The sequence below is a fragment of the Mus musculus genome, chromosome 16 (assembly GCF_000001635.26).
Source record: "Mus musculus strain C57BL/6J chromosome 16, GRCm38.p6 C57BL/6J".
NCBI lineage: Eukaryota > Metazoa > Chordata > Mammalia > Rodentia > Muridae > Mus > Mus musculus.
In genome coordinates, this window is record NC_000082.6 from 22,208,782 (window position 1) to 22,270,057 (window position 61,276).

Sequence of the window (61,276 nt, forward strand, 5' to 3'; positions counted from 1 at the left end):
ACCCTATAGAGGTAGTAGAAGTGAAAAGGATATGGGGGAGGTGGACCTGTTTAACAATAGTTCTTTGGGGGCAAGCTCAACCTTCTTTGTCAGCAGTTCAGTCCAGTAGCAAACACAAAATACAAATCAGCAGCTGCAGTCCTGTCCTCTTGGCAGACACCACACACAAACCAGCAGCTATAGTTCAATCCTGAAGAAACCGGCCCAAGGCTGCTGAAGCAGCAAGAATCCTGGGAAACCTCATGAGCAGTTCTTTGGTGAGTTTCTCTCAATGGCAGCATTACCACAAGTGGAGCTCAACAACACTATGTAAGGCAAACCTACCTGCATGTAGTTAAAGAATAATAGTGAATCGAGGCAAATCGATGACCCAGCTCCCACTGTCGGTGGGGTCACATTTATACTCCTTCCTCATGAGTTCTTTCACCTGTCTGCTATAGCAAAACATCCTTTCACCTTTGTCTGCTTCAGGAAAATATTATTTCACTGGTTTGCTTTAGCATGATGTCCTTTCACCTGTGTTCCCCAGCAAGACATCATTTGACATAACTGACTTTCCAAAGAAACCAGAAGTTTTCACTTCAAGAGGCTATCCCAAAAACTGTTGCCTGTACATTGGATCTGTTCTACTAGCTTGGCTACCTTGTCTGGCCTCAGTGGGAGAGAAAGCACCTAGACCCAGCAGAGACTTGAAGTGCTAAGATGAAGGGCAGGGAATACCCAGGGAGGAGTCCCACTTGCTCAGAGGAGAAGGGGAAGGGAAATAGGAGGATTGTGGGAGGGGGTGACCAGGAGGGGGACAGTGAGTGGAATGTAAAGTGAATAAGTAAAAATATAAAATTAAATTAAAAAAAAAAGAAAAAGAAATCTCAAGCATAAGGCTGATGACAAACCTAAGAAATGACAAAGACGGCCCCAAAATTGAAAATGGAATTCAATAAAGAAATAAAAACATTGAAGAAAACTAAGCTTAAATTGGAATTGAAAAACTCATAGAAGCATGCATAGAAGCATACAGTAACCCTAAGACCACATAAAAAGACCAAACCTTCCAATTGTAGGCATAGATGAGGGGGAAGTATCAACAGCTGTACTGGCTGGTTTTGTGTCAGCTTGACACAGGCTGGAGTTATCACAGAGAAAGGAGCCTCCCTTGAGGAAATGCCTCCATGAGATCCAGCTGTAAGGCATTTTCTCAATTAGAGATCGAGGGTGGGAGGGTCCATTTTGCGCTGGTAATCTTGGGTTCTATAAGAAAGCAAGCTGAGCAAGCCAGGGGAAGCAAGCCAGTAAGTAACATCCCTCCACGGCCTCTGCATCAGCTCCTGCTTCCCGTTCCAGTTCTGACATCCTTTGGTGATGGACAGCAATGTGAAATAAACCCTTTTCTCCCTAACATGCTGCTGCTGCTGCTTCTTCCTTCTTCCTTCTTCTTCCTTCTCCTTCTTCCTTCTTCCTTCCTTCTTCCTTCTTCTTCTTCCTTCTTCCTTCTTCCTTCTTCCTCCTCCTCCTCCTTCTTCTTCCTTCTTCTTCTTCCTTCTTCCTCCTCCTCCTCCTCCTCCTCCTTCTTCTTCTTCTTCAGATATATTTATTTATTTCATGTATGTGAGTACACTATCGCTGTCTTCAGACGCACCAGAAGAGGGCATCAGTTCTCTTTACAGATGGTTGTGAGCCACCATGTGGTTGCTGGGAATTGAACTCAGGACCTCTGCAAGAGCAGTCAGTGCTCTTAACCACTGAGCTATCACTCTAGCCTCCCAACTTGCATCTTGGTCATGATGTCTTGTGCAGGAATAGAAACCCTGACTAAGACAATGGCATAGACCTGCTCTTCCACAGAATCATAGAAGAAAACTTTCTCAAGAAGGACAGAGAACAACATATAGACAAGACCAGAAGAGATAATCCTCATGGCACATCACAGCTAAAACACTAAGTATACAGAGAAACAAAAATGCATTGACAGCTGCAAGAGAAAAACCATAAATTGGGGGCTGGTGAGATGGCTCAGTGGGTAAGAGCACCCGACTACTCTTCCAAAGGTCCAGAGTTCAAATCCCAGCAACCACATGGTGGCTCACAACCATCCGTAATGAGATCTGACGCCCTCTTCTGGTGTGTCTGAAAACAGCTACAGTGTACTTACATATAATAAATAAATAAAATCTTTTAAAAGAAAAACCACAAATTGCATAAGAGGAAAACTCATCAGAATAAAGAGTTTGGTCCAAGAGACACCAAAAACATTACAGGCTATTGCTATTGCCCACATCAACGGCCAATAAAGAAATGACTCACAGAGCCAGGCAGTAGTGGTGCACACCTTTAATCCCAACACTAGGGAGACAAAGGAAAACAGATCTCTGAATTCAAGGCCAGCCTGGTATACAGAATGAGTTCCAAGACAGCCAGGACTACACAGAGAAACCTTGTCTCAAAAACAAACAAACAAAAACCCATAAATAAATAAACAAATAGACAAATAATAAACAGAAAAAGCTGTATCAAAACCCAAATATTATTATTAATGATATTAATATTAATAATAAATAGAAAGAAAAGAAAAATGTCTTACAGATTTGCCTACACATTCAGAGAGAGAGGGAGAGAGAGAGAGAGAGAGAGAGAGATATGTTATGCCTGTTCTCCAGTACTTGGAAGATGAAATCAAGTAGCTCAAGGTTACCATTAGCTACATAGTGAGTTCAAGGCCATCCTATGCTACCTGAGACACTGTCTCAAAAAAAAAAAAAAAAAAAAAAAAAGGATTCTATGAATTGTGAGGGCCATGGAGTAAAGCTGAGGCTTGTTACATCTGACAGGATTAGAGCTTTACAGACAACTACAAAAGACCATTGGTGATGGGATTAGTGAAATCCCTGGAATTTTAAGGGGTCATAGAGAGAAGCTGAAGCTTGGCATCATGAGAGATAGGGTCGAAGTCCCTGAAGAGATCCCAGAAGCAGCTATTGGAGAAGGAGCAGCCTCAGAAGAATGGAGCAGGATAACTGAGATTTCAGGACTGAGGAATGGCCATCAAGAACAGCAGCAGGGGCTGGGCGTAGTGATGCACACCTTTAATCCCAGCACTTGGGAGGCAGAGGCAGGCAGATTTCTGAGTTCAAGGCCAACCTGATCTACAAAGTGAGTTCCAGGACAGCCAGGGCTATACAGAGAAACCCTGTCTCAAAAAAAAAAAAAAAAAAGAACAACAGCAGGTATGGCATGAAACAGCAGCAAGTAGGAGCCTATAAGTTGTATATGCTGTCAATGGCAAAATCATACAAGAGGGGCTGCCAAAGCCCAGAACACCATGAGTGAGTCAGATGTTGGACACTGAGTGTTTTATGTTTTACACTGTGTACTTTCTAAAAATCTGATCATAGCCTCGAAGATATGGGCAGAGGGGAAAAGTTCCTGAATAGAACAGCAATGGCTTGTGTTGTAAGATCGAGAATCGACAAATGGGACCTCATATAATTGCAAAGCTTCTGTAAGGCAAAAGACACTGTCAATAAGACAAAAAGGCCACCAACAGATTGGGAAAGGATCTTTACCAATCCTAAATCAGATAGGGGACTAATATCCAATATATATAAAGAACTCAAGAAGGTGGACTCCAGAAAATCAAATAACCTCATTAAAAAATGGGGCTCAGAGCTAAACAAATAATTCTCACCTGAGGAATACTGAATGGCTGAGAAGCACCTGAAAAAATGTTCAGCATCCTTAATCATCAGGGAAATGAATGAACTTATAAAATTCCTAGGCAAATGGATGGACCTGGAAGGTATCATCCTGAGTGAGGTAACCCAATCACAAAAGAACTCACATGATATGTACTCACTGATAAGTGGATATTAGCCCAGAAACTTAGAATACCCAAGATACAAGATACAATTTGCAAAACGCATGAAACTCAAGAAGAATGAAGGCCAAAAAAGTGTGGACACTTTGCCCCTTCTTAGAATTGGGAACAAAACACCCATGGAAGGAGTTACAGAGACAAAGTTAGGAGCTGAGACAAAAGGATGGACCATCTAGAGACTGCCACACCCGGGGATCCATCCCATAATCAGACTCCAAATGCTGACACCATTGCATATGCCAGCAAGATTTTGCTGAAAGGACCCTGATTTAGCTGTCTCTTGTGAGACTATGCCAGTGCCTGGCAAACACAGAAGTGGATGCTCACAGTTAGCTATTGGATGGAACACAGGTCCCTCAATGGAGGAGCAAGAGAAAGTACCCAAGGAGCTAAAGGGGTCTGCAACCCTATAGGTGGAACAACATTATGAACTAACCAGTACCCCCGGAGCTCGTGTCTCTAGCTGCATATGTAGCAGAAGATGGCCTAGTGGGCCATCATTGGGAAGAGAGGCCCCTTGGTCTTGCAAACTTTATATGCCTCAGTACAGGCAAACACCAGGGCCAAGAAGTGGGAGTGGGTGGGTGGGGGAGGGTATGGGGGACTTTTGGAATAGCATTTGAAATGTAAATGAAGAAAATACCTAAAAAAAATACAGAAAAGATCTGATCATAATTTTATCCTGATTTTCCCTCTTACAACTGAAAGTATGTAACTTATTTTTTATTTCCTAGGAGCCCACAGATGAGAGGCTTCAGACTTTTAAGGTGTTGAATATTTTAAACAGACTGAAATTTTTAAATGTTTGATTTTTTTTTTTCAAGACAGGGCTTCCCTGTATAGCCCTGGCTGTCCTGGAACTCACTTTGTAGACCAGGCTGGCCTCAAACTCAGAAATTCAGCTGCCTCTGCCTCCCAAGTGCTGGGATTAAAGGCATGTACCACCATGCCCGGCAAATGTTTGAATTTTTAAAGACTGGGACTTTTAAAGTTTCACTGTGTTTTATATTGTGATTTTATCATGAGATATTGGGGACAAACAAGAAAAGAAAGGCTGTGGTTTAACAGTGGTGTGTGTGTGTGTGTGTGTGTGTGTGTGTTAAGCTCACGAAACTTTCTGTCAACTTTACACAATCTATGGGAAGAGAAAAGTTCGATTGAGAAAATGCCTCCATCAGATTGGCTGAGAGGCTAGTCTATTTAACAAGCATTTTATTGATAAATAATTGATTCTAGAGAGTTCAGGTCACCAAGGGTGTTTTCTAGAGAGTTCAGGTCACCAAGGGTGTTGTCATTTTGGGGCAGGTCTATAAGAAATTACATGGCTGAGGAAGCCATGAAGAGCAAGCCTGAAAGCATTGTTTTCCCCATGGGCTCTGCTTCAGGTCCTGCCTCCAGGTTCCTGCCTGGAGTTCCTGCCCTGGACCCTTTATGATGGACTATAGAGGTAAGGTGATAGAAACCCTTTTCTATACCTTGTGTTTGGTTACGGTGTTTATCACAGCCATAAAAAACAAACGAGAGGCTGGTGCATGATGGTACATGCCTTTAATCCCGGGACTCTAAAGTAGAGGCAGGCTGATCTCTATGAGTTCAAGGGTAGCCTGGTCTACACAGCCAGTCACAGGCTAGCCTGTCTTTAGAAAAAAAAGAAAAGAAAACTAAACTAGAACCAGTACTAAACTAAACTAAACTAAACCAGTACTAAACTAAACTAAACAAGTACTAAATTAAACTAGTACCATTACCAGAACACGTTAGCTGCACACTGAGTGCGGCTCTCCATTCTCCCCCGGATCATTGGCCATCTGCCCAGGAGGATAAAGGGAGCAGAGGCCATGCACAGGGTTTCAGTGGCCCATGAGTATGAATGATAATAATGACACACGGAGACCAGCTTCAGGGTGACAGATTAACTTTACTTGAGGTGAATCAAAGGCTATATAATTTTGGGGACAGGGTGGGTGGTGGAGGCCAGGAATATTCAGGGTGGGGGAAAGGCTGGTGGCTGAAAGTTCAAGCACTGAGATGTCTTATGGCGCGGCAAGGCATCCCAAGACTCTCTGGTGCCCGCTGGCATCAGGAGGAAGGAAGCTGAACCTGTAACTTTAACAAAGGCTATCTGACATTCCACAGGTATGGTGTCTGGGATCCCCCAGGTTGAGAAAAATAGCCTCCCTGACAAAGGGAGTCCACCATTTTGCACCAAAGTCAGGGCCTTCTGGTAAGGTCAAACTTTGACCTTAGCATCAGAACAACAATTGTCTTTAAACTTCCACGTGTACATTGTGGCATGGGTGTTCCTGAGTGTGTACACACACACACACACACACACACACACACACACACACATACACACACACACACACACACACACAAAGATTTAAATAGGTAAGTTAACTTAACAAGATATTATGGGCGGTAGATTAAAGTTGATATCAATACTGGCTCTGACCCTAGAGCCAGTTATAGAAATGAGAACTGTAGTATTTAGGAATGTTTTGTCCATTTTTTAAATAAAAATTATTTTTTTAAGGTTTATTTATTCATTTAATGTATCTGAGTACATTCTTTTTTTTTTTTTTTTTTTTTTTTTTTTTTTTTTTTTTTTTTTTGGTTTTTCGAGACAGGGTTTCTCTGTGTAGCCCTGGCTGTCCTGGAGCTCACTTTGTAGACCAGGCTGGCCTCGAACTCAGAAATCTGCCTGCCTCTGCCTCCCGAGTGCTAGGATTAAAGGCGTGCGCCACCACGCCCGGCCTGAGTACACTCTTGTTGTCTTCAGACACACCAGAAGATGGTTGTGAGCCACCATGTGGTTGCTGGGATTTGAACTCAGGACCTCTTGAAGAGCAGTCAGTGCTCATAAGGCTGAGCCATCTCTCCAGCACCCCCCCCTTAAAAAATTATTTTTGCTTAAGTTAGCCAATGTTTTCTTCCACATGTAACATAAGATTTGTTAATAGTAGCTGATTTCACATTTTAATATTTTTAAGAGATGTCAAGAAATGTGTAACTTGCCTTGAAAAGGAGTGACTGCACCCACAGGTAAAGGACGAGACGTGGCTCACTCTTTGGGAGTGAGGTTACTATGGTTTTATTTGAATTAATAAAATATGCATCATGTTTCAGAGGTAAGAATTTGTTTTTTTCTTTATTCAGAAGTCAATTAAGTAGGATTTTAAAAGGTATGGGTGAGGGCCAGGTTAGCTCCATTGTACATACTGGGTACATACTGTAGAAACCCTTTTTTTCCTGTGCAGTATGCTTCTTCCTTCCCCAATAGGCAGTCACATGTAGCCCAGGTTGGCCTAAAACTCACTGTATCCTGGGATAATAGTGATGGGGTGAGCTTTTAACTCTCAATCCCCCTCATCTTAGCCTCCCTTGGGGCACTGCTTTTCACACCCAGAAGGCTCCCTGTGTAGTTCTAGACCTGGAAAGGGAAGCGAGATGGATGCTACCATGTTTCTGCCTGAAGCCCAGTGTGTGTTTCCTGCTGCTGCATCTTTATATGTTTCCTGGGGTTCATAGGTGGCCTTGCCGATGTGAGACAGTCAGTCCTCCTTCAGCATCACCAAATCCTGGACCAGATGGTGTAGGGCTCTGCCAGGGATTGTCTTAGAACAGCAACAGAGTGCAGGTCATCCATTGTGGAAGTAGGTGAGAGACCAGCAGAAAGTAATGTTCCAGGAGGCAGACAGGTGTCCCACCAGGAGGTAGACAGGTAGGTGTCCCACCAGGAGGCAGACAGGTGTCCCACCAGGAGGGAGACAGGTGTCCCACCAGGAGGTAGACAGGTGTCCCACCAGGAGGCAGACAGATGTCCCACCAGGAGGCAGACAGGTGTCCCACCAGGAGGCAGACAGGAGTCCCACTTGCTACATGAGCATCAGTGGGTCCAGGCCAGGGAGTTCAGGGGTACAGGACCTATAGAAATTGACCGACCGGGCTGGTGAGATGGCTCAGTGGGTAAGAGCACCTGACTGCTCTTCCGAAGGTCCGAAGTTCAAATCCCAGCAACCACATGGTGGCTCACAACCACCCGTAATGAGATCTGATGCCCTCTTCTGGTGTATCTGAAGACAACTACAGTGTACTTACATATAATAAATAAATAAATCTTTAAAAAAAAAAAAAAAGAAATTGACCGACCAATGTCCGGGTTCTGTCAGGTCAAACCTCAGACTCCCACAGCTCTAACTGCACCCAGTGTGACTTCCCTTGTTCCTTTCTTGTCTCTCCTTTTCCCCAGCAATTTGCTCGTTCTACACTTTCTCACAATCTGGGTTTTTGCTGGTTATGGCCTTGTGGTATTATTTAATGTGTCTCTCTAGTCCTGTGAATTCTGAGCTGAGTGTAAATTTCAGCAGATTAAGATTGTTGCTTTGGGGGCTGGTGAGATGGCTCAGCGGTTAAGAGCACCGACTGCTCTTCCAAAGGTCCTGAGTTCAAATCCCAGCAACCACATGGTGGCTAACAGCCATCCGTAATGAAATCTGATGCCATCTTCTGGAGTGTCTGAAGACAGCTACAGTGTACTTACATATACTAAATAAATAAATAAATAAATAAATATTAAAAAAAAAGATTGTTGCTTTGTTTTTTGAGCAAGAGAGAGTTTGTGTTCCTTTTTTTTTTTGTACTCTTTTAGATTTATTTTTATTTTAGGTGTATGGGTGTTTTGCCTGCATATGTGTTCTGTACCATAGCCAGAAGATGAAGTTGACTTACCTGGAACAGAGTTACAAGACAGTTGTGAGCTGCCATATTGCCATATGGGTCCTGAGAATTGAACCTGGGTCATTTGGCAGAGCAGCCAGTGTTCATAACCACTGAGCTATGTACCTATTCCCACCCCAACCCCTTTTTTCCCAGCAGAATCTTACTATGTTGTTCATGTTCAAACTCCCACACTCTACACTGGAGAGATGGATCAGCAGTTAGGAGCACTTCCAGAGGTCCTGAGTTCAAATCCCAGCAACCACATGGTGGCTCACAACATCTGTAATGGAATCTGATTCCCTCTTCTGGTGTGCATGAAAACAGAGCACTCATATACATAAGATAAATAAATCTCTGTTTTTTTTAAGTGTTCCGGTGGGCATGGTGGCACAGGCCTTTAATCCCAGCACTTGGGAGGCTGAGTCAGGAGGATTTCTGAGTTTGAGGCCAGCCTGGTCCACAAAGTGAGTTCCAGGACAGCCAGGGCTATACAGAGAAACCCTGTCTCGAAAAGAAAAAGAAAAAAAAGTGTTCCGAACTCCCATACTCAAAGATACTCCCGCCTCAGCCTTATAAGCAATTGTGAGTGTTGGCAGACATCAACACATCCAGCTGGGATACATTTTTTTTTCTCTTTTTAGATTTTCAAGGCAGGGTTTCTCTGTGTAGCCCTGGCTGTCCTGGAACTCACTTTGTAGACCAGGCTGGCCTCAAACTCAGAATCCACTTGCCTCTGCCTCCCAAGTGCTGGGATTAAAGGTGTGTGCCACCACTGCCCGGCTTACACATTTCTATCATGAGAGATACAATGTCTGGTGCTTCCTGCAGTTGACACCATCAGCACTATTCCATTATTAGTGCAAAGTGGCAACATCATTCTTCCTCTATTAGCTTTTCTCTTTTTAAAAAAACCGTAGTGATTAGCGTTTCACTAAGAGGGAACCTTGGCAAATCCAAAACTGAAGGAGATTTTATAAAGTAACTGGCCATGATTCTTCAAAGCTGTCAAGATCCTGGGACAAAAGAAACACTGAGGGAAGGGATAACCCCACTGACAGGTATGTAATTGCTGTTCCTCCATCAGGGCAGGATCTTCGGGCCTGCTCCCCTCTGTTACCCCACAGCCTGCCTGTCTCCCAGGAAGTTTACAGTACTCAGGAACACACACAGAGGTCTGCTGCAACTAAGGACACAGTCCTTTTGGCCTGTACCTCCACCTGCAACTGGGGCAGATCCTGCCTCTGGAACCCAAAGCCTGCCTGACTCCCAGGAGATCTGCCCTAACCAGGGACATAGGAAGATCGCTGTACTCAGGGACAAAAAAGGCCTGCTCTAATCAGGAACACAGGAGCTTCCCCACCCCAACCAGAGACAGTACTGTCTGCTTCCAAGGAGGCTGGCTCCAGTCAGAGATGTAATATCCAAAATGAATTCAAGACCACCCAGTACCTTCCCCCTTCGAAAAAGACTTTCCAAACTGCACAAGCAGGCCAAGTGCAGAGCCAGATAAGGAAGCTGGCTGACTAAACAAATGTAAAAACATAGTTTTGGTGGTCAAAATGATTCAGCTTGCAACTACCAAAACAATATTAGCTATTCTCAGAGAAATAACCATAACAAGATTAACAATTCTCCTGCCCCCTGCCCCACATTGAATTCTGACAAAGACCACAAACCACCCTGGCCTTGTTGTGAGAATTCCCCTGACGTTAATAGCTGTGATGTTAATATACTATTACTTTGCTGACCAAATCATAATAACCCACCATGGGGTCAAGCAAAGTGAGTCACTAGGCCAAAGAGTTACTTAGTCACTATACAAACCAACCAATGCCTGAAAGGGTTACTTGCTACACCGAGAACCCTGTTGCTCAAATCTGCCCCTTACAAAGGTATAAAAAGTGTGTTCTTTCTTTGTTCTGCGTCTCTCCTCTGGCCTGCGTGCTGGGAGGAGAGTCCCCAACATGTTGGATCAATAAAAATCCTCACGCATTTTGCAGTGATGGCAGCAGTCTCTGTGGTCTTTCTGAGTAAGAGTCTTTTGATGAACTCTAACAGAGACAGAAAGGCCAGTTAACACCAGAGATAACCAGATGCTGTGAGAGGCAAGCACAAGAACATAGGCACCATGAGAACCCAGCTCTCTTTCCACAGCAAGCCCTGAATACCCTAATTCACCTGCAAAGCAAGATTCTGACCAAACATCCCATTTCATGAAGATGATAGAGGCCTTTAAGGAGGGTATAAATAACTCCCTTAAAGAAATAAAGAAAAACACAGGCAAACAGGTAGAAGCTCTTAAAAAGGCAACAATTAAATCACTTAAAGAAATACAGGAAAACACAATCAAGCAGGTGAAGGAATTGAACAAAACAATCCAAGACCTAAAAATGGAAATAGAAACAATAAAGAAAACACAAAGGGAGGCAACCCTGGATATGGACAACTTAGGAAAGTGATCAGGAGCTACAGATGCAAGCATCACCAACAGAATACAAGAGATAGAAGAGAGACTATCAAACGTAGAAGATACTATAGACAATATTGACACATCAGTCAAAGAAAATACAAAGTATAAAAAGCTCCTAACCCAAAGCATCTAAGAAATTCAGGATACAATGAAAAGATCAAATCTAAGAATAATAGGAAGAGAAGAATGGTAAGATTCCCAGCTGTCTTAGTCAGGGTTTCTATTCCTGCACAAACATCATGACCAAGAAGCAAGCTGGGGAGGAAAGAGTTTATTCAGCTTACACTTCCATGTTGCTGTTCATCACCAAAGGAAGTCAGGACTGGAATTCAAGCAGGTCAGGAAGCAAGAGCTGATACAGAGGCCATGGAGGGATGTTGCTTATTGGCTTGCTTCCCCTGGCTTGCTTAGCTTACTTTCTTATAGAACCCAAGACTACCAGCCCAGAGACCGTACCACCCACAAGTCCCCCCACACACTGATCACTAATTGAGAAAATGCCTTACAGTTGGAGCTCACAGAGGCATTTCCTCACCTAAAGTTCCTTTCTCTATGATAACTCCAGCTTGTGTCAAGTTGACACAAAACCAGCCAGTACAATTGACCCCTTGTCAACTTGACACACAAACACATTACTATTAAGGCTCAACCCTTATTTTCTTATTCATCCCCAAGATCTAAATAACTTTAAAAGTCCCACAGTTTTTACAAATTCTTAAAATTTCAATCCCTTTAAAATATCCAATCTCTTTTAAAATTCAAAGTCTTTTTACAGTTAAAAGTCTCTTAACTGTGGGCTTCACTAAAATACTTTCTTTTTTCAAGAGGGAAAAATATCAGGGCACAGTCACAATCAAAAGCAAAATCAAACCCCAACTGTCCAGTGTCTGGGATCTACTCACAATCTTCTGGACTCCTTCAAGTACTTGGGTCACTTCTCCAACTCTGCCCTTTGTAGCACACACCTTGTCTTCTAGGCTCCAGATGGTTGTGTTCCACTGCTGCTACTGTTTTTGGTGGTCATCTCATGATACTAGCATCTCCAAAACACTGCTGTCTTCCACTGCAACTAGGCTTCACCAATAGCCTCTCATAGGCTCTCTTCATGGTGCCAAGCCTTAACTCCTTTGCATGACCCCTTCAAGTTCTGAGCCATCAATTGCAACTGAGGCTGTACCCTCACCAATGGCCTGCCATGGTCTCTCACAGTGCCCAGCCTCAGCTGCTCTCCATGGCCACTTTATGACTTCAAAACCAGTACCACCTGGGTGACTCTTACACATTACACAAGTCCTGCTGCAGCATGAGATACAACCTTGGCTATCTCTGGAACACAGTCTCTGTGCTCTCAGAAAACACTTCTCAGTTTTCACAATGATGCTGGTCTCTTCTTAATCATTAACAATTTCTTAGCTCCAGGTAACCAGCATCAATAGTCCCAGTAATGCAAAGGTTTCATTTTAGTAGTTCTGGTATCTTGTTAATCACAGCTGATTCTTCAATCCTAGCTAACCAAAACCACAGAATCTTCATAATCAAAACAGCAAAGGCCCTGATAAGAGTCTTTAATCTTCCCTCTGAAATTTCACAAGCCAGGCCTCCATCTTCTGCACTGTTCTCAACATTATCTTCCAAGTTCCTATACAACATCCCACAGAGCTCTTAATATGAATGGATCTTCTAGCCCAAAGTTCCAAAGTCCTTCCACCGTCCTCCCCAAAACATGGTCATGTTGTCACAGGAATACCCCACTCCTGGTACTAATTTGTCTTAGGGTTTCTATTTCTTTTCTTTTCTTTTTTTTTTAAGATTTATTTATTATATATAAGTACACTGTAGCTGTCTTCAGACACTCCAGAAGAGGGCATCAGATCTTGTTACAGATGGTTGTGAGCCACCATGTGGTTGCTGGGATTTGAACTTCAGACCTTCGGAAGAGCAATCGGGTGCTCTTACCCACTGAGCCATCTCACCAGCCCCGGGGTTTCTATTTCTGCATAAACATCATGACCAATAAGCAAGATGGGGAGGAAAGGGTTTATTCGGCTTACACTTCCACTTCGCTATTCATCACCAAAGGAAGTCAGGACTGAAACTCAAGCAGGTCAGGAAGCAGGAGCTGATGCAGAAACCATGGAGGGATGTTGCTTATTGGCTTGATTCCTCTTGGTTACTCAGCCTGCTCTCTTATAGAACCCAAGACTACCAGCCCAGGGATGGCACTACCCACAAGGGGCCCTCCCCCCTTGATCACTAATTGAAAAAAATGTCTTACAGTTGGGTATCATGGAGGCATTTCCTCACCTAAAGCTCCTTTCTCTGTGATAACTCCAGCTTGTGTCAAGTTGACACAAAACCAGCCAGTATAACAGCTCAAAAGGCCAGAAAACATCTTCAACAAAATCATAGAAAACTTCCCTAATCTAAAGAAAGAGAAGGTCATAAATGTACAAGAAGCCCATAGAACACCAAATTGATTGGGCCAGAAAAGAAAAATTTCCTGTGACATAATAAAACACTAAATGCACAGAACAAAGAAAGAATATTAAAACCTGTAAGGGAAAAGGGCCAAGCAACATATAAAGGAGACCTACCAGAACTACTCTGGGCTTCTCACCAGAGACTCTAAAAGCCAGAAGATCATAGAAAGAAGTCACCCAGACCCTAAGAGAACATAAATGCCAGCCCAGGCTACTATACTTAGAAAAACTCTCAATCACTGTAGGGCTGAATTAGTAGAAAGATATTGTTTAAATTTGGTTTTGTCATGGAATCTCTTGGTTTTTCAATGTATAGAGTATACTGGAAGGAAAAGTCCAGCACAAAGAGGGTAACTACACTCCCCAAAACACAAGAAATTAAACATGTCATAACAAACCCAAATTAAGAGAAACACACACAAACACACACACATACACACAATATCACCTCTAACAAAAAAATAGTATCAACCAACATTCATCAGTATTTAATATCTCTCAACATCAATGTATTGAATTTCCCAATAAATAGGCACAGGCTAACAGACTGGACACCTAAACAGGATCCAGCATTTTGCTGCATACAAGAAACACACTTCACTGAAAAAGACAGACACTAACTCAGAGTGAAGGGCTGGAAAAAAAAGTTTTCCAAGCAAATGGTCCCAAGAACAAGCTGGATTTAGCCATCAGAAATCCAATGAAATAGACTTTCAACCAAAAGTTATCAAAAGAGATGGGGAAGGACACTACATACTCATCAAAGGAAAAATCCACCAAGAAATCTCAATTCTGAACATTTTTGCCCCAAATACAAGGGCATAAAAGAAACTTTAATAAAGCTCAAAATATACATTGAACCTCACACACTAATAGCTAGAGTCTTCAGCACCCCACTCTCACCAATGAACAGGTCATTGAGACAGAAATTCAATAGAGCTGGGCGGTGGTGGCACACTCCTTTAATCCCAGCACTTGGGAGGCAGAGGCAAGTGGATTTCTGAGTTTGAGGTCAGCCTGGTCTACAAAGTGAGTTTCAGGACAGCCAGGGCTATACAGAGAAACCCTGTCTGAAAAAAAAAAAATTCAACAGAGACACAGTGAAACTAATTAGAACCAAAAGAATTTAACAGATATCTACAGAATATTTCACCCCCAAACAAAAGAATATACCTTCTTCTTACCACCTCACAGAACCTTCTCCAAAACAAACCATATATCAGACACAAACCAAGCCTCAACAGATACAAGAAGATTGAAATAACCCCATGCATTGTACCAGATCACCATGGGCTCAGGCTGGACTTCAATAACAACAAAAACAACAGAAAGCCCACATATTCATGGAAACTGAACAACTCTCTACTCAATTATAACTTGGTCAGGGAAGAAATAAAGAAAGAAATTAAAGACTTTATAAAATTCAAGGAAAATGAAGATACAATATACCCAACCTTAAGAGACACAATGAAAGCAGTGTTAAGAGGAAAATTCATATCAGTGAAATAAAGAAATTGGAGAGATAGAATACTAGCAACTTAACACCACACCTAAAAGCTCCAGAACAGAAAGAAGCAAACACACCCAAGAGGAGTAGACAGCAGGAAATAGTCAAACACAGGGCTGAAAGCAACCAATTAGAAACAAAGATAAACTTACAAAGAATCAACAAAGCCAAATTTGGTTTTGAGAGAATCAAGATTTATGAACTCTTAGCCAAACTAAAGGGCACAGAGACCATATCCAAATTAACAAAATCAGAAATGAAAAGGGAGGCATAACAGAAGCTGAGGCCATTCAAAAAATCATCACATCTTACTACAAAAGCCTATACTCAACAAAACTGGAAAATCTAGATGAAATGGATGATTTTCTAGACAGAGACCATGTACCAAAGTTAAATCAAGATCAGGTAAACTGTGCTCACTTTGGCAGCACATATACTAAAATTGTGAACGATACAGAGAAGATTAGCATGGCCCCTGCGCAAGGATGACACACAAATTCATGAAGCATTCCATATTTAAAAAAAAAATCAGGTAAACTATCTAAACAGTCCCATAACCGCTAAGGAAATAGAAGTAGTCATTAGAAACCTCCCAACCAACCAACCAACCAACAAACCAAAAAAAAAAAAAAAAAGAAAGAAAGAAAGAAAGAAAGAGAGAAAGGAAGGAAGGAAGGAAGAAAGAAAGAAAGAAAGAAAGAAAGAAAGAAAGAAAGAAAGAAGAAAAAAACCAAGGCCAGATGATTTTAGTGCAGAATTCTACCAGACCTTAAAAGAAGAGCTAATACCAATACTCCTCAAACTATTCCACAAAATAGAAGCAGAAGAAACACTATCTAATTTATCCTATAACACCATAGTCACTCTGATACTTTAGCCATAAAAGACTCAACAACAACAACAAAAAGAGAACTTTAGGCCAATTTCAGTTATGAATATTAATGCAAAAATACTCAATAAAATTCTCACAATCTGAATCCAAGAACTCATCAAAACCATCATTCACCATGATCAAGTAGGCTTCATCCCAGGGATTCAAGGCTGGTTCAATATATGAAAATCCATCAATGTAATACACAAACAGCTTTTTTGGAACGGGACAGCAGAGGGGTAAGATGTAGCTGCGAGGGGCAAGATGTAGCTGCTAGAGCTTCCCGGTATCATGGTGGATTCACAAGGATTCGCCACCAAAGGAATCAGATTTTTTTGTTTATTTGGTTTTTTTGGTTTTGTTTTTGTTTTTTGAGACAGCGTTTCTCTGTATAGCTCTGGCTATCCTGGAACTCACTCTGTAGACCAAGCTGCCCTCGAACTCAGAAATCCGCCTGCCTCTGCCTCCTGAGTGCTGGGATTAAAGGCGTGCGGCACCACGCCCAGCAGAATCAGATTTTAATAAGGCTTACAGGATTAGGTTTTAGTTGTTGCACCCAGAGATTGAGTTACCATTGTTTCTGAAAACAAACAAACAAAGAAACTCAAGGAAAAAGTCACATGATACCCCTTCATGTTAAAAGTTTTGGAGAGATCAGGAATTCACGGCATATAGCTTAACATAACAAAAGCAATATTATAGCAAACCAACAGCCAACATCAAATTCAATGGAGAGAAACTAGAAGCAATCCCACCAAAATTAGGAACAAGACAAGGCTGCCTATTCTCTCCTTATTTATTCAATATAGTACTTGAAGTTCTAGCTAGAGCAATTAGACAACAAAAGGAGATCAAAGGGAATACAAGTTGTAAAGAAAGAAGTCACAGTATCACTATTTGTGGATGATATGATAGTATACATAAACAACCCCCAAAATTCCACCAAAGAACTACTACAGCTGATAAACAACTTCAGCAATGTGGCAGGATAAAACTAACTCAAGCAAATCAGTAGCCCTCCTTATACAAATGATCAACAGGCTGAGAGAGAAATTAGGGAAAAAAGACTTCACAATAGTCACAAATAATATAAAATATTTTGGTGTAACTCTTACCAAGCAAAAGCTCTGTATGAAAAGAACTTCAGCTGGGTGATGGTGGCACACGCCTTTAATCCCAGCACTCGGGAGGCAGAGGCAAGCAGATTTCTGAATTCAAGGCCAGCCTGGTCTACAAAGTGAATTCCAGGACAGCCAGGGTTACACAGAGAAACCCTGTCTCGAAAAACCAAAAAAGAAAGAAAGAAAGAAAGAAAGAAAGAAAGAAAGAAAGAAAGAAAGAAAGAAAGAAAGAAAGAAAGAAAGAAAGAGAGGAAGGAAGGAAGGAAGGAAGGAAGAAGGAAAGAAAGAAAGAAAGAAAGAAAGAAAGAAAGGAAAAGAAAAAGGAAAAGGAAAAGGAAAAGAAGAAAAAGAAGAAAAAGAGAAAGAAAAGAACTTCAAATCCCTGAAGAACGAAATTAAAGAAGACATCAGAAGATGGGAGGATCTCCCATGCTCATGGATTGGTAGGATTAACATAATGAAAATGGCCATCTTGCCAAAAGCAATCTACAGATTCAATGCTATTCCCATCAAAATTCCAACACAATCCTTCACAGACATAGAAAAAAAAAAAAAAAACCAGAATAGCCAACACAATTCTCAACAGTAAAAGAACTTCTTGGGGAATCACCATCCCTGACCTCAGGCTGTACTACATACAAAGCAATAGTGTTAAAGACCACATGGTATCAGTACAGAGACAAACAGGTTGATGAATGGAATAGAATTGAAGACCCAGAAGTAAACCCATACACCTATGGGCACTTGATATTTGACAAAGAAGCCAAAAACATACAGTGGGAAAAAAAAAAAAGAAAGCATCTTCAGTTAATAGTACTGGTCTGTCAATCTGCACATAGTAGAATGCAAATTGATCTATTCTTATAATTTTGCACAAAGCTCAAGTCCAAGTGGATCAAGGACCTCAACATAAAATCAGATAAACTGAATCTAATAGAAGAAAAAGTGGGAAAAAGCCTTAAACTCACTGGCATAGGGGGAAATTGCCTGAACAGAACACCAGTGGCTCAGGCTCTATGATCAACAATTGATAAATGGAACCTCATGAAACTGAAAAGCTTCTGTAAGGCAAAGGAAAATGTCAACAGGACAAGTTGGCATCCTACAGATTGCGAAAATATCTTAACCCTACATCCAATAGAGGATTAATATCCAAAATATATAAAGAACTCAAGAAGTTAACCTCCAAAAAGACCAAATAATCCAATTAAAAAATGGTATATAGACTAAACAGAGAATTCCCAGCAGAGAAATCTCAAATGGACAAGAACCTTAAAGAAATGTTTAACATCCTTAGTCATCAGGAAAATGCAAATCAAAACAACCCTGAGATTCCACCTTACACCAATCAGAATGGCTAAGATCAAAAACTCAGATGACAGAACATGTGGAGAAAGAGGAGGATTCCTCTATTCCTGTTGGTATTGCAAACTGGTACAACCACGCTGGAAATCAATCTGGTGGTTCTACAGAAAACTGGAAATTGTTCTACCTGAACACTCAACTATAACACTCCTGGGCTGACCAAGCCAGCTCAGTCAGTTAACCAAGTCTCAAGGAAGGGAGCGAGGACTGAAAAGAAAGACAATTAGACAACATTATAACATGACTCCAGCCAGTGCTGAGGTTGAAACAGGCTTATTTTTTTCTGCTTTTATACCTTTCTAAGTACATGCAAAGAATATGCTCAGTCCTAAGGCATAAACAGAGTAGTTAAGGAACAAGCAAAGCATAAAAAAAAAAATTCCATGATTATAGTATTCAGGGTCTTAACAGGACCCATTAAGATACAAAGAACACATTCCTCAGATGTATTCATCTTGAGCCTACTTCCTGAGTCCTAGCCCAAAGTCAAATTCCTGCCAAATTTCTTGAAGACTGCCCCCAAAGCTCTCCACATTTCCCCCCTTTTTTATTTCATAAACAAGACTGCATCCACCTTGGGTTGTTCTGAGAAGAATGCCTTAGTTACCCATCATGGAATATGCTTTATCAAAAGCAATGCATTTCTGTCTTAGGTTGGTAAGGCTCTGTACAGAAACTTACCTGTCATTGACTGCCAGCCTGTTAAATTAATAACTCTGTCTGGGGGGTTCATTTTTAGTTTCAAGCCATGTATTTTGGCTGCCAACACGTTGATGTTGCTAAAGGCAATTTTTATCACAATGGGCAGCAATAAAAGTATTCTCAGGACAAGAAGGGCTAACATGATCAAGCTATATATATGCCATTATTGATGCTTGACCAAGATAGAAATACTAACCTTAAGCCACAAATAATTTTTATCAGCAGTATCTGCAGCATTTAAACTCAGTGGAGCAGCATTCTTTTAATTCATAATCTTGGTATGCAAAGTTAAAACATCCAAAGAGGAGTTAGAATTATACTAAATATTCTGCAAATGTCTTTGAACTTTCTCCCAACTTTAGTGACTGTCATTGTAAATTTTAGGAGTAACACAAATCCATTGGTATTCAGCATGACACTGGAGATGGCTTCTTATTCTTAAACTCTGAATCTCCTCTTCAATAATTTGGATAGTATCATAAAGATCACCGATTTGTTGTTCCAAATCTCTATCTAAATCCTCTTGAATACTCAGAGCATTAGTAACATTTTTGTTTGCTTGTTTGTTTGTTTGTTTGTTTGTTTTTCGAGACAGGGTTTCTATGTGTAGTCCCAGCTGTCCTGGAACTCACTTTGTAGACCAGGCTGGCCTCGAACTCAGAAATCCACCTGACTCTGCCTCCCAAGTGCTGGGATTAAAGGTGTGCACCACCACTGCCTGGCACATTTTTTTTTTCTAAATGATTAACAAAAGTAGTTGTTTAAACTTCTTCTGCCAAAGCAATTGCAGAAGCAGTGGTGCCAGCTATTAATGTAATCAAAGCTGCTCTACCAGCAATGATCAAGCCTGCTACCTACGTGTTTCTGCTTAAAGCCTGACTCATTTATTCTAGTATTTGTAAGCTTTTTTCAGAATACAGTTCCTGTAATACTCCCAAGCAATAAAACAAAAGTTGGTTGATAAACTACTATAACAGACATGCCAGATTTCAATACACTAACACAACTAGAAACTGTGCAATCAATACAACTTACTTTATCTACCATAGAAGAAACAAAAGTAATTTTAACATGGCCAATGAATAAAAGATTAGGAGCCTTAACACACACACTAACACTTGTTCGTAATCCAGAACCTGTCATTGTTCTAAATCTAGATCCTATCCTAATTTTATCCACTGCAAATGGAGCTTCATACAAGGCAGTTGTCAGTTTTCAAATATGTCTCTGAAAATGCCCAGAGCCAGCCTGTCAAATGAAGACTTAGATTTTCCTTTTTTTCCAATATTGGGTTGATTTCTAGACCTGTCTATGATTGAATCAGAATTAAAGGAAACAGAAGTGTCATTATAACTTCTCTTTTTGATTCTCTGTCCCACAAGGTCTATACGCTTGAGGCAAGACAGCTTGTCCAATCTGGGATATAGGCAAGCAAAGGTGGGTCAGGAACATATGTCCAATACAGCTTCCTTGACACCATTGTCAGGGCACTCAGCAAGCTCACAATCAGCACCATTCTTTGTTCCAGCATCAGTATGTCTCACCAATCACTCTGGTAACTACCACACTCCTTCAGCATCCTGCAGAAAAAACACAAATATGCCGTCTTCCCCATATTAACACCTGATTGGGACCATGCCATATGCCAGTAAGTGGATTCTTCCATTTCACCTAGGCATAAATATGCCTAGTTATAGGGTGACATAGACACTCAGCAGAGAGTTCCTTGGCATCCAAATTTAAATTTTTTTAAATTTTAAAATAAAATGAACATGATTTAAATAAATTTGTAGTGTATGGGGACATAATTCCCTCTTTTTTATTTTATGAAGATATGGTTTTTAAGTTCCACAATACCTTGTCCTTGAGGATTATAAGAAATTCCAGTAATATAGGTAACATTAAATTGTCAACAAAACATCTCAGATGCTTGACTGCAATAGCCACTCCCATTATCTGTCTTAATCTGATCTGGAACACTGAACATAGAAAAATTATGTAAGCAATGAGTAATTACATTTTCAGTTGCTTCTCCTGTTAAAGCAGTTGCAACAAGAAAGCAAGCCTGAGAAGGCATCATCAGTCACATGTACATATTTTAAGTTTCCAAAATCAGAAATATGAGTAGCATCCATTTGTCATGACTAACTAGGTTTCGAGTCCTCGAGGGTTAACACCATTGTGTGGTACAGGAAGAAGCTGAGGACACTGAGGACAAGTCTTTACAATTTGACTTGCACATTCTCTAGAAATACCAAATTGTTGTCTCAAGCTATTACTATTTTGATGATGTGAAGAATAAGATTCTTTTGACCAATTGTTCCTGTATAAGGCCTATAATCTGCCTGGTACAGTGTACTCATATAAATAAATAAATAAATTTTAAAAATCTTTTAAAATTTTGTTTTTATGATGGTGAGATGGCTCAGCAAGTTAAGAGCACTTTCTGGAGGCTTCTATCGCCGGCTTGCCAGTCGTAGCCCAACGGACGGGAGGGAACATGGGGGCCCTGGCAGCTAGGCGCTGTGTTGAGTGGCTCTTGGGCCTCTACTTCGTCTCGCACATCCCCATCACGCTGTTCATCGACCTGCAGGCGGTGCTGCCGCCCGAACTCTACCCGCAGGAGTTCAGCAACCTGTTGTGGTGGTACTCAAAGGAGTTCAAAGACCCTCTGATGCAGGAGCCCCCAGTGTGGTTCAAGTCCTTCCTGCTCTGTGAGCTTGTGTTCCAGCTGCCTTTCTTTCCCATTGCGGCATATGCCTTCTTCAAAGGAAGCTGCCGGTGGATCCGAATCCCTGCAATCATCTATGCAGCTCACACCATAACGACTTTAATTCCAATCCTCTACACACTCCTGTTTGAGGATTTCTCTAAAGCCGTTGCTTTCAAGGGACAAAGACCCGAGAGTTTCCGTGAATGACTGACCCTCGTAGGTGTCTACGCCCCCTATTTAATAATCCCCCTCATACTCCTCCTGTTCATGTTTCAGAACCCGTACTACAAGTATGAGGAGAAAAGAAAGAAAAAATAAGGGACGGCCACTAGCCTGGTGGGGAAGACCCCACAGCACAGTTGCCTTTTGGACAACACAGGAAAACTGCCCCAAACATGTTTCAGCAGCATTTGAAACACCAACAGCAGTGCATACAAACAAGACAGTGGTGGGAGACGTGCCAGGCCTTCACCTTTCAGCAGGGGTGTGACCAAGTTACAGCAAAATGGTGCCAAAGCGCTGCCACAGCACTGCTAAAAAGGCCAGGTGGGAAGCCGGTTAGCTCCTGACCTGGAATGCACACACCTGACCAAGTCCTCACCTCGACCTTGATAGTCAACAGATGAGCAGTATTTTGTCTCTTTAGCACTTTTTAACATGGTTTCCTGCCCACACCTCCACCTCTGGGAGAAAAATATATTACAGCCTCACATGAGTCCAAGCCAGAAATGGGTTACAGGGAAGGAAGGTGCCTCCATTTCTATCTTGAAACCCAGCCTGCTCTGGGTTATTCTGGTGCTGGTTCTATGAACGGCTCTCATGTCCCTACTCTGGCACCTCACACCACTGGGCTTCCTAGTACGCAGGCTTGTGAGGGTGACTGGACTGTCCAGTGTATGTCTGCTGCTTGTTCCACTGACTCTACAGAAACAAAACCCGGTGGGTGCTAGACAGTGCTGGCTCTGCTTGCAAGCCATGTTGCTGTGGTTGTTACTTATGTGTCTGATCCAAATAAAGGCAGCTGCTGATTTGTTGTTAAAAAAAAAAAAAGCACTTTCTGCTCCCCTAGACAACCCAGGGAAGCACGAGGTACAGACACACGCAGGTAAAACACCCATACACATAACTGGTTTTAAGTTATTTATTTTCTGATTATAATATAATTTCATCATTTCCATCTTCCCTTTCCTCATGCCAAGTCTCCCATATATCTCACGTGTTAGTTACTTTTCTAATGTTGTAGAGAGACATCAGAGTTAAGAGTCTATGATGGTGGATCTAACTCTGGCGGCAGGAAGAGCTGAGAGCTCACATCTTAATCCTCTGAGGAGGCCATACCTCTTAATCTCAAATAATTCAGCAACAGGGAATCAAATATTCAAACGTATGAGCCTATGGGAACCATACTTTTTCAAATCACCATCCTCTCTGTGCTTTCTTTCAAATTTATGACCTTTTAAAAATTAATTGTTGTTACATATATAAATGTGTGGTCATACACATACACACACACAACTTGAATTTATGTTTTCAGGGCTGACCATTTGGTATTTGACAACCAATTGGTCTGCCCTTCCCTGGGGAAGATTATCCTTCCCGCTCTCAGCATTCCTTAGCGGACTGTAGTTAGTTGTGTGTGGAGTTGAGGGCTTGTGGGCTTTCCCTCATCCACCTCAGCAAGTCTATTGCTGTTCCTGTTCGTCTCCTGTTTAGGCACGCATGTTAGTAAGACTTTATGCGTGCAGGTTCTCACAGTCCTAGAAGACACAGACTCACAACAAATTCCGCGTTGCTCTGGCTCTTAGACTCTTTCCAGCCGTCTTCCACAATGACTCCTGAGCGTCAGATGCTGAATTGTTTTGTAGATGTTCCATACGAACTGGGCTCTCTGAGCCAGGCGTGGTGGCACACACCTTTAATCCCAGCACTTGGGAGGCAGAGGCAGGTGGATTTCTGAGTTCGAGGCCAGCCTGGTCTACAGAGTGAGTTCCAGGACAGCCAGGGCTACACAGAGAAACCTTGTCTCGAAAAGACAAAACAAAAACAAAAAACTGGGCTCCACAACTCTGCATTTTGATTGGTTGTAGTTCTCTGTAATGGTCGTCATCTATTGAAAAGTGACGTTTCCTTGATAACGGATGAGGACTGCACTTACCTGTAGGTATAAGGACAAATATTTAAGTGTGGTTAGGGATTGTGCTGGTTTAGTCAAGATCCATGACTACATCAGCCTTATGCAGTTGGCTAGGTTTCCAGTAACAGGCAAGATTTTCTTCTTGTTGAACAGATCTTAAGTACAACCAAAGAGCTGTTGCTGTTGGTTACTGCCCGGGTATGTGTGCCACTACTGTACCCTTTTTGGTTATTGTGACATGTTGTTCTTGTTCACAGACCATATATGGCAGGACTGTTGGCTGTTTCCCTCCATTAGGAGTTTGAATGGTGAATTATAGTACTGAAAGGTAGTTCTCAGATGTGGGACTCCCTGCTCTCATGGACTGTCACCCAATATGTGGGCAAAGGGAACAGAAGCAGCAAGCAGGGTGTTTGGAAGCCCTGTGAGTCTCTAGGGTAAATAACCACACCAGGACCAGCTATCAGGAGGCAGATCAACTTTACTTAGGGTGATTCAAGGTCTATAAAGTTTAGGAGGACTAAGGGTAAAAACATCCAGGATGGGCAAAGGTCATTGGTTAAGAGCTTAGGGAACCAAAATGTCTCATTAGCATAGGGAAGTATTTCAGGAATCTCAGGTGCTAGCTAAATAGGTTTTATCAGGAGAAAGGAAATTGATCCTGTAATCTAATTGAGGCTCCAGGGCATTTCTCAGGTAGAGACTTATGTGTGGGGGTCTTGAATTCCCCAGAAAAGATCAGAGGAAGAGAAGCCCCACTAATGAGGGGAGACCTCCATTACACCCCGAGCCACAGAAGGCTATCTGATCAATGGTAGACTTCAACATTAATTAGCAGAGTTTTCCCCCACTCAGAGAGGAAGGAAGTGTTCATGTCAGTTCCAGCTCAGGGCGCGCTGTGTCTGAAACACTTGGTGTTGTCAGCAATAGGGACTTACCTTCTACCTCTCAGAGGCAACCAGGACAATAGCAATAGCCACAATGTTTTGAGAGTCTCTTGAACAACCCTGTTACGGTTTTAGGGAGGGGGTAGCTTTTGGTTCTTGAAGGAAGCATCGTCTTCCCAGATGGGAAATTTTCATTTAAACTACACATTTAAACTACACGGACTTAAGTATATTACAGGAATTTTCAGTCGGTAATGACGATGATGCCTTATGACTTTTTCAGATGTCTTTATCCTCTTTCTCTATTTATGCCCCTCTCCTCCTAATTAGAAGCTCCTCAATTCCCTATCAGATCGCTGTGCCCTGGTATTTTCCTCTCCATTGCTCTCCCATCCTTTCAACCTTGGCATTTGTCCCTTGTTACTTTCCCGGTTTCAGCAGTTACTCTGGGGCATGCACTCACAGCAGGAGATTTGGAGATTAGGAGTTTCTTAAGAGAGCGTACGTAGGCATGCAATCAATTTCTCTTCTCTATGGGCTGATTAAGCATGTTGCTTAATTTCCACGTATTGAGGGGTTTCTTCAATGTCTTTCAGTTACTGAATTCAGTTTTAGTTAAAATGTACTTCAAGACCATGATTAATGTTCTACCTAAATACGATAAGGTGTATTCTTCGTTTTTCCCATGTTGAGAGTCGGTATAAGTGAGAAGGCCGACTTGCTGATAGTTTCAGTCAAGCCTTTTGTAATATTACTGATTTGTTAAAAATTATTTGCTTGCATGTGTGTATGATATGTGGGAGCCGGCACGCACATGCCAGAACGTGTGGAGGTCAGAGGACAATGTCTGGGAGTCAGTTTTCACCCACCACCTTGTTGTGAGTCAGGGTGTCTCCTTGTTCCAGTTGCACTGTGGATGTTGCACCCACCCTGGACGTGACGTCCATTATCGTGCAGATAATGGCCTGTGTGCTTCTGGACAATTCTATCTCTACCTCCCATCCCTGGAAGAAGGGTGGGATTACACATGCCTGCGGTCATACCCAGCTTTCTTCTTTTTTAAATGTGGGTGCCAGAGGTCAAACCAGGCCATCAGGTTTCCATGGCAACACGCATTCCCAGGGAGCAGCTCAGCAGCTCCTGGTTTTGTTTCTCAACATCTACAACTGTAAAGTTTTGTTTTTCCTTTTGTCAGTTTTGTTTTGTGTTTGTAAATCTGTCATACTTCATCCGTACAGTAACTGCATTCTCCTTACAAACTGACCATTTATTCTAATAAAATGCCTGTGTCTACAATAATCTATCTTGAAGTCTGTTGTTCATATCAGATTTATTGTTTTTGATATGTTAATGTTAAGATTATTATGTTGTTTGATGTTTAGATAATGAAATATTCTAGCCTTGAAAAGAATTGTTGCTTATAGAAGTTTTTGTAAGATTAGTGTTTCTGTAGTAGAGTTTTCCACCTATATGCCTAAAGATTGTCGTTTGTTAAGTATATCTTGAATTTTTCAGTAAGCATACAAAATATTTTATTGTTCTACTTTAATACACATAGATCATTGTACTTTATTGGCATATCTTAAACAACATGCAATTGTTTTTTAATCAAGTTTGATAAATTATTGTCTTTTGATTAGCATAACTAAGGAGCTTACAGTTTCCCTATCCTTCCTGCACTGGGGACCATATCAGGGCTTTGCACAGCCAAAGCAAGTGGTCTACCACTGAGCTACGTTACTTTCACAACTCTTAACTTATATTTAAAATAATTTCATGCCAGATGGTGGTGGTGCACAGGCCTTTAATTCCAGCACTAGGGAGGCAGAGGTAGGGGGATCTCTGAGTTTGAGGCCAGCCTGATCTACAGTTCCAGGACAGCCAGAGCTACACAGAGAAACTCTGGCTCGAAAACAAACAAACAAATTAATTTCATTTGGGCACATTTAGCCTCCTATCTTGCTGTCTGTTGGATTTGTGTGTGTGTGTGCATGTGTGTGTGCGTGCATGTGTGTGTGTGCATGTGTGTGTGCATGCATGTGTATGAATGTAGGTGCCACTGGAGACCAGATGAAGTTACTAGATCTCTAGGAGCTGGCGTCAGATACATGAGGCCCCTGACACAGGCGCTGGAACCTGAATGCAGGTCTTCTGAATGCATTAAGTACGCTTAACTGCCAAGCTATCTATGAGGCTCCACTATTTGGCTTTTATTTTTTTCATCGTTTGTTCTTGCCTTTTCCCTCTCCCATCTTTTAATTATTTGGGCATATTAAATATTCAAGTTCCTTATCATCCATATAGTCTTTTATTTTGTAAGATTAACGGTTTTTCTAGGATTTGCAATGTTCATCATCATGTTGTGTGTGTGTGTTTGTGGGGTGGGGGGAGGTTTAGACAGTGTTTCTGTGTCTTGGAACTCACTCTGTAGACCAGGCTGGCTTTGAACACAGAGATCCACATGCCTCTGCCTCCTGAGTACTGGGATTAAAGGCATTTGTCACCTTTGTCCAGCCAAAATTCTTCTTTAATTTGGGCTACTCTGTGTTTAAATAATTTCTTAAACACATGTTTAATTAATTTTTTAAAATCTTGTGAAAATGTATTTTAGATGTATTTATTTTAGGTATATGAGTATTCTGTCTTCCTGAACACCAGTAGAGGGCATTGGATCCCATCACTGATGGTTGTGAGCCACCATGAGGTTGCTGGGAATTGAACTCAGGAGCTCTGGAAGAGCAGCCAGTGCTTTTAACTACTGAGCCATCTCTCCAGCCCTCATGTTTAATTTATGACAGTAGATGCTCTGGTTTATATGTTTCACTCCACATTCAGTATAACCCTGTAGAGTGTTGTCATTTTCTAAAATGTGTTCTGTTCTCAGTGATGTGTGTGTGTGTGTGTGTGTGTGTGTGTGTGTGTGTGTGTGTCTTTGCGTGTCTGTGCACGTCTGTGTGTGGGCATATGCGCATGTGCACAGGTACTCAGTGCCCAGAAGAGAATCTCAGACGCCAGAAGGTAGTTTCAGTTGCTTGGGGGTCAACTGAGGTGGGTTCTGGACAGCAAACTCAGGTTCTCTGGAAGGTCAGTGCATACAACTAAGCACTGAGCCATCACTCCTGGCCCATGGGTAGTTTTGTTTTTGTTTTTAAATCTAACAGAATATTTTCTGAGAAGTTTAAAACTGAGGAAAGGGTGTTCGCAGCTTCCACAGCTCTCTAACACCAGCACTGCCTCTCACTTGCCGAGCTCCAGGCGAAAGAGAAGCGGGGTAAGTAAGGAGGTGTCCATACCATGGCTCGTACAAAGCCGACTGCCCACAAATCCACCGGTGGTAAAGCACCCAGGAAACAACTGGCTACAAAAGCCGCTCCCAAGAGTGCGCCCTCTACTGGAGGGGTGAAGAAACCTCATCGTTACAGGCCTGGTACTGTGGCACTCCGTGAAATCAGACGCTATGCGAAGTCCACTGAACTTCTGATCCGTCCCCTTTCAGCGTCTGGTGCCAGAAACTCAGGACTTCAAAACAGATCTGCGCTTCCAAAGTGCAGCTATTGGTGCTTTGAAGGAGGCAAGTGAGGCCCATCTGGTTGGCCTTTTTGAAGATACCAACCTGTATGCTATCCATGCCAAACGTGAAACAATTATGCCAGAAGATATCCAGTTAGCACGCCGCATACACTGAAAACGTGATTAAGAGTCCACTAGGAGCCGGGCATGGTGGCGCACGCCTTTAATCCCAGTACTCGGGAGGCAGAGGCAGGCAGATTTCTGAGTTCGAGGCCAGCCTGGTCTACAAAGTGAGTTCCAGGACAGCCAGGGCTATAGAGAGAAACCCCTGACTCAAGAAACAAAAACCAAACAAACAAAAAAACCAAACCAAAAAAAAAAAAAACCAAAACCAAACAAACAAAACCCTGTCTCGAAAAAAACAAAAACAAAAACAAAAAAACAGTCCACTCTAGGAGGGGAAACATTTCATTCTCAAAAAAAAATTTTTTTTTCCTCTTCTTCCTGTTACCAGTAGTTCTGAAGGTTAGATATTTTCCCCCAATGGGGTCAAAAGTACCTAAGTATATGATTGCGAGTGGAAACATAGGGGACAGAATCAGGTATTGGCAGTTTCTCCACGTTCATTTTTGTGTGAATTTCTAATATAAATGAAAGATGTAAAGCATTAATGCAAGCAAAATGTTTCCGTGAACTCATTTCAACAGTTCAACTTTATAACAATTATAAATAAACCTGCTAAAATTTTCTGGACAATGCCAGCATTTGGATTTAAAAAAAAAAAAAATAAGTAAATTTCTTATTGACGGCAACTAAATGGTGTTTGTAGCATTTATCACACAGTAGATTCCATCCATTCACTATACTTTTCTGAGTTGTCCTACATACAAGTACTTGTTTTTAATGTTGTCTGTCCCACAACATTAAACATCCCCACTTTCTCTCATGGGTACGCACTCTCTCTCTCTGCTTCCTGCCATAGGATCAGGATGTAAAGCCCTCAGCAACTGCTCCAGCACCATGCCTGTCTGCCTCCCACCATGATGATATGAATTAACCTTCTGAAACTGAAGGCAAGCCCCCCAACTAAATGCTGTCTTTTATAAGGAACTGTGGCTAAGTGTGGCAGTAAGTTGGGGGTGGCGGGGAGAACAGACACTAGGCCTTGGCACAGGTTTTTTGAAACCTCAAAACTTAACCCCAGTTACACACTTCTCCCAACAAGGCTACACTCATAATCCTTCCTAAACAGTCTACCAACTAGGGGTCAAACAGTCAAATATAGGACTCTATGGGGCCACTTTAATTCCGGCCCTTAGGAGGTAGGAGCAGCCTGGTCTACAAAGCAAGTTCCAGAACAGCCAGAGCTAGAGAGAGAAATCCTGTCCAAAAAAAAAAAAAAAAAAAAAAAAAAAGAGTTGTCTCGTCTCCTCATAGCAACAGAACAGACTACTATGTTAGCAGTTCAGGCTTCTTGCCATTTTGGATCTAAGGCCCTATGTTCAGTTTGATGATTTTCTTTCTTTTTTTTTTTTTTTTTTTTTTTTTTTTTTTTTTTGGTTTTCGGAGACAGGGTTTCTCTGTGTAGCCCTGGCTGTCCTGCAACTCACTCTGTAGATCAGGCTGGCCTCGAACACAGAAATCTGCCTGCCTCTGCCTCCCAAGTGCTGGGATTAAAGGCATGTACCACCACGACCAGTTGATGATTTTCTTGTGGTTTGTATTTTATCAAACCTATCTGGTGAAATCTTTAATTCATAATTTTGTTTTTGCTTGCTAGAATCTAGAATTTCTTTTTCAGTCAGTGCTCTTAACCACTGAGCCATCTCTCTAGCCCAATTTATTATATTTTTGATCTTTCTATTCTTTCCCACTTTTCCTTTCACAATATTTGTCTTTTCCTTACAACAGCTAAATGTGACTAGAACACTCGGTTTTACGGCTGGCCTTTGATCTTACTAACCTTGAACTTTGACTCTAACCTTGAACTTCTGAACCCTTCCTCCTCCACCTTCAGAGCAGCTGGCTAGTGTGGTGCTGGGAACAAAATGGAGGACTCTGTAAACTCGGAGCACTCTACCAGCTGAGCCACATCCCAGCCCCACCATCATTTTGACGTTTCTATTGAGTGATTTTCTTCCTGGCTATAGATCACACTTCCTTCTCCTATCTGTAATTTTGAAATTACATACAGATAGTATAGGCACTACAGTGTTTGTGGTATGTGGAGGATTTTCTTTTATTGCTGTTTGTTTGCTTTTTGGTTTTCTGAGATGGGGTTTTGCTGTGTGGCCCTGGCTGTCCTGGAACTAATTTTGTAGACCAGGCTAGCTTCAAACAGAGATCTGTCTGCCTCTGCCTCCCAAGTGCTGGGACTAAAGGCTTGAGCAGCCACCACCTACCTTAGCTCTTTCTTATTTTTAAAATTTTGTGTGTATGAGTTTTGCCTGCATGCAGGTAAATGCATGACATACATACTGGTATCTAAGGAGGTAGGAACTTGGCATCTTATCTTATAGAACTAGGGTTACAGACTGAGACACGATGTGGATGCTGGGAATCAAACGAGTCCTCTACAGGCAGTGCTCTTAAGTGCCACTGGGACAATTTTCCTGCACCTTGCTTGTTTTATTCCTTAAGATTTATTTTTTATATGTATGTGCATAATATATGTGCATAGTATACGTGTGTGTACAGGTGAGTGCAGGTACTGAGGTAGGGCAAAATATCTAAAGTTACAGGTACTTCTGAGGTGCCCAAGGTGGGTGCTGGGAAACAAATGTGAGACCCCTGTAAAAGCAGCAAGCACTCTTCTACTGAGCCCTCCAGCCCTTTTTGTTTGAAATCCAATTATAATAAAATAAAACATAAATTAAAAAAAAAAATCAGCCTATTTAAGAGTCTTTGGTACAGAGACATATGAGCCAGGCTAGTGCTTAACTCCTGGGCTCAATTGATCTTTATGCCCTGGTCTCAGGTGTAGCTGGTGGTAATTTGGGGTAGACGGCACCCTGCCAGCCATCTGGTGGGCTAGATTTTGTTCTGCTAAGAAGTAAGTTTGCAGCTGGAGAGATGGCTCAGCAGTTAAAAGCAGTGACAGCTCTTCCAGAGGTCCTGAGTTTGATTCCCAGCAACCACATCACAACCATCTGTAATGGGATCTGATGCCCTCTTCTGGTGTGTCTGAAGACAGCGACAGTTACTCATACACATTATTTTAAAAAGATGTTTACATAGGAAATAGAATTGTTGAGACCTTTAAGCTAGTTGAGTGAATGTATAAAGCAGACCTTTCATCCATTACCTGCTCCATGGGCTCTAGACAGCCCAGGGTTCAGCAGAGCTCTGTATCAAAAACTCTAATAGGTTTTTTTTTTCCTTTTATTATTTAGATTAAAAACAAAAAAAAACAGACTTACCCAGGGAGGCTGCCACCCGAGAAGGGGGAATTATGGGGGAAGGGAGTTATGGTGGTGTGTGTGTGTAAAGTGAGTGAATAAATACATAAATGGACAGGCTGGAGGATGGCTCAGTAGTTAAGAGTGGTTGCTGCTCTTAGTGGCCCCAAGTTTGGTTCCCAGCACACACTGGGCAGCTCAGAACTACTAGGTTAGTGCTAGATTAGTCCTTTCCATAAAGTGAGGTTGTAGAGGCAGAGTAAAGTGTGAATGAATATCTACCAGCCCTGAATGAGACTGGGTGGTTCTTCAGCTCTTCTTTCTTGAACCAGCCTGTTGGGAGTCTCAATCTGTGTGTAGTTTACCAAAGACAAGAGGCTCCCAAGCTGATATCCTTGGCAACTCACTTCTCTTTGGTTACCTGCTCCAGAGGTTCTAGGGAGCCCAAGGACCCTGAACAGGGTCTCTCTTAAGCCTGGGAGTCAGCTGTGCTCACATGGCTCCGACTCCACAGTCCAGAAACTGGACGAGCCGAGGCTTAGGGGGCACCTTTCCTGCTTCCTTTTCTTGAGGGACGCAGTTCTGCATTACCGGTACAGTTACCTAATTTCCAGCTGGATAGTTATGAGTTTATATCAGTGTATAAATAACTTTTAGATGATGTATGGTTTGGGGATGGTGTGATAGAAATATTCTAAATTATAACATGTAGAGATGGCCATATAACTAGTCAATTTTTTTTTTCAGTGCTGGGGATTGAAACCAGGGCTTCTCTCGTGCTGGGCCACTCCGCTCGCTCAGTACACATCCAGGCTTAACTGCATTTTAGTGCCTACACTGCACCTCATTAAGCTTACAAAGAGTAAAGAAAGATATTGACATAGCAGTGTTATTAAATATTTCAGGCACACAAAAGCATACGGCACATAAACTCCTGATTACCACCCAGACTACAATACAGACACAACCAGGAGCTCCTTGTGTCTTGTCCACCCCCACTCAGGCTTATGTCCACCATCTTGATATGTGTATTATCAACATGTGTTGGCTTTCCCGTTTCTGAGCTCTATACAGATGTTCTAACCGTTCTTAACAGACATGGTAATAAGTGAACCCACAGACCGAATTACATTTATGCAACTTCTAGCCTTGGGGCTGCATAGGAATGAAAGTTTGCTGGTGTCTAATTCCTGAACTGTACTCACCCCAGGAGAAAACGCTAAAGAAATCACTGCCATTTATTCCTCTGCCTGGCATTGGGTTGAAGGGCTCAGGTGAAGGACTGGAGACAGGATTACTGAATGCTCCATTTGCCAAGTGCCATGAAAGGCAATTTGTAAGCCTGGTCCTGCTCTAACAGCTGCAGTAGACTCATGGATGCTCATATTGAACTAAGTCAGCAGGCCTGCTGGTGCCTGGTTCCTGGACAGCCTTTTACCTTCTGCTGAATGGAGGTGACCATGCCAGGAACAGTGATTCCAGTTCCTGGCCCTACACTGGACCATTAACTCTACACCTTATTAACTACACAGGAGGAGCCAGAAACATCTCAATTCCATTCCTGAAGCTCCTTTTGAAGTTTAACCCGAGTGCTGTTTCAAGAGGTGGAGCCTGATCCCACAATTCAAAATGTGCCTCTTCTGACTCTTCAGTCCATCCTTGCTGTGGTGCCCTTTCCCCTCATTATTTCCCACTTAGAGCTGTCAATTTCTCTGCCCTGTCATCCTAACCTCCCTCCTATGGTGATGCACAATGAAATGTCTGACATCCTAACTGCACAGTGAACACTGAGTAAGACACTAGTTCTTGTTGCATCAAATTTAAAATAGAAACACCTTACCCATTGACCCTTTAACCTTACACTCTGGAGGTAGGCAGAACTGTAATTTCAAGGCCAGTCTGGTGTACATAAGAAAACTTAATTCTCCAGCTTTCTGTTCTCACACTTCATGGTTTGCAATCTGGGGTTCATGTAAGTCTTGGAAGCCATGGCACCTACTTGTAGGTACATGAGTTATCCATCAACCTGGGATCTTCACAACTTTCCTTCTTCTCATACCCTTTCTTGTTTTCCAACAACCTCCTCCCATCACTCCGTCCGTTCCCCACCAGTCAGCTTTGATCACTCTTGGAGTCAATCTTCAGCATGCTGCAGGGCAGAGGCAGACCACTTCAAACTCAGAAGCACCATTCCATCCCCTTTGAGGTGCTTGGGCTCAGAGCCCCACCAAGCTAGTAAGGCATTCTGAGCTACAACCCCCAGCCCAGATTACAGAAAAACTGTACTATGGAGTGATACATGATAGCTCACACCTATGAATCCTAGCATTTGTTTCTCTCCAAACAAAACATTTAACCTTCAGGAAAATCATTTTCTTTCGTGGTATGGTGCTATATGCCTGGGAGAGTCTGTGAGTTCCCTGACTAGCCCACCTAGTGGAAACAGCAAGCTTCTTGTTCAATGAAAGTAACTCCAGGACACAGAAACCCTGCCTCAAAACAACCCACCTAATTAAACACTAGTACTCAGTATAAGTTCATGCTCACGTTCACAAAACTCCCATCTGGTTATGCTGCCAGGACCCTAGTTTCTTTTCCTAGAAACCTTGTACATTAGGCATCTAACTATGCTTGTACCACTTTTACACAAATTTTTCTGCCCACAACAGCTTCTACATGTTTTATAACCATCACTCTTGCCTGACCTCAGATTTTTTCTAATTTTACCAACATAGTAAAAAAATGTGTTGTATGCATGTTTATCTGTGTGCTACGTGCGCCCTCAAGAGTCCAGAACAGAGTGTCAGGTCCCCTCTAAGAGCAGCAAGTGGTCTTGACTGCTTTCTCTCCAGTCACTAAAATACAGTATTCTTCATTTTGACTGGTTACACATGGGGAAATATTCTTTGTAGACGTAGAACCAACTTAGTATACATAGCTGTTAGAAGATAGCCAGAGCTAAGTGGCCATCACAATCTATGCTACCTGTAGCCTCTGTAAGCCTTACCATCTTAGTAAACTAGAGCCCTTCTCCAGTATGGAACTCTGCCCTATTCCAATCTCAAATATCCCTGGCTGGGTTAAGGTCCTACTGATAACTATTTTGAATCAGCATTCCTTTACCAACTACATTTTAGTCTCCACCTGCAGTTTTAAGAGACAAGATTTACCATTAATACCTGAGAGTTGCTCAGGCTTTCAGCAAGCATTTGACACACCTATAATTTATCCTCCTCAATATTACATTCTTCAATCTGATAAGATCCTAAATCTTTACAAGATTTATCTGCAGGTGTGCTAAAAATACAGGGGGCAGGTGGTATCTGTTCCTTTGCAGTTAGGAGTTACAGGAAACTAGAAACCCCCTTAAGAGCTAAATCATCTTTCTACTCCCTTAAATACATTTCTAGATCTAACCCAATCTACACTAAAATAAAAAAATTTTGAGAGGGGAAGAAGATATATTGGAAACTGGATAAAAATGTTGATTAGCAGATGCAATTTAGGGCTTCTGTCCCAAAACTACCAACAGATAACAGTACTCAAAAGGCTTATTTAAGGAGGGGAGTTTCTGCTGCTGACCTTTTGGGCCAGATTTCTGGGGCCTGCTGGGAACAGGACTTCTAAAAGCAAGTATGTCCGGAAGGCTGTGGTGCAGGGCCATTTTTGCTGGCTACAAGCAGGGTCTCCGGAACCCGGCACATAGCTCTTCTTAAAATTGAAGGCGTTTGTGCGAGAGATGAAACTTAGGCAAGAGATGTGCTTAGTATAAAGCAAAACACAATACATTGACTCCTGGAGGCAAACCAAACAAACCCAGAGTGATCTGGGGAAAAGTAACTCGGACCCACGGAAACAGTGGTATGGTTCGTGCCAAATTCCAAAGCAACCTTCCTGCAGAGGCCATTGGACACCGAATCCATGATGCTGTATTCATCCCAGACTTAAACTAATGGAGAGTTAATAAATAAAAGTAGATTTGTGCTTATTAATACCCACACGTATTCATTATGTACTTATACTTAAAACTGTAGTATTTTATTCATTGCATGCCCTGCATCTACATTTTTATTATTAGTTTTGTTGGACCTGAGAATGTTTAAAGAGTTCTCAAAACATTAAGAGTGAGCTGGGCCTCCTTGGTAAGCAAAGGACCTGAAAATCATATTTACAGAATGAGCAGCAGGCTTTGTTCATGACACAGGTGTGATCTCTTCTCTCATTCTATACCTTGTTGAGAACTTGTTGCTCTTGAAAGACTCAGGTTTGACTTTCAAACTTCACATGGTGGTTAACAAAATCTACAAAGCTCAGTTCAGGAGATCCAGGGCTTCTGAGGCTTGCAGACTCCTATCTGTAAACATGCACAAGTTCATGGCATTCACTACCCTTTATTGTGTAGCTAAGAAAACCTAGATTTAAACTGTGACTTAGAATTTCAACAACAGTATCTCATCAATGCCCAATTGGAAATCTAATTCAAACTGTTATTTTACATTTAAAACTAACCTGATGCCCAAGCACATTCATTATAGGCAACAATGGTTTTTCCTCCTAATGCATCCTGGAGGTAACAAGAAACCATACAGTGGAAGTGAAAAGCTACCTCACAAAAATGGTCTAAATGAAACCTAGTTATCAAAAACATCAGTGTGCTCTTTTTCTGGGATACATTTACTGTAAGTTTGGCTGTCCAGAAAGACACTTGTGATCCTTAGCTCCAATGGCAGTCCGGAAAACCCACACTTAGCCCTACTATTCCCTCTAACCCCCCTGCCGCCCCCAAACTAGAGCCCCTCATTAGTTCAATGAGATTTATAAGGGGGATTTCCAGATATTCCCACAGTACAATGCAAGTTTTATTTAACAAGACTGTTCTAGGTAGCACTGTGTTCCCTGCCCTAGTACCATAAACTCAAGCTCAGTGCTGGGGCTGTAGTTCTGAAATTCTTGAAGCTTTTAGATATCAAATTAATCTAAGCCAAACTGCCTCTGCAAGTGGATACTATAATAATATGTAGCACTTATGGAACACCTGTATATACTAAGTAACAACAAAGTGCTAAAAGCCCCTTAGTAAGTCCTACATTTTAACAGCCTTAAACAGAAGCAGATTTGTACTAAAAACATGCTTTGCAAAATACCCAGACATGTTGGGAGGTTATTTAATACAACCTCGCACCAAAGAGAAACATTCATTCCAGTTCTACTTGGCCAATATATTTGAGAAATAGATTTAATGTTATCTTGAAGCAAGAACAATATTGCATCAGTCACTAAATAAACTACAGGACTTTAATTACAACAGTTAAAAAGAAAACCAACACTTCTTTGTAAAAACAAGTTGCATCAGCAATTTTTCTTGCCTTTATTTAAACAGTTCTCAAAACATTTGAGTGAATTGGGCCTCCTTTGGTAAGCAAAGGACCTGAAAATCATATTTAAAAAATGAACAGGCAGTCTTCATCCATGACAAGGTTTGATGATCCCTTCGCTCCTTCCATACTTTGAAGCACCCAGTATTTTCATATAGTCTAAACGCTAGAAGAACAAGAGTCCATCTGTGGTGGAATGTATTGTCACTTGCTGATAATTAGTTGAAATACCATTATCTCCTTGTAACAGCCTTAAGAAACAGCCCTTTAAAGGCATGTATCTGTAGCTCTTATTCCCTGCTATATATAATACAGATTACATAAAGGCCGACACATCCACATTAATGTAAGCATTAAGCATTTGCTGTATGGGAAGAGTTTTGTTCTAATACTAGCAGTACAGAGTTACAGCGTATTTTTTAACACTTAATCGCAGGTATATTGAATATGGCAAGTTTCATGGACTCCTGAAAGACATTTATTTAACTTTTTACTTTTTTACTGATAACTTAAGAATGGTTCTGGTTAAGCATTGATATTTAGAAAGAAAAGTAAAAATCAAACTTGTTTATTGTTGCTTTTTGCCATCTGGTAGCATTTTACACACAGGCTTCGATCTTCAGAATACCCTGGATTCAGTAGAAAAACCTTTTAAATGAAGTTTTTTACAATAGAAACTTCTCAGCAGTCAAAATTTGGACTGTAAAAAAATACATGCAAAACATACTTTTCTGAAAACACTTAACTTTGAACAAAGCACCGAACTACACAAATGCAGAATGAAAACAGCATTTCAACTCCACCAAAAGTAGTCATCATAAAAGGTGTAAAAGTCACCTAACTTCACTAGGCACTGTTCACTTTTTAAACAGGAGACAATAGAAAATATTGTCCACAAACAATATCCCAGCTCTATGGCAGGTTTCAGAAAGTCTTCAACTTCATGCTTTAGTAGCGACCTAAAATGGAAAAAAAAAAAAAAAAAAAAAAACACACATATTAAAAATGGGAGGTTTCTTTTTTCTATAACCTGAAAAAAAAATCTCTCCCATGAGTAAGAGTCTCACTCAAGCATTAATACTAGATTAGTTTATAAATGCTTAAGAAATAAAAATTCTATTTAGTAAGCTTATATTTAAACCATTCACATAGCACAGATGAAACTGTTTGCAGACATAGCCAGCTGGGCTGGAACAGCATGGACTTGCAAAGTTACAAGACAGTTATAGTTATACTTCAGCACATCATATTACAAGAGATAAAACCCATCAAGGTAACTTACGAGGTGAGTAGGATCGTGATCGAGAACGTGACCTGTATCCTCCACGACTGTAGTAAGGAGAAGGTGACCGTCTTCTGTAAAAAAATTTAGATTGCATCTACATCTGTATGATACTGGGCTAATAACAAAGCCTAACTTTTGCCAGGTCCCAAACTAAAAGATTTTGATCAACTTTTAAAATGTAATATATTAGGTTCAAATACCAAATAAACATTACAAGTATCTTTTTACTTTTAATAATGTTCCACAACAAAAAACACCATTTATTCAAGCCATTTTCATGAACAGCCAAAAGAAAATCCACTGATGGATAACCTTTAGTTTTCTATATTCACTTTCTTATGTAAATTAAGAACACAAAACTTAAGAGCTCATGGACCTAGCAAGCAGAAAGCTTTAAACATGATTCTCCACGTGATTCAAAACTTAAAAAATGTACTATCTAAAAAATGTTGCTATCAACTAATTATCTCTTGTAAGCTCAATTAATTTGCAGTTTCTACAAAGCCCTTTTCACTGCCTATTGAAAACTACTTTTTATTTTTATTTTTTGGTTTTTTGAGACAGGGTTTCTCTGTGTAGCCCTGGCCGGCCTCTGCCTCCGAGTGCTGGTATTAAAGGCGTGCACCACCACGCCCGGCTTGAAAACTACTTTTGCAAACTTTAAGAAATCAAATCCCATGGCTAGAGAGAGGTGGGTAACAGCAAAGAGCAATGGCTGCCCTAGCACTTTGATTCCCAGCACCTAAAAGGCTGGCTCACAAATGTGGAAACCCTCTTCTGTCCTCCAAGGATACATCCAAGTATGAATGTAGAAATAAATACAGGCAAAATACAGAAATAAATCAATCTTTAAAAAATAAAGGGCCGGTGAGATGGCTCAGTGGGTAAGAGCACCCGACTGTTCTTCTGAAGGTCCAGAGTTCAAATCCCAGCAACCACATGGTGGCTCACAACCATCCGTAACGAGATCTGACTCTCTCTTCTGGAGTGTCTGAAGACAGCTACAGTGTACTTACATATAACCAATAAATAAATCTAAATAAATAAATAAATAAATAGCCAGATATGATAGGGCACGTCTTTAACCCCAGCACTTGGGAAATAGAAGCAGACAGATCTCTGAGTTCCAGGACCCTCCCTGTCTCAAAACCTGTTTTGCCACTAAGAGGAAAGCTACTAAGATTCAGGCAAACATTTTTTACCAGCATTCTACTGTATCCAGACTTAAAACCCTTTAGCACACCTGTAAATCTGATCCCTGTCTTGAGCTGCTCTCCATCCACCTCCTCCACCACCTCCTCCTCTGTAAAGACAGAAAAAGGAGTAAATTGTTTAGTTGAAACAATCACCACAACAAAGGACAAAACCCAATTTTCTTATAGTTAACATGATAAAGAGCCCTTTCTGAAATAACACAGTTGCTCTCAATAAAGACCTTTAACTTCTCAGTCCTAAGTACCACGAAACACAGGAATGACTATTGGGGTAGGGAAATGCCATTTTGGTAGAAGTCTGGACTTATTAGAGACTTACTTCCACAGGAAAGAGTTCATGAACAATTGTCCATATCTTGAACATGAAAATACCAAATCAATGAATTAAGCCAAGAGTTGTGACCCATACTTAAGTTTACACTAAAGGTTTAGAATTACTGTTGGCCATACAGTAACAGAAAAAAATTAAGTTTCACCTCTCTTAGCTAAGTTTTTCTTCATTTATCTTTAAAAGCTAACCAACCAGGCATCCAACTACATATCCAATTAGACCTAACTATTAAATTTTGCCCTAAGTCCCGGCTATTTCTTACATTCTAAGAGAGCTTAGCTTTTGCAGTGCTTTCAGTGTGAACTGACTCACCTGTATGATCTGCTGTAATAGTCCCGGTCATCATAACCCCGATCGTACCCTCTGTCATAATAGTCTCGGCGGCGAGAACTGCCACTGTAAGCGACAACATTCTATCTTTAGTCTCCCTCTTGCTAAAATATGTCTTCACAGACAGAAGAGAACTCAATTCAACCTAGTACCTTGGATATGATTAAGCAAATGTCTCTTTGGTTTTCCTGCACAAAAACTAGAGATGTCTAATAGACCTCTTTAGTATTAATACTACCTTTTCTTTTCCCTCGCTACACTTTATGTGTATATTCCTGTGCAATGTTCTGAAAATTTTAGGAGTACACATATTCAACTGAGTTTGTATTAAAAGTCAACCAACTGCTGGGCGGTGGCACACAAGGTGAGTTTGAGAGTAGCTCAGGTTGTATGGTAAGGATTCTGCCTTTGTTTTGTTGCTGTTGTTTTGAGACAGTTTTCACTCTGTGGCCCTGCTTGCCTCTGCCTCCCAAGTGCTGGGAATAAAGGCTCCATTAATACCCTACCTCAAAAAAAAAATTGATTTGAAGCTGAGACTTAAGTGAGTAAGATGTTCTTTAACATCTGCGATTGAACCCATCCCCTCACTTTTTTTTTTTGATTTTGGAGACAGGGTTTCTCTGTGTAGCCCTGGCTGTCCTGGAACTCAGAAATCCGCCTGCCTCTGCCTCCCAAGTGCTGGGATTAAAGGTGTGCACCACCAACCGCCCGGCCCCCTCACGATTTCTAAGAATAAATTGTATTTAGAGGTTCTGAAGATGAATCAATCAGTAAACTACTGCTTAAGTATGAGGTCTGAAATAGGTCACTGGCACCAACATAATGTATAGTGACATACAGGAAGGTCACAGAAGCTCACTGCAGCCAGTCAGTAAACTCTAGATTCACTGAAACACTCTTTCAAAACTTGAAGCTGGGGGTCTGGAGAGATGACTCAGCATTTAAGAGCACTGACTGCTCTTCCAGAGGTCCTGAGTTCAAATCCCAACAACCACATGGTGACTTACAACCATCCATAATGAGATCTGATGCCCTCTTCTGGAGTGTGTGAAGAAAGCTACAGTATACTCATATAAATAAAATAAATCTTTTACAAAAACAAAAACTTGAAGCTGGGACCATGATTTGGAGCAACCCAGTACACCAAAAGAAGCTTCTTTTGGCATTGGACAGCAGACTAAGTGTGTAGGAGTGTGTTCAACCATAAACGGGACATCAATATTGAATGATCCCCCACTCCAAACTCAAACATCAGGAAAACAGGAGAAAGATTCTAAAGCTACAGATTGCACTCTAGAACTAATGGTAGCTGCAGTTTAGTTACCTGTATCAATTAACATTCCAGCATTTGGGGGTGAGGGGATGTTCCCTACCTAAGGAGGCCCCTCCCCTACCTAAGGAACCAGCTCTATGCAGCTGATGGCTGCTGGTGGTGAAGAGCAGGTTATTTAGGAAGGTGTAAAGCATAGTAGGTTGAGCATGATCCAGCAGATGGCTACACAGTCATGAAGCATATGGATATTTTTAAAAAGGGAAAAGAAAAAGAAAGAGGACCCGAGAATGGGAGGCAGGAACACGTGTGGAGCATGTTCGCTCCAGACCCCTCATAAAAGCGTAAGGAAGAACTCGCCTCCACAATCTTACATACATGCGGTAGTGCATGTATACAGTATTTAACCATTTCTTTTAAAAAGATGTCACGAGATGGGGGGGTAGGGGATGGACCGTGATAGAGAAAGATACCCAACACTGTGCCTCAAGTACCCACCCATTCTTACACACAAAGAAGTTACTTACTAAGTGGGTCTCCCCATATAAATTCCTGGTGTTGGGGTATGGGGCCTTTTTGTTATAGAGAAATCGACTCTAATTCGACGCCCATCAAGCTCCATTCCATTGGCACGTTCTTTAGCCTTCAAAAGATAAAAATAATTGTTACAAACATCCTGGACAATATATTTAATTACCGCATAGCTATTTTTTGGCCAGGAAAAAAAAAAACCACCCCCACAATTTATAAATGTTTTTCTGTGTACTACAAATTTACCACAAAAATAAAAAAGTATGCAGACCACGGTATCAGCCTACATGACCCACAAAATAGCTATCTACAAATTTAGATGGACTTTAGCTAAACCCTTGATCTCTAACATCCTAAATGCTGGGATTATACACACGCACAGCACACTAATACTTATGAAACCCAAATTCTAATTTTTCATAAATTAGCACTTGCTAATTAAATAAGCCCAAATGCTCCCCTTCACACATGGCTGTTTGGAATTAGAAGAAAAATTGTCTCTGACATTGTATGATTCAAAACGCCTGTTGTGGGAGCCAAAAGCCTTTATGAAAAGGCTTGATTTATCTTTGAGTTTAAGGCTGTTTTTAAGTTGTAGCTCTATACAAAGACAAATACAGGCTTACAAATACAAAATGCTGGCACTGTCAATTTTATTACCCGTATCTTACATCTTTTGGCATATTAGAAGGTTCTTTTTGAATTTTATTTAAAAATTTAATGTCATTTTTATAATTATTTACATCTAACTTCTAAAAAAAATTTTTGAGAACTCCCAATTTCATGAAGAATTAGTGTATTAAAATTCTAGCTTAATTCCAGGTCTCAACAATAATCAATGGACCTGTTATTAGCTTGCTCTCTTTTTACACTAATGAGTCTAAAATGTAAAGTTGCACATTACTAAACAGATAATCACATTCTCACTTTCTACTGAGTCAAGTAAAAAGTTCAACATAAAAGAAAAAAAAAAAAAAAAAAAAAAGCTCAGTGTATGCTTTACCAAACTTATCAAAACAGTTTATCAAACTTCATGGTTTATGTATCAACACAGCATTACAGGGACGGCAAATCATAGGTTTAGAATTTACTTCAAAATAATGTAAGAGTACAGATTAATTAAATTAGCTTCAAGACTAATTAAATGCCCGGAGTCACACTTCATTGGCATGTAATTTTGCACAGGTTAAGAATAACTTCAGAATATCAATGAACTTAACACATTCCAAGTAGAAATAGTTTCTTCTTCTTTTTTTTTTTGGTTTTTCGAGTCTGTGTGTAGCCCTGGCTGTCCTCGAACTCAGAAATCCACCTCCCTCTGCCTCCCAAGTGCTGGGATTAAAGGTGTGTGGTGGGCTGGTGAGATGGCTCAGTGGGTAAGAGCACCCGACTGCTCTTCTGAAGGTCCAGAGTTCAAATCCCAGCAACCACATGGTGGCTCACAACCATCAGTAACGAGATCTGACTCCCTCTTCTGGAGTGTGTGAAGACAGCTACAGTGTATTTACATATATCTTTAAAAAAAAAAAAAAAAAAAAAAAAAAAAAAAAAAAAAAAAGGTGTGCGGCACCACCGCCGGGCAGAAATAGTTTCTTTTGACTCTAATCTATAGATGCATGTCTTAGATCTTAAATTTATACTATGAAACAAGACATTACCTTGTCAATCACTTGGTTATCAGAACAGTTAACAACAAGATTGGTGTTTTTAACTAAAGTGAAAGTAAGAATTTACTTACTTCCTTGGCATCGTCTACATTTTCAAAATATACAAAGGCAAATCCTCTTGAACGTCTAGATTGCTGGTCATATACAATAGACACATCAGCAATGGGGCCATATTTAGAGAACACTTCTCTTAGGTCTCTTTCTGTGGTGTATAAGCTCAACCCAAACACGCCAAGACAACAGTTGGGGTCAGGATTTGCCTAGAAAACACAAAGGAGATTTTTAATCCTTGAGAATCTAACATAAATCTAACTAGTATAGAAAAAAAGATAAATGATTAGATCAAGCACCACTGTATCTTACAAAACATTGAGGCATACATACAGTATAATCATCAAAGGGTAAGAAACCCCACAAGAGGGCTGGAGAATGGCTCAGTGGTTAAGAGCACTGACTGCTCTTCCAGAGGTCCTGAGTTCAAATCCCAGCAACCACGTGGTGGCTTGCAACCATCTGTAATGAGATCTGATGCCCTCTTCTGGGGTTTCTGAAGACAGCTACAGTATACTTACATATAATAAGTAAATAAATCTTAAAAAAAAAAAAAGAAACCCCACAAGAGAACTAAATCCAACATTAAAACAGGGAGGAGAGGGTTATTAAGAGTCTTATAAAAAGAAATCTAACAGTCTGATTTTGGGTTTTGAAGTTCAGCTCAGATGATATTCATCTAGGAATTTATTCTAAGGGGAAAAATAATTACACCAAGCAGGCATAAATCAGAGCAGCACAATCCCCATCAAGAGGGGGAGAAAAAAAGCACGGACCATTTATTTAGTTCAGAGATCACACAACTCAGACTGACCCAAAACTCACAGCAATCTTCAATCTACAGTTAGCCACTACACAACTCAATTCCCACCAACAGAATCATAGCTCAATGAGTAAAGGCCTTTGCTTTTACCTTTCTAGCTTGACAAACCAACCCATTCAAGTTGGTTCTGACTTCAATGTATGTAGCAGATACCCACCTCAAAAAGGTGATAAAAAATAAAACTTGAGCTGGGTATAGTCATACACACTTTTATTCCATCATTGAGCAAGAAACAAGTGGATCTTTTAGTTAGAGGTCAACCTAGTTAACCCTGTGAGTTTCAGGACAACAAGAGTGACACACTACAGTGAAACATTGTCTTAAAATGGGAACCAGCTGGGTGGTGGTGGCACATACCTATATCCCAACACTCAGAAGACACAGGCATGCTGATCTACATAGAACAAGAACTGCACAACATATGTAACAACTGCTTAAAGATTATTATGTTTGACTATTTTAAGTGGTCAGAGATATTGTAAAACTTAATTTGCAAATTAAGCACATTAAGATTAAAAACAGTAATGTTGCTATGAGGGTAATAGTGTGGAGCAAGAAGTAAAGATGAAGCAAACATTAAGCTTTATAAATTATTCATATGCTTTTCCATTATTCCTTCTGAATGTCTAGCAGCTAAAGTCAGAGAGGGAAATTATATTGTATATTTTGATCATAGATGAAATCCACCAGAAAATTTAACAAATTAAACAGCTAGTATCAGTAAAATTCAACCCCCATATTACAAATGTTTCAAACAAAAATGAATGTCAAAAGGTTCCAGTAATTTTACATGGGAGAGGGCACGAGAGGACAATCTGACTTAGTAGGGAAAGTAAATCCCAATATAAATACTCAAGTTACTAAAACTCCACTGTCAAAACAAAGATCAGCCAGTACAAGGTTCTAAAATAGTCTTCAGACTGGGGGCACTGTACCTCAGTGGTAGAATGCTTTTTTGCCTAGTGCGCATACAGCCCATAGCACTTCAGAAATCTTACCCGGTTCCCAACATGACGCCTTCGAGTAGACATGGGAGAATGGCTGTGGCTGTGGCGCCTGCGATAATCTCGGCTGTAAGACCTGCTCCGGGATCGTCTATGCGAGCGAGATCGTGATCGTGACCTTGTATAATGCCTTCTAGAACTTCTTCTGGATCTAGACCTGAATGTAAAACAGAAGTCTTTGGAGTTATAACTAAGTAACAGATACTATGTTAAAATTACTTAAAATTCTTTTGAAAATTGGACCACAAGGCACACTCCTAGTTGGGTTCATCACACCTTTACGTCTCACAATGCTATCCTTTATTGTGTATTTCCTAATATGCCCACTAATTTAGGCCATCACAAGTGGTTTATTTTTAGTAACATTCCTGGCTTTTGACTAGAGTGTTTACCTCTGTATAAAGTGGTCACCTAAACCACAACACATTGAGAGAGGAGTGCTGGTGCTGCAAGCATCTTACGTTCAAAAGGTTAAATCAGCAAAAGTAGGGTAACAGACCTTCACTACTTTATCAATTATACCATATATCAGCAGAGTTAATGAAGAGTTATCAAAATGGCCTTTCTTACCTAGATTCAGACCTGGACCTGGACTTTGATCTAGAACGCCTTGAGTCTTCCTTGGAGCGAGACCTTGCAGGTGTATGCCGTGCAGATTTCCCCGATCCGTGAGCACTTCCACTTCGGGAAGCAGAACGGGATTCCTACACGCAGATGTCAAAAGTTTTAATTTGTATACTGTTTTGGAAACTTTAAAAACAAATAAGCTTCTGTGAGATAAATGGCCAAGGAGAGCAATCCTCTTCCAAAATAAGAAAACATAAGTGAGGGCAGAATTGAGGATACCTGGTATAATGGTTTCATTGCTTCAACTGACATGAATCAATTGGTTTTTTCTTCCACCTTTCTGGAGCAGAAATAAGAAGTATCTAACTCCACAGCCTTAAAAGGTGTCCCAAGTCTGACTGTTAAAGAACTGCCCAAGGATTTGGAGACTAATACTACATAAACTAAGAATGAACTTGAACTTTGAAATTTATTCTGCTCCAGAAGCAATGAAAGCACCCTATAAAATTTATAAAATTTCAAATTAAAGTTTGTTGAATGAGGGGCAAAAGCAGTAAGGATAATCTTGAGTTTCAAGCTCTGAAGTTAGAAGAAATCTAGCTAGATTCTTGCTTTTAGTGTTTGTGGGGACCTCTTACAAAACTCAAGAGCAACCTGAAGGAGCTAAGAACAGAGAAAGGCAGCAACAGTCTTAAGAAAAGAGGGTAGCCAAGATATAGTTTTATTGACTAAACCGACAAGAACCAAGACAGAACACAAGTAACTGAGAAAAAGTAGAAATGCTATGTCAAAGGCACATTCACACAAGGGTAAAATCAGAAGCAGCTCATTGTCTAGGAGCCCAGAAGACAAATCTAAAGATGCCTAGGCAAATATTATGCACTTGTTTTTCTGTCAAGACTCCAACTAACTGCCAATTAACCAACACAAATGAAATCTCAAAAAAAGGGGGGATGAAGAAATGGCTAAACAGGATAACCATTTCATAAACCAAAGGCTGTGTTAATTAATAGAAAAAAAATACATTTAGCAACAGAATGCTAAGAAAAATTCTACAAAGCCATTTTTAAAAAAATAACTCTTAATGAGTAGACAGTACTAACTCTCCTTGACAGTTAAGCTTTAACCACAAAACATTTTAGAGCCCAACTAAACAAAGGACATGAATCTAAACCACAACAGCTCTCCCTTGAGAATAGTGTGGCCATTCTCAAAAAGGAATAAAGATACAGAAGCAATTTACATACAGAATGAGGGGGACAATTTACAACATCCCTCCCTCTGTACTCAGGACATAAAAACATGTATTTTTGTATACAATACAGAAGAGAGGAGACCTCAAGTAAAACAGATATAGACCACTAGAGGAATGAGTTCAGCTTTCAAGGCCCCAAATCACCTAGAAAATACCTGAATGACACAAAAACACAAGTGTGATGACATGTCAGAGACAGCATCACCTTTCTATCAGACCTTCCTTAATCCCCAAGGAGTGACAAACTGTTTGAGAGAACAGCTGCTTTTAATACCAAGATACAGTTTAACTTTCATTGGGCTGGAGGGAGACTACTCCAATTACCAGCCCCTGGATTTCTGTAACAAATTCTCAAGTAAATATTCATCACGGCAATTTACCTTACTTTCTTAGATTACTTAAAGAAAAAGTAAATTTGGCTAACAGAAATTTGCCTAGGAACAAGGAGGTAGAAAATAAAAATTCCCTCCTTTCAGGCTTGCTGTTGCTGTTTGCTCAAAGAAAAAACAATTTCTAGTATGAAAAATTAGCCATAGCAAGGTTTCTCCTTAAACTTCTAGTAGGCTAAAATAAAGGGGTCTTAACAGATGGCTTAGAAAGCTCCCAAGGCTCCACTCAGCCTCCCTATATAAAAGGCTATGTCACAGATGTACTTCTTGAGCAACTATTTTTTATGTGAGAAATGAGGGGAAGCACCTGAATACAAAAGATTTCACGTGTCTGTATACTGCCACCTAGTTGGACTAAGGGGTGGGGTGGGGGTAGGGACAACAAAAGACCACTTCTAAACGTTCCCATCAGAGTTTAAAGATGTTAAATCCTTCCAGTTATGTTGAACACCTTTAATTGGTGAAAAAAAATAAAGATTTTTATGTGAATAAACGAGTTAGATTAGCTAAATAAATCCAAAGCTCTATGCTAATCTTAAACCTTAACCCACAAACAACTCTATTTTCCAGCTAGGAAAATCCTTTATACATAAAATTTCAAATTCGACTGCGTGAGAAAGCTATATATATATTATAAACTATAAAGAATTGCTCTCTGGAGAGCAAGTATTGAAAGGAAAGAGATCATGAATGAAAAAGCATAAATAAAACAATGCCAGAAATTCCCAGAAAAAAATACAAAAATGTTCTCAAATCTTAGCCATCATTTTAACTAGTGCACAACCTGTAAGGAACAGGTCAAGTTTAAAAACCAAATCTCAAGCAGTCTGTAGCTCCTATAGAGAACAGCAGCTCAGCATACAAAGCTCTATATACAGATTTTAGCTTGTTAGGCACCCTAGTACTATGCTATTTAAGTCCTCACAAACTCAATATTAGAAGTTAAATATTTTCTATGATTCTTTCAAAAAGTAATCTTCCCTGGTTCCAAACCCCATTTCAGCCCTGATTTTAATTTAGTTTTCCCTGTGAATAGAATCTAAAAGCATCACCCTCAATGGTCCGAAGGAGAAACAAGAACCAAGGGTGTGGGGGGTGGGGGAACAGATGGGAAAGGTATACTAACATCAACATTATTTTCACTTTAAGTGTATCCAACTTGGGCTATAGAATAAAATTCCAAAATCATATAAGCTTGAGTAGTAACAAAAAAAAAAAAAAAAAAAAAAACCCACTCAAGTATCTTATTAGTTTTACAAAGCAACTGTCTCCTATAAGAGAGTATTGTGTTCTCTTTGCAAAATACAGAAATAATGTAAAAAGTACTGACAATAGGCTAAAGTGTCAACACAACATGCATCCTTCAGTCATTTAATTCATTTTTGTCAATAGCTCTAAAGACCTAACACTCAGAAAAAATTTAAATTTGCCATAGCTTTAAGATGATAATCTTTATTTAATATTCTGCATGGTAAAGACAGCTATTGGTTTTTTGTGGATTGTGTGTGCTTGGTATTAGCATTATGCTAATCACTTAACTATATATAATCAGTCAAAACATAGACAGGAACTGTGTGGTTTTTTTCCTCAGTTGGAGTAGCACACTAGAAGAAAACAATATTTACTTTAAAATCATTGTAATAAACTAAAGATAAAAGACACAAATACCAGCTACTATCACACTTTGAATTAGCTCTCATTTCATTTGTCTGACCCATTTCTTTTAAGGGACGCTACTATATATACTTCAGCAAAAACCCTAGTTCAGTTGGAACAGGCGTTAAACTGAAACAATATAAAAGAATCATCCTCATTTGGCACTTGTAGATCTCAACATTTGGACTTAAGCGGTATAGCTTTCCACAAATTTGTGAAAACCTAGTGCTTTCATCACAATATAAATAATGGTGTTAGATGCTTTGCTTAGATTTGGGGGGTTTAGTCCCATTTTCACCCTGGTAACAATCTTCGATTTTTCCAGTAGAAAATTCTACTATACACTGTTCAGTATCAAAGCAGAAAATATCATGCATTTTGAGAGTCCAAAGGGCATTAAGAAGACCACCAGTTCCAACTCATACTCATTCATGCCCCAGAACCAGCAGAGAACAATAGATCAAAACCCTAAGGCAAAATGGGAGGCCATTTACCCAGGATGCTGCAGCCTGCTATTTAACTACAAAGTTTTTAAAAATTGCATTTTCATCATTTGACTAAGCAGTTAAAATTAGAATTATTACCTAATTTAAACGATTCCCTTGGAAGTCACTTCTTTACCCTGTATATACTTCTTCTATTAAACAAATAATGCATGCATGTTTAGCAAAATATACAGGGACACATAAACAGACTAGTAATTACTTAGCGTAGTGCTTTCTGATTCCAGATTACTTCTTATCTTAACTTCATTTTTATTTCTTTTCTTCATTCTTCCGTTTCAAATTCTGACTTCTTTCATCTTCCCCACTTCACACAAATTGCTCAATATTCTACAAGTGGGACTTCTGGTCTGATAATTAGCATGCATTCTTTCTTTTATTTTTTCAAATTTCAGCTTCACTTATTCCTGAGCTTCAAATACTCATTTATAAAACTTGTCAAATGACGACTTCCGCATTTTCCTTCTTCAACATTAACCTTAATAGAAAAAGAACAGGATGAAGAATATTTTAAAACTCCAGGATAAAATCCAGTGCCAAAACTGAAACTAGAAAAAAAAATCCCTTTTCGTAGTTTTGGATTAAAAAAATACTAGATATGCAGCTCAAAAAACTGAAACTACATAGTTTCCTGTTGGTATATGGTAATCATTTGTCTATTCCAAATAAATTTATCATGCTTAACATGAATGTGAAGTGCGCCACTGAACATTTACTGTTCATTTAACATTTTTACAAACTGTAAATCACATCTCACACTTCTTATTGTATTAAAGAGAAAATGCTACGTGTCAAAAGCACATCTCTAGTCAAAAAAATGACACATTTTAGTACAAAAGTGCAAGAAAGAAAAGCACGGACAACTCATCTGCACAATGATGACAAAGGCTGGGGTTGAAGAGGTTTACAATACTGTGACTTGTCTAGATAAGGAAATGGATTTAATGCCACATTACTGTGTATTTAAAAACAGCATTGTTAGACAATGTCAGCAAACCTATAGATCTGTTCAACCCACCCTTGGGAAATCTGCATTAGTGAAACTAAGAGTTTAATTTAATTACTAAATTTAGAACTAAAATCCTGATACTAAATAAAGTTAATCAACTATTACATGCCAACAGCTATAAAGAAAAACAGAGCAAACTTGATTCCAACAGTGGTTATGTCCAAAGAATTCTGTAAGTTTCCCCCTCTATTAACAAAATATTAATCTTCTCGATGTCCAAAGGAGAAATCCTAGTTCAAAAGTTGGTTATGAGAAAGTTATAGTTAATCTTCTCAAATTATTAAAAAGGCCCACACTTTAGCATATTTGTGAATTTTTAATACAAACTGGAACACTGTTGGAACACTAAGCAAAATAAGTGTCCATGTAACAGTCTAAATTCCCTTGTTGCCCTGCTAAATATTTCTGCATGCTACTATTTCCTCCTACATTTTCTTCTGGTAAAAACTAAACAAATTTTTTTCTTAAAAAAAAATTATTTTTGGTATAGGCAACCATGGCTATAGTATCTTTTCTAACTAAGAAAAAGCCTAATTTCCAGCCTAACTTTATAGTCAATTATCATTTAATCTGGAAACATTTTAATGGCTTTTATTTAAGGGAGTCACAATAATTCATTTCCTTGTAATATCCATCACTAAAATGCAATGGGAGATATTTACTGGAAGCACGAATGTAATCATGGAATCAGAATGCCCAAGCACATTTCCTTAGTGCCTGGCCTCCCTAAAGGTTATTTTTATGTACCTATACAGGGCTTAGATTCAGACACACTAGAGCTCTAGGTGCCATGACTTTTCAACATTCAGGCCACTTTGGTATTGCTTCATTACCGCTTTCCAAGCCTTCTCTTATACTCGAACAAAATCACTGCTAAACAATATTTGCATTTAGGATTATTTGAGCTCAGCTAAACTGAAGCAACCACTTCATAAAACTACAAGATCAAGTACTGAGCTAGCATATTTGGTTGAAAAAGGATCCTACTTAGAAAAACACTTTACTGGGGGAGTAGTTTAATAACAAAATGAGATGAACAAAGAAAAAGTCCACTTTGCTACAGAAAGAAAAGATCAGCATAGAAATGAATAAAGGGCTTTTGGGAGCCAGTCTCATGTAGCCAAGAATGGCATCAAAGTCACTATAAAGCTTTAGATGACCCACCCAATCCTCCTGCCTCCACCTCCCAAATGCAGTAGTCCCTGGCATCTTCTACTTTTTTTCCCCTCCAAGCATTACAAGGATGGAGGAGAAAAATCTTCAAATGCTTAAGTAGTTTCTTTAATTTAAAAAAAAAAAAAAAAAAAAAAAAAAAAGGGTGGGAGACAGGGACATACCTATACTAGCTGTAAAGTCTGCTTTTTATAAACTTGCAAAAAATACCAAACTTTAAACTTATGTTGGTAACAATTCTTTCTCTCAAAAGCACATGTTTTTTTTATTAGAAACTTCTTTCCACTATCTAAGCACAAAAACTTTTGGTTTTGGTTTTTCAAGACAGGGTTTCTCTGTATAGCCCTGGCTGTCCTGGAACTCAGAAATCCTCCTGCCTCTGCCTCCCAAGTGCTGGGACTAAAGGCGTGCGCCACCACCGCCCGGCTGCACAAAAACTTTTAATGCAGAAAAGGGCCCCATCCAAATTGGCACATGAAAATCTATGCCAGTAAGTAACCTGAAAATAGCCTCCAAAGCAATGATTTGGAGACTATAAGTTGCTAGTCAATTTTGACCTGATAAACAATGATAAGTTAGTTCTATAAAGGCTCACATCCTACAATAATAAGCTGTGTAAATGCACTAATTTCTAAAATAATCACCATGCCGCCTTAGAAAACAATAGCTGTGTATAAATACTAATTAACAATAAAACCCTGGACACATACACCATAGCTCTAATCAATGACTTGGCCAAATTACAAAGTCAAGGTTAAAAGTATTCATTTTTAGCATGTTTGTGGTTTTGCTGAAAAGGAAAAAAAAAAAAAAGGCTGTACAAACAAGACAAATTCCTCTTCAAGTTTTCAGCAAAACCAGTAGTACTTACCTTGTAAAATCATTTGTAACTTCGCCTTGAAAATACCACTTTCTATTTTAACAATAGCCACAATATTAACAGGCATTCTTATTTAAGCCAAAGAAAACAATTCCAGTTTCAAGAGACTTATACCTGTCTAGTCAGCAATGAAAAAAGTATGCAAACAATTTTCTTAAACTTGCCACATTAATTGAACCCTCTGTTAATGAAAACTGTGTGTAAAGCCAGAATTATTTTAGAAATAAATGTTTTAGTTTTAAAAACGAGAATTTAGAGTTAAGGGATAAAAGCAAGGAATATACAAAGGTATCTATCACAGGATAGATAAACTGCAGAATTTGAAAGGCAATTGGATGGGGTGGTGTCCCGAAGCTACTACTTGATTCAGATGGCTTATGTTTCAAGCACACTCTCTACACAGCTACTACCGTACCACAATATTTGCTAATTCCAAACTTTTCTTTAACCTCTTGGCTACTACAGTCATAAAGTAGCCTAACAAAAATTTTAAATTATCTAGCTTGTACAATCCTTAGTTTCTGGCTTTTCAGGACAAAGACTCAAATTCACAATCTCAAAGAAGTTAGAATTTTATGCTAAGTGGACCATCAAAATGAATAAAAGCCTCACAGCCTATAATGGAACTATTACTGGGTTTTCAAATATTAACACCAATATTACTTTACATTGAGTGGCAGTGTTTTTCCTTCAAAGAAAAGGTGCTTTACAAAATGAATAATTTAAAAGTACTAGAAGCAGCCAGGTGCGGTGGTGCACGTCTTTAATCCCAGCACTTGGGAGGCAGAGGCAGGCGGATTTCTGAGTTGGAGGCCAGCCTGGTCTACAGAGTGAGTTCCAGGACAGCCATCCAGGACAGCCAGGGCTATATGGAGAAACCCTGTCTTGAAATTCCAAAAAAAAAAAAAAAAAAAAAAAAAAATTACTAGAAGAGATTTTAATTACACCAACTTTAAAATAAGTCAGAAAAAAACCACTCAACTCAATAAATACTACAGATAGCAAAGAATGAGAACATACTGCAACGGAGCTAACATCCATCCAATAAATTTTGTGACCAAACTAAACACTATTTCACACAATCAGTCTGTTTAGGAAACAACCTTGAAAGCCTAAAGGGTTTGAGGGAATCCAGAAGTGTGGCAGTGTCCACAGGAAGAGAGGTAGTCACTACTGAGATTCCAGGGAGCTTAACAATTTATACCATGTACATTATCAACTCCAAGGGTCTAGAAGTCAATGAAACTCATTTTCAGGTTCCAGAGATAGGTGGTTATACCAGGCATATCTAAGGCAATTACTTTGAACATGACTTTTACACTTATAATAAAAGGGAGGGTGAATCTGATAATCATCAGATCTGGTCTTGCTATGTTTGTGTATAAGGAGGCTACATGGCAGGCAAGCAATCTGAGTTACACAACCAGTCCTTAAACTACCCCTTATTCCTTTGGAGGAAAATGTTCAGTCTTACTAAATAATTTACCCAGATATCTTGAACTCTGAATCCTATCCAGGATAAGCAGCTAGGATTTACAAACCTGCAACACTCTGCCCAGCTTACCCTGAAGTATTTTTAAACCTCATCTCTGAACTTTTGTTTTGGCAAGCCTTCTTGAAAAAAGTTCAGCTAAATGTTTCAGTTTTCCACTCATCCCAAGATTTCAATTGAAAAGCAAAAAATTAAATTAAAAACAGGGCTGGAGAATTGGCCCAGCAGTTAAGAGTACTTACTGACTTTAGGAAGAGCAGGGTTTGTGCCCCACTACCCACCACATCAGGTAGCTCAAAATTGTACACATGGCCCAAAAAGGGGATCGTGCACACACCTCCAGGAGTTTTTAACCTCAGTACTCAGAAACCAGAGGCAGGAGAATCTCATGAGTTTGAAGCCAGCCAGCCTGGTATACATAATTTGAGTTTACCTCAATATTTGAGGTAAATACAATACAGGCAGAGCTACAACAAAGTCTCTAAAAACAAAAAATTTGAGTTTAAGTATTACACAACTTTCAAGTTTAGAAATAAATCAGAAAGTCGATTTTTAGTACTTTTTCCCCCCAATTATTTCCAATTAAGTAGTCAGGTCAGCAGGATGTGTTGATTCACACCTTAAACCACAGCATTAGGGAGGCAGAGGCAGGCAAACGCCTGGGGTTGAGACTAGCCTGGTCTACAGAGCTAAGTTCCAAGACAGGGACATAGAGTAACTCTACCTCAAATATTGAAAATCACCAGAAGGTGCATCTTACTAAAAACAAAAAAACCAAACCTCTAACAGGAGTAACAATTTCTCAGCTCTTTCAAAATGGTACCCACTTTCATTCAATTGCTTTTTTTCTCCCTTGAGTAATGTGACCCACAGCTAATACTAGGAAAAATTTCCACAGGTATGATGATGCATACCTATTTAGTCCCAAAGCAACAACAAAAAACTATTTGCTTTTAATTCTAAACAGACTAACTTCAACTTCGGAAGGCAGGCTCAACATCGTAAGGTACATGTGGGTGAAATTAGGAGCTCAAACAATACGAACTTACAAGTTGGGATGTAGTTTAGTAGTAGGGGCTTGCCCATCACTGAGACTAGGTCCCATTCTCCATTATCAGAAAAACAACATTCTGTCCCACTCCCCCATCGCTTTCTTTCCTTAGGTAAAAGGCACGCACTGGTTGACACTGAACTTTAAATTGTCTTAGGGACTCATCTCCGTATATAAAAGATTACATCCGTTCAAATTACTCTTTTTGGGTTCAAGTTCACCATGGAAGTCCAAGAATGCTCTCTACCAAACCGTCAAAGGCCTTTTAGAGTTTACTAACCAAAAAAATAAACTGTGAACTAGTGGTTAAGTGTTCCTGTGAACTTTTTGCGAAAATAAAAACGTTAGTACAGGAAGGGCAAAACAGCCATTCTTATGATGCTTGTAAGCCGTTTCCAAACTGCAATTACCTGTTCACTGAGCCCTGGACTTCCGCATCTTCACGTGACAGTTTTTAATCTAAACTCTACAGCCACGCCACATGCGCCTCATTTGTTCAGCTTTGGGGCTGGGTCTAGTCCAGGCCCATTGTATACAATCTAATCAACCTCTACCGATTTTCACCCTCTGGGAGGTGGAAGCTTAAAAATAAAATCCCGTCGACTTCAGAGTTTAATAGCGCCATCAATTGTCGCCAATGGTTTCTCCTTCCCAAGTCCCCCCAGGGGTAGGGAGGCTCTATACAACAACGCCTAACGACCTTGCGTTCTATTCCAGTAAGCTCTCAACAATGGGAGAAACGCTGTAGCACAAAGCCCTCCAACTAACGGGGCCCCCAATCCCCCTCAGCCGTTTCCGTCTCCAGATGCTCCAAGAGCCCCCTACAGCTAGCTGTCCCTTACCGGGACCAGGAGGCCCTCCATCAACCGAAAAGCATCAGTCAGTCCCCATAGGCTCCCGGCCACACGTGGCTTTTCTCCGCTTCACCCTTGGACCCCGGGTGGCGAGGCGGCAAAGCCTGGCTGCAGGGAGCGGCGGCTCCGCCATTTTGTGCCTCTGGCAGCGCGCCCGGCCCGCGAGCCCAAGATGGCTGCGGCGCGGCTTCGCAGGAGAGCAACGGCGAAAGAAGATACCGTTCCCATCCCCCAACGCCGACGGACGCCGCGGCCATCTTTAGCCTCCCCCCGCCCCGTAACGGGGGGAAAGGAAAAAAAAAAAAAACGGTCGTGGCGGGTGCGAGGCACACAGCCCGCCCGCGGCCTCCCTCCGACGAGAAGCGCCGGCCACCAGGCCCTCCGGCGCCCCGGCTCCCTCCGCACGTCAGGCTCCCGACACCCGGCTGCACCGGGCCGAGAGGCCTAGAAGAAGTAGCAGGGTGGGGACCGCGGCCGCCCGCGCAACTCCGCGCTTACCCGCTCGCCGTAGTTCTGCTCGCCGCTGTCGCTCATGACTCCGGGTCGCTGTCACCGCTACGGGCCTTTCCTGAAGCTGTCAAGCTCCCGCCTTCCTTACAGAGGCTCCGCCGCAGCCTAGCGCGACGCCACACTTTTGCGAGGAGCTCGAAGCCGACACGCTCCGCACCACCTCCGCACCGGTCTAACACTGCCGGATGTGACGCCACGCTCTTTAACCTGGTCCCACCCACTCCCCCGAAGGCGCGCTTTCCTGGCCCCTCCCACTTCGACGCGCCTTCCAACCGCTTTCTCCTGCAGGGGCGCTTCCCAAACCGGACGTGACGTCTACCTTACCGCCCTGCCCCTCCCCTCCCCTAGTACCCGGCCACAGCGTGGCGGGAAAGTGTGCGCCTGCCTTTGGGCGTCTGTTGTGGTCTCCTCGGGACACCGTGATGTCCGTAGCCTTGCCACACTCGTTTCTGGAACCTTCTAGAGAACCGTCCTGGGTGGAAGAAGAGAAGAGATGGTTGTACATTCCTCCATGCCTTTGTTCTGTCTCACTAGTTTCCTCTCCTTTTGTTCTCTCATGATCTAGGAGAGAACACAGCCACACACTGGATTCTCACCTCCCGTTTATTTAGACTTAATTCTAGAGCTTTCCTTCCTAAATAAAACCTCCATTTAAAACTCTCGCAATTTAAACCGGGCATTAATGGTGCATGCCTTTAATCCCAGCACTAAAGAGGCAGAGACAAGCAGATCCCTGAGTTTGGGGACAGCTTGGTCTACACGGAGAAACCCTAGCTCAAAGCAAACAAACAAATTGAGGTTTGAGACAAAGCCTCATTGTGTTGCCTGGGTTGACCTTGAACCCACCGTGTATGTTATATAGCCTAGGCTGATGTTAGGAATGTATTAACCCTTCTGGGTCAGCCTCCCAAATCCTGGGATTATAGTTATGAACTATCAATCCTATGGCCTGGTGTGGTAATACACGCCTTTAAGGCGGATCTCTGTGAGTTCCAGGTAAGCCGAATATACAAAGCGAGTTCCAGGACAGTCAGGATTACACAGAGAAACCTGGTCTCATTCCCCACCCTGACTCCCACCTGGGGAAATGGAAAGGAAAGAAAGAAATGGAGAAAGGAAAGCCAGGCAGGGTGGTGCACACTTGTAATCCTTGTAATCGCAGCATGAGAGGTGAGCCCAAGGACAGTTAGCTGTTTAAGGCCAACCTGGGCTACATGAGCGGGCCCCCTTCAAAAAGTGACACAAAACAGAAAATAATTCAAGAGAAACGGGCCTGTAGTAATGGATTTCTGTTTGGGAGAAGCCGCCTGCCCTCTAGCCTCTAAGGATAGCATGAAAGAACACTGAAGATATCTATAGAAAACCATGCCAAATGAGTTCTTGAGATGAATACCATTTTGACAGTCTTCTTGTTTGGTTTGGTTTGGTTTTTTTTTTTTTTTTTTTTTTTTTGGTTTTTCGAGATAGGATTTCTCTGTGTAGCCCTGGCTGTCCTGGAACTCACTCTGTAGACCAGGCTGACCTTGAACTCAGAAATCAACCTGCCTCTGCCTCCCAAGTGCTGAGATTAAAGGCATGCACTACTGCCCAGCGACAGTCACATAGCTTCCGTGAATATTCTGAGCTACAGGATGATCCAACACTCGCAGTTTCAATGAATAAAACAAAAGCTAATTAATGAAAGAACTGTAGTTAATCTGGCCAGCCCAGCTTTACACAGTCACCAACCACGTCATCATTTCAACGTGAGCTCATGTCCACCAGATGGTGTCAAGCCTCAACAAGACCAGACAGCCCTGGGCAGCAGCTCCACATCTGGCCAACATTACTAGTGCCAGCTACTAGTTCCAACAGCACTAGCCAACATCAGCTCCCTAATATTTACTGTCTAAGTTTTCTTCTTCCTGTACTATGGATCGAACCCACAGATTTACCATTCCAGGCAAGCACACCACAACTGTACTGTGACCTCCGTCCCTCAGTTACATACCCTTGCTTTTTTTTGGGGGGGGGGGCTGTCAAGACAGGGTTTCTCTGTATAGCCCTGGCTGTCCTAGAACTCACTTTGTAGACCAGGCTGGCCTCGAACTCAGAAATCCGCCTGCCTCTGCCTCCTGAGTGCTGGGACTAAAGGTGTGCGCCACCACACCCGGCTATACCCTTGCATTTTTAAGCTGCAGATATTCTGGATCACTTATTACTATGGTTTTCCCATTAGAGTTGGGTGTGGTGGCACACCTATAATCCCAGCACTTGAGGAATAGGGGCAGGAGAATCAAGAGTCCAAAATTAGAGCCAGAGGTGGTGGTGCACGTCTTTAATCCCACCATTTGGGAGGCAGGGGCAAGCCAGTTTCTGAGTTGAATGCCAGCCTGATCTACAGAGTGAGTTCAAGGACAGCTCAGGGCTACACAGAGAAACCCTGTCACAGGGTGGGTAGGTGGATGTGGAAGAATAGTTTCCTGGAGGTAATGTCATGGAAATGTTCCTCACTGTTCACAGTTGCCAAATTTTTTCAAATTTTCTTCATGGAAATTTGATGGGGGTGTTGGTATTGTTTTACATTTGTTCTTTCAGGTTGTGTGTGTGTTCAAAAGAGTGCACACATGAATCAGATCCCATTACAGATGGCTGTGAGCCACCATGTGGTTGCTGGGACTTGAACTCAGGACCTCTGGAAGAGCAGTCAGTGCTCTTAACCACTGCGCCATCTCATCATCCCCCAACACCTAGTTTTTGTTTGGTGTTTTTTTCAAGACCAGGTTTCTCTGTGTACCTTTGCCTCCCATGGAACTCACTATGTAGCTCAGGCTGGCCTTGGACTGAGATCTCCCTCTCACGTGCTAGAATTAAAGGCATTTGCCACCAGTGCCAGGCCCACGTGTTCTTTTGAGATAGGGTCTCTCCTGGATTCTGGGGCTTACTGATCAGACTAGCCCGGCTATCCTGCAACTGCAGCACTGACTATAAACCCTATAAACCGTCATCATCCCATATTTTTAATATGGGTTTGTTGTTGATTTTTTTAAGATATTGTATTAGAGGGCACTGGCGAGATGGCTCATTGTTCTTCCAGAGGACCCAGGTTCAGTTCCCAGCACCCACATGGCAGCTTGCAACTGCCTAAAACTCCAGTTCCAGGAGATTAATGGTCTCTTCTGTAATCCACAGATACTGTATGCACATGTGAACATAAAAACAAGCAGACAAAACACTCATGCACAGACAAATATTCAAAAATAAATAAATGAGCATATGTATACAACAACTATTTTGTGGATTTTATCCTTACTGGGACAAAATACCTTGCAAAGACAATATAAGGAAGGAAAGGTAACTGTGTGGTGGCTCAGGTTCAAAGGTATATTCACCATGGTGTGAAAGTCATAGTGGCAGCAACTGAAGAGGCCTGGTCACATTTCCTTGTTACCCAGAAGCTAAGAGATGAATACTTAGGTCATTTTCTCATTTTTATGCAGTCTGGGCCCAAACACTTGGATTAAGAGTTGGCCTTTAAACTCAATGTAGAAAACTTCTCATAGCCTTGCAGACTCTTGACTCATGGTGATTCTAAGTCTTGTGTTGACCAAGGTGTCATTACAATAACTAGCTTCTCTTTTTCCAACTCTAGACTTGCCTCTCAATTGCATAGTAACATATTACAGAATGAGATGGTTAGGGAAACTGCCTTCCCTTGCCAGGATAAGTAGGCAGGAACAGGGAACATCCATTGGAGATTCAGAGGAAGACCAAGAGCTTGATTTGTCTTCTGCTTTGTGTTGTGTTTTATAAAAAAAGAAAGAAAGAATCATAAATATGTTTGGTAGAAGTGCAGGATGGTGAGGTGGAAGGGGCTACCTCTGCTGGGGCACGCCTTCTTCTGAGGTAACAGACACACGATGGGTATAGTATAGAATAGAGTTTATTTAGGACATAAGAAGCGGAGTTGAGGGAATAGAGATAGAGAAAAGCAGAGAGGGAGGGAGGGAGAAAGAGAGAGAGAAGAGAAGAGAAGAGAAGAGAAGAGAAGAGAAGAGAAGAGAAGAGAAGAGAAGAGAAGAGAAGAGAGGAGGGGAATGGGAAGAGAAGGGACAGAAAGGGAAAAGAGTAAGTAAGAGGGTAAGAGAGGAGGGGCAAACAGCTCCTTTTATAGAGAGTCAGGCACACCTGGCTGTTGCCAGGTAACTGTGGGGTGGAGCCTAGAAGGAATGCCAACACTGGATCTACCTTCCTTTCTTTTTGGTGAAGGGGCCTAGCTACCACTTCAGCATCCCTGGATTGGTACAGTGCTTCATTCCTTCCAGC

General features: G+C 41.0%; 1 protein-coding gene, 1 non-coding gene and 1 pseudogene across 5 annotated transcripts; 2 read left to right on the plus strand and 1 right to left on the minus strand.

Moving 5' to 3' along the window:
- The first annotated feature begins 15,462 nt into the window (after nucleotides 1-15,462).
- Gm25810 lies at nucleotides 15,463-15,570 on the plus strand. Its single transcript, XR_003952046.1, has one exon. It is a non-coding gene; the product is annotated as a U6 spliceosomal RNA (small nuclear RNA).
- Gm5809 (predicted pseudogene 5809) lies at nucleotides 21,610-22,137 on the plus strand (annotated as a pseudogene).
- On the minus strand, nucleotides 35,771-57,224 carry Tra2b (transformer 2 beta). Of its 4 annotated transcripts, none has more exons than NM_001330555.1 (10): nucleotides 56,960-57,224; nucleotides 50,205-50,480; nucleotides 46,203-46,336; nucleotides 45,627-45,789; nucleotides 43,826-44,014; nucleotides 42,084-42,199; nucleotides 40,269-40,352; nucleotides 39,655-39,714; nucleotides 38,409-38,482; nucleotides 35,771-38,085 (listed from the first exon to the last, which is right to left on the minus strand). In NM_001330555.1, exons 4-10 carry the CDS (start codon nucleotides 45,657-45,659, stop codon nucleotides 38,075-38,077), a joined length of 567 nt encoding a protein of 188 aa, NP_001317484.1. In that variant the 5' UTR covers nucleotides 45,660-45,789; nucleotides 46,203-46,336; nucleotides 50,205-50,480; nucleotides 56,960-57,224; the 3' UTR covers nucleotides 35,771-38,074. The 4 variants fall into 4 exon arrangements, with proteins under 4 accessions (NP_001317484.1, NP_001317483.1, NP_033212.1 ...); XM_017316896.2 differs by having other exon boundaries at nucleotides 36,970-38,085; nucleotides 38,409-38,479; nucleotides 56,960-57,173; NM_001330554.1 differs by lacking the exon at nucleotides 50,205-50,480 and having other exon boundaries at nucleotides 38,409-38,479.
- Nucleotides 57,225-61,276: the final 4,052 nt, after the last annotated feature.

Excerpts from the sequence above, each read along its gene's own strand:
- Tra2b (NM_009186.5), bottom strand. The coding sequence starts at position 56,995 with ATGAGCGACAGCGGCGAGCAGAACTACGGCGAGCGG. Across the intron at positions 39,715-40,268 it reads TATTACAGCAGATCATACAG|AGGAGGAGGTGGTGGAGGAG; the intron begins GTGAGTCAGTTC and ends CTGTCTTTACAG. Across the intron at positions 38,483-39,654 it reads GACAGGGATCAGATTTACAG|AAGACGGTCACCTTCTCCTT; the intron begins GTGTGCTAAAGG and ends ATTTTTTTACAG.